The sequence below is a fragment of the Tachypleus tridentatus genome, chromosome 13, assembly GCF_004210375.1.
Source record: "Tachypleus tridentatus isolate NWPU-2018 chromosome 13, ASM421037v1, whole genome shotgun sequence".
Classification (NCBI taxonomy): Eukaryota; Metazoa; Arthropoda; class Merostomata; order Xiphosura; family Limulidae; genus Tachypleus; species Tachypleus tridentatus.
The window spans coordinates 113,201,232-113,273,320 of NC_134837.1; the positions used below are offsets into that span (position 1 = coordinate 113,201,232).

General features: G+C 33.5%; 2 long non-coding RNA genes across 3 annotated transcripts; both read right to left on the minus strand.

Annotated features, from left to right (window-relative positions):
- Nucleotides 1-1,962: 1,962 nt before the first annotated feature.
- Nucleotides 1,963-7,404, minus strand: LOC143238631 (uncharacterized). The gene is made up of 2 exons (XR_013020678.1): nt 7,266-7,404; nt 1,963-7,165 (listed from the first exon to the last, which is right to left on the minus strand). It is a non-coding gene; the product is annotated as an uncharacterized LOC143238631 (long non-coding RNA).
- Nucleotides 7,405-11,954: 4,550 nt separating this feature from the next.
- LOC143238630 (uncharacterized) lies at nt 11,955-33,194 on the minus strand. Of its 2 annotated transcripts, none has more exons than XR_013020677.1 (3): nt 33,038-33,192; nt 14,073-14,760; nt 11,955-11,969 (listed from the first exon to the last, which is right to left on the minus strand). It is a non-coding gene; the product is annotated as an uncharacterized LOC143238630 (long non-coding RNA). The 2 variants fall into 2 exon arrangements; XR_013020676.1 differs by lacking the exon at nt 11,955-11,969 and adding an exon at nt 12,644-13,949 and having other exon boundaries at nt 14,004-14,760; nt 33,038-33,194.
- Nucleotides 33,195-72,089: the final 38,895 nt, after the last annotated feature.

Genomic DNA, 72,089 nt, shown 5'->3' on the forward strand with positions numbered 1-72,089 from the left:
ATGCACTTGCACGTGCGTCTACGAAGGTAAGTTCGTGTGCGTGCATTAACCAATTTGCATATTTGTGTGCAAATGTGCTAGAATAAACATTTAAACGTCCATGTACCAACTTACACAAACAAACACCTGGGCAAACAACTATAAAATAATCTGTGAGAACAAGTACCAATTTATACACCTGCACACGCATATACAAATAAAGCACCTTAGGAGATACTACAAAATGAACATTTGCATATGCATTACCAATTTATGCACCAGAAATAGCATATCCTAAAATAAACACATGGGCGAGTGATGAAAGGAGATATCAAAAGAAATCTGTATATATGTCATATTGAAAGAAATAATGGTGTCTAACTGTTTGTTAACAACAGCTTAGCATTCTTATGTTAGTTTCTGTTAAACTATGTTGAAGCATACTAAATAACCCTATCCCTCTGTTAACAGGATTAAAAATGATATATTTCTATATCAGTTCCTGTTGAACAAGTCAGAAATTGTGTTATCATCAAGATTAAAAGTGATGTAACATTAACAGTTGTCTGTTGAAAAGTCTGTGTTAAACAGTTTCTTTCAAGGTTAAACATTGGTTCATGTCATACAATCTTGGAGTTAAACAGCTGATACCAAAACTAAATGTTAGCTATTTTCAACAAATTTCAGACAGGGTAAACAGCTGGTTCAAAACCTAAACAAACATGAGACACACAGTTGCCACCACTTCTAAGTATTGCTTCCTGTTGAACACAAGTAACACATATTAAAAGCTGTTACCAAGATTTGTTAATTTCTTCTATACTCTCTGTGTTGAATTTCTTTAAACAGAGAGTGAGATTGTCATTGAATGGTTTGTAAAAGATGATTTCATTTTGTTTTTTCTCTTAAATATACAGATCTTTTTTAGGCATCATTACTGGCATTTCCAGATCGACATTTGCTGCTAACGTACGTTACTAATGCACTCTGAACTCTTTCTATTTACATTTTAATTCTTTCTATCCTTCTTGGTACAAACACTACCTTTAAGGGTCAGCTCCTACATTTGAGATGTCTATACTCTGACATTACAAACGACATTACTCGTTATTTCTAGACATCAGAATTATCTCAACAACACCAATAAAAAGGCTAAACTTGCCACATTCTTTATTGCAAGCTGTCTCTGGTCTAAGGATAAACCACATAGTGACAGAGATCCTTTAGTCTTTACATAACTTCCTTCAACTTGACAGAGTAGTAGAAATATCCAATGCAACATTACCTCACTGACAAGAGAAAACACATCTCTCAACACTTTTATCACTCCACTTCCAGTTTCTTTCAAATGTAAAGGAATTTCAAAGACTGTCCAGTACATTCCAAATTACGGACAGAATCAATCACCTTCACTTGTAAAACTAACAGAACTGGTCTGTGTTGGCAAGCTATTTGTCTTGCATGTGATTATATCACTAACTTATTGAATCTCTCCAGTTCTACCTTTCACGTGAAAGGCCAATTTAAAACCGACTGCATTACTTATTTATTTGCTTTACTGGACGTAAACATCTCTGACTTGTATGCAATGACACCCTAAAACCCTCAGATCCCAAACACCTCAACTTTCCAAATCACAATGGCATTGGTGACATGAGTGTACTGGTATTATGACATGATCCCCACAAAAAAATATCATTGCAAAATCCAAGAACATAAACTTATATTTAACTAAATTTTTGCACCACATGGAAGTAATAAATGTTTTTTAAAGTGATTATTATCTTCCTTGTATTTCAATTTTCCACTCCTGTTACCATGACATCATATACATATATTCCCTGATCAATATTCTTTTTATTATAAAATTATTTTTTTACTTGTGGAAAAATGTTATTTACAGAGTTGTGAGAGCATCATACAGTTTTTTATATATCTTTTCGTTTGTGTATGTTATAAATGAAACTAGTAATAAACTGTCAATGACATGTATAATAGTTTTTATTTTCTTTATACAAACAGACAAAAAAAAGATAAAAACTCTTGCACATCAATTAAAAGCACAAAAGATGTTTGTTCTGAGATTTTTTTTCAAATAATTTATGAACAAACTTATATAAATTAGTGACAGGTTATGAAGACTGTGGAATTAGTGTATCCAGTGTAGTTAAACTGAATGAACAATTATCAGTGTTAGATTTTACTTCTTACAGTAGAGTCACCCTGGATGTAATAATGTCTCCATTAATAAATAATATGAAATTGAAAAGTCCCCTTATTCATGTAATGCTAATCATAGTACAATATATATGCACCACTTACATATTAGATTTGTTTCTTTTTACATAACTTCTGTTTGTGTATGTATGTGGTTTATTAAGAAATTCCCAACTTTTAGTAATATGTGCACTGTTGCAACAAGGAAAATATATAGAGGATAATGTAATTTAAAATAATGTATTCACCACTAATTGATTCATTGCTATTTTGATATAATGCAGTTTGCAACTTAATTATTCATATATGTTTATGTGAAATTTAGTAGTAGAGTAACATTTATAAAAATAATTTATATGATCCTAGTTAATTAACATGCAAAGTCCATCCAATTTATAAGATTGAGATTGGAAAAGGTCAGCAAAGTATAGTGATGTGTTTTTAAACTATTTTGATACACCAATTGCTTCCACAAATTCCAAATAAACTTTATCATAAACCTAATTTTGTTGGTGAACAATAAAATATTAGATATAACTGCATGTGTGTGAAAGTCAGCACCTGTGTGTGTAATCTTATAGAAGAAAGTACATTTGTTTTTATTCATGACATTTACTTTTCTCATAACGTTTTCAAATACATTTGGGAACACAAACTCATCCATATAAGAAAAAGCCTCGAATTAAGACAAGTAATAATTTTGTTTTAAAATTTCTCTGATCATCTTTTCAGGTAAAATTAAAAGCATGGTCATTTCTACACATAACAAAAAAAAAAAAAAAACAACTGTTTCCATAAAACTAAAATGCAGAGATTATACAATTAATCTGAGAGTTACCAATGGGGGTCATCAAATCCATTAGTCACAAAAAGTTGGGTACACTATAAACCAAACACCTGAGTAAACTGAGGGTTCAGTACATTATAAACAAAAATTTAGAGTATAAAGAGGGTTGGGTGCATTTTACTGAGACAATTCTGAATAATTACTTCAAGAAATGTTGCAATAACCATAGCAGATATAAATAGCAGTTGAAAAGCATGTAAATGAAGGACATTTATGACTTGTTTGGCGTCATAGGAACAATAATGCTACCAAAAAATGGTCACATTTAGAAAGGTTATTTAACACCCTTTTCTACACAAAATTTTGACATTGGAAAACAAAGGAATACATGTACAGATCAACTTGGAACGTCAAAACCATCCAAAAAGAGACCTGAAAGAAGTCATACCTCTCACTCATTGTACAGAACGTGCAATATCTTGCAACAGATGAGAAAACATCAACATGGATGTCAGTCAGTAACAAAATGCATCTTCATCATCATGTAACATAATAAAGAGTATGCCCATCTCAAAAATGCCAGAAGTCACATTTGAAATGGTACCACTATTTTATTTTATTACAAACAACCTCAATTATTACCTGTTGCAAAACTCAATGGTAATATCAGTGACACTTAATACTAATAATTAACACCAGAAAACACTTAATATTAATCAATAATTAGACATAACACTACACAACAGTAATTAATAATGACTAAATTATACTCATTAAATCAAAATGTTCGTGTAAAACGACGCCATGGATCCACTTGAAATAAAGAATCAAGTTTGCCAAATCTGAATAATGAATATACTCGTATAGTTCAGAGTTGTTAGCCAAAATTAATGTGTAATCCGAGGTTCGCGTATTCGAATTCCCGTCACACCATAGATGCTCGCCCTTTCAGCCATGGGAAAATTATAATGTGATGGTCAATCCCACTATCCATTGGTAAAAGAGTTGCCCAAGAGATGGCAGTGGGTGGTGATGACTAGCTGCTTTCCCTCTCGTCTAACACTGCTAAATTAGGAACGGCTTGCGAAAATAGGCCTCGAGTAGTTTTCTCGAAATTCAAAACAAATTATATTGATTTAATTTTGGTTTTAGTTGCTGTATAAGTAAAGCTTTGATTTTACGTTTTTGTATTTGGTTCCCTTCTTAATATCTGGTTTTCTGTGGTTATGTTGTTTTAATTTCATTTGCAGTGTTCAAAAACGTGTGAAGATGTTTTCTGTTTTGTTTTTTTGTAGGCTCATTGAATCTAGTTTCCATTTTTCTTCTTGTTTCTGTAGTTTTGAAGTCGTGGCAGTTATTGCATTGTATTTTATAAATTATGTTGGTGTTGTGTTTTTACATAGTATGGACTTCAGTTTTGTACATGGTTATTGAATAGATTTGGTGTTTCCTGGAATGTTGTGTTTTGTTATGTCTTTTTCCAAATGTTAGTTATTTTTTCGCTGATGTTGGGAACATATGGTATGCAGCAGTATATGATTTTGTAGTTTGTTGTATCTTGGGATTTATTGTTTGTTCTTGGTCTATGTGTGTGCCTATTCTCAGATAGGAGACACAACAACATGTAAGGATGTTTTAGAGTACGAACAAGTTTGTATAACTGTAGAGCTGAGTAGCCAGACACCATAGAATGTAAGAATGTAGTTTTGTAAGGACACTTTTTGATAACTGTTCAGCTGTCTAACGAGATACAACAGTATATAAGAAAGATGTAGTGTAACAACAAGTTTGTATAACTGTAGAGCTGAGTGACTAGACACAAGAACATGTAAGGATGTTGTAGAGTAATAACAAGTTCGTATAACTATATATCTGAGTGAATAGACACAACAACTGTACCCCGGAGTTACTAGACATAACAATATGTAAGGATTTTTAAGAGTACCAGAAAGTTTGAATATCTGTAGATCTGAGTAACTAGACACGTCATAATGTAAGGATGTTGTAGAGTAAGAACAAGTTTGTATAACTGTAAACCTGAGTTTCTAGACACAACAACATGTAAAGATGTTGTAGAGAGATAACACATTTGTATAACTAAAGAGCAGAGTGACCAGACATAATAGAATGTAAGGATGTAGATTTATTAAAAAAAGTTTAGATAACTGTGCAACTGACTGACTAGATACAACAGTATGGAAGGAAGTTTTAGTTTAACAACTAGTTTGGATAACTGTACAGCTTAGTGTGTTGACAAAATGGGAAGCAAGGATGTTGTATTATAAGAACAAGTTTGGATAACTGTAAAGCTGAGTGATTAAACACAATACGTGTGGATTTGAATAAGAACTTTTTATAATTGTAGAATTAGACACAACAGTAAGATACAAATTTATAGAGTAACAACAAGTTTGGATAATTGTACAGCTTATTGATCAGAAACAACAGAATGTAATAATCTTATAATGGAAGAACAGGTTTAAATAGGTGAACAGCTATTGTACAGGTGATTGACTAGTCATAACAGTATGTAAGTATGTTGTAGTGTAAGAAATTTGGATAACTGTACATCTGAGTGACTAGACTCAACATAATGTAGGTGTTTTGAAGCGTACCTACAAGGTTGGATAACTGTAGTTCTGAGTGAGAAGAAAGAACAACATGTAATGATATTGTAGAATGTAGAGTAATAACAACTTTGTATAACTGTAGACCTGAGTTACTTGATACAATAGCATGTAAGGAAGTTGCAGAGTAACAACATCTTTGGGTAAATGTAGAGCTTAGTGAATATATACAACAGCAAATAAGAATATTGTTGTATAAGAACAAGTTTGAATAACAATAGAGATGAGTAACTACACACAACATGTTAGGATGTTGTAAAGCTACAACAAATTTGAATAACTGTAGGGTTGAATGGCTAGACACAACATTATCTAAGGATTTCGAAGAGTAACAACAAGTTTGGGTAGCTCTGGATCTCGGAAACTAGACATAACATGTAATATTGTTGTAGTGTATGAACATGCCTGGTGAATTGTACAGCTGAGCAAATAGACAACATATAAATGTTGTAGAGTAAGAACAAATTTTGATACCTTTACAGCAGAGTGACAAGACACAGTAGTATTTGATTATTTGTACAAAAACTAAAACATTTGGATAACTGTACAGCTGAATGAATAGACACAAAAAGATGCAAGTATGTTGTAGAGTATGAACAAGTTTGGATAACTGAGGAGAGGAGTGATGAAACACAATAGAATGTAATGATGTTGTTTTGTAAGAAAAAATGGGGATAAATATACAATGACTGACTAGATACAATAGTATATAAGGATGTTGTAGTGTAACAACAAGATTGTATGACTGTACTACTCAGTGAGTAAACACAACAACATATAAGGATGTTGTAGAGTAAGAACAAGTTTCTATAACTGCAGACCTGACTTACTAGACACAATAATATGTAAGGATATTGTACAGTAACAATAAGTTTGAAAAAAGTGTAGCGACTGCTCCTTGACTAAAAATAATAATATATTAGGATATTGTAAAGTAGGAACAAGTTTGTATAGGTGTACGTCCGAGTGATTAGAAACAACAACACGTAAGGATGTTGTAAAGTAACAACAAGTTTGTATAACTGTAATTACCAACTAACAAGAAATAACAGTATTTAAGGATGTTGTAAAGTAACAACAAGTTTGAACAAATGGAGAGTTGAATGACTAGAAACAATATTATGTGAGGATTTTAAAGAATAACAAGAAGTTTGGACAACTCCAGATCTGAGTCACTAGTTGTGGATTAAACAAAACTTGTGGGCTATTTGTAGCTTTGAACAGATAGAATTAGAATAAAAAAAAAGTTTGGATAACTGTCCAGCTGAATAACAAGACACAAAAGTATGTAAAGATATTGTAGTGTGAGAACACATCAGAACGGAACTTTCCTGAAATCTTCAATTATGTTGACAGATGTTTTGTTTCATAGTGACGTCGAAGAGTGTACTCTTTCAAAACGGCAACACTTTCTGTGCATATCACTCAAGTAGCTTTCTGGTTTTTTGTTTCTACGAAGTACTTTTCTCCCCATTCTTCATTGAAAGCACGACACTCAGAGTCCACTTTTCTTCTTTTAAAAGCAGTCATAACGATGGATGAAAAAAAACAGGATCTGAAAATGAAAAGCACAGAACAGTGTGAGAAAAGTGTTGTACTGGTCCAAGAACGCACAAACCAAATGTATTGAAACGTACGTTTCCCACGATACTTACCTAAGAACTAGTTACGAATAAGAGATATGAGCTTGCTGAAGCGTTTGACCCTCGGCTGCTGAATTTACAAGACGAGTCGATAGGACGAGAGTTAAGTTTGTTCATGTTTTCGAAATCCTAATGCTCTCATAGATACGTGCCTCGATATGAATAAACGTACAGCAAGGACGAAAGAAGAATTTTCCTATTGGTTAAATATGTGCGTGACAGCCTTGTTTCTTTTTATCATAACGTCTTGTGTTTGCCAGCTTGAAGCGACAATCGGTGCGATTTATTTTGTTATGACAGTCGGACATTTGATGAAATGCCAAATTTTATTTCCAAGCGACTAGCTGCTAGCGAGCCAGACAACATAACCTCGAGAGCCGTAGTTTGGTGACCCTTGGTATAGCTTATTGATCAAACACATTAGTAGGTAAGGATGTTATAGTGACAGAACAAGTTTAACTGTACAGCGTATTAACCAGACACAGTAGAATGTAAGGATAATGGTACAGCTGCGTGAATAGACACAACATCATATAAGAATGTTGTAGAGTAAGAACAATTTTGTGCAACTGAAGTAGATGTCAGTTGTTTTTGAAAGTTTTTTTTTTGTTTATAAAAAAAGATTAAAAGATAAGTAAGAGACCTTTTTTTTGTTCTTTAAAATCTATAGCTTGCTGTAGTTGTAATGACTAACACATCTGTAAAAAGTATTTATTTGGTATAACACTGAGTATTATTTCAAATATAGCAGTGGCAGTGTTTTTTAGTGTAAGATACCAGCTTTATTATCATTCACAAGATTTACACATATGGTTTACTGTTGTTCTAGAAGTCTTTCATGTAAGCTCATCATATGACATGTGATGATTAGAGATATTCAAGTCCTCTGTTTTGTTTTTCTGCAAATTTTTTAAAAATTTTCTGTCAACATAAATTTTTGAAATGCAATCCCCTTGTTGCTTGGCTAGTCTGAGGTACGATGAAAGCAGGAAATTTAAGTGTGTTACGTTATTGCTGTTTTATTATTTGATGTATTGTAATCTGTTACAGTTGTTATGAACTTTCAGAACAAATTCCGATGTTCTATCTGGCATATTCACAAATCTACCACTTAATGCCATCATGTATCTGACCTCTTGTTGGTTCTTTGACATCAGTAACCAGGTCCTCACTACTTTACTCCAGGTGATTTAATATTGTTGGTTCTGTTTCTCGATTTGCATTTCAATTGCTTTTCATGACAAGTTGGGTCAATATTAGCAGCAAGGTTTCTTTGCATATCGATTGAAAACCAAACTAATACAGTAATGTACTGGAAACGTTTCTACAATGATATTTAAAATTAGATGTGTTTAAAACTGACAAGCTATAAACGAAAGCAATCAGAAGTTTTGTTTATCAGTAAAACTTGATTGTAGAATAACACTAGTAATTAAACAACAATGTTGAACAAGGCGTTAGAAGATGTTTGATATAGACGAGTTACACGGATTGTATACAAAGTTATAAATACCAAAGAAAATACACCTAGTTTACCTTATTTTATGCACATGTGTTAATATTTGAAATGATTTTGATTTATTTTAAATAGGTAGCTTAAAATACAAAGTATCAGCCTTTAACAAAATATAAAAAACTGTTTATTTGATTGTAATGAAAGCTATAAATAGATAGTCGTGTTCAACACCTCACGAGTATCGACACCTGGAGTGTCATGAAACTGAATACTTACTACTGATCCACCAATAATGGGTGTGAAAGATGTCTTGTTTTTTTTCTTTTTCACAGACAATGGTTAAAATGATGTTCAACATAAAGCAGTGATTAGATAATTATCAATTAAATAACGTGTCTTAAAACATCGATAAATAAAGGTTTAATATCTCCTAATTAATGATATTTACGGTATTTTGAGTTTGTTTTTGACTCAACACAATAAATGCATATTTGTGTATGTTTTCAATCTATATTTATAATGACAAAATTCATGTTTGTTTGCACTCTTCACTTCTCAAAGTAGCCTACTGAGCCAATGCCAACCAAAATTTGTATGTCAACATTATGATATGACGGATTAGAACGCTTTATTGGTGCTTTCTTTCCTTAGTTTATTTCTTTATTATTTTTATTTATTCTGATAATCTTTATGACAAACTACATTATTTTATAGGAACATTTATGTATATATACATGTTTATATTGCAGAGCCTAAAGCTGATATAACAGCCGTTTGGATATTATTTTACTTCCATAAAAGATAAGGTAATTAATTCGCCTTGCTCTAAGTAATAAAGTGACCCACAGTAGTTCAGGTGACGATGTGTGGAACTGGTGTACATTGTGGTATTCATTCTATTATCTCTCAAACTAGTTGTACTTAATACATTGGAGACGTGCTTGGCAAGAGATGGAATAGGGTGGGCGATGTGGGCTACCTGCCTCCACTCTAGCCTGTCTCTTCACATTTGGCGCAGATAGTATTGATGTGGCTTTTTGAGAAATCCAACGAGTAAAGTTTTGTTTATTTGTCGTTAAGCACAAAGCTTAATAGGCAAATAATATAATAGTATAATAGGCTATCCGTGCTTTGCCCACCACTTGTATCTAAACCCGGTTTCTGGCGTTGACAATTCACAGCCATATCTTTGTGCCACCAGGAGCCAAGAGAACTTTCAAGAGACACTGTGGTTTTAATAGAAAATCCATACCTCGCACCAGAAACACATAACTGACTTTTTTTCTCTAAATATTATTTTGTTTCTTTGTTTGGAAATTCTCATAAAGTTACAAAAGGGATATCGGTACATAGTTGCCATTAATGTCGAACCGATAGACTAGGCTTACTTGTTTCTATTGTTACTCTTTTAATACATCGATGGCCCCCGAAGCATTTTTGTAACAATTCTATTGAGCAAATGCACATTTTCGTTTTAAGTACCCTGAAGATATTTTTTCATAAACCATAGCACAAATAAAACATTTTTATGTTAAAGTTAATCATAAATGCACGTTTCTTACAGATTAAGCCCATTAATAAACCAACGTGTAATTTACTTATGTTTTGCATGAATAACAGAGAAAGTATTGTTATACGTGTAAAATTTACAATTTTGGTTTATTGTTGGAGGCTTGGCATGGCCAAGCGCGTAAGGCGTGCGACTCGTAATTAGAGGGTCGCGCGTTCGCGCCCGCGTCGCGCTAAACATGCTCTCCCTCCAAGCCGTGGGGGCGCATAATATGACGATCAATCCCACTATTTGTTGGTAAAAGAGTAGCCCAAGAGTTGGCGGTGGGTGGTGATGACTAGCTCCCTACCCTCTAGTCTTGCACTGCTAAATTAGGGACGGCTAGCACAGATAGCCCTCGAGTAACTTTGTGCGAAATTCCAAAACAAACAAACTTATTGTTGGACTTCTTAGTGCTAAACAATAGTCTATCTGTGATCTGTTACTTTATAAAAGTGACAATTAATTCCATTATTCGGACAAAGGCTCAAACAAATATTTGGTAACAACGGAAGATTCTGGTGAACTGTTCTCTCTCTCTCTCTCTGGTCAATAGTCTAAAATTAGAAGCAAATCCAAGTTAAGTCTTAACTGGCCATTGACGAGGATATTTAATTATATGTAACGAAGGGTCCTTTTTATTTTGAGGGGAATTTCTTTCTGGAGATATATTTTGTCAATATCCATCACATATTTTAAAACTTAACTAATCCATTATTTATTGAAATTTCAATATTAAATGTATTAAAATACTTTTTGATTTTGCTATTCACTTTCATCCAAACCGCTACGTTAGCGCCATCTCTTGCACCAAAATTAATATGAGCATATCTTAATCTTGAAAAAAAATCCTTTACATTAAAATCTAAAGTTAAAAGCGACAATATTTGATCGAAGAAGGCACGCGTGAGCAATGTCAAAATTTCTACAAACGCGTGTGATTCTTATAAAGAGCCGAGAGACGAAAAACAGAATATTGTCTGTGATATACAATCAGTATTCTATAGGCCTAAGAAGCTTTTACGTCTTTCTTGATGGCGAGAAACCCACTTGAAATAAAAATGTATCTCAAAACAGGTGGTATTGGTATTAACACTTTTATTGATAAGCAGAGAATAATTTCTAGTAATCGGAAAACTACAGAATAGGATTAGGAACCTTAATTGTTTTCGAGCGTACCAACCGTTCAACTTCAGACGTTATTATTTCTACAGGGACATTAAATATCTTCGCTGAAAGAAATGAATTAAGGGTATGAGACCAGTTAAAAGAAGACAGCGTAAGATTAAGCGAGGTGAAACAGTATCAACTCAGAATAAACTTTTTCGGCGTGGACTTGGATCGTCGATAAAATATTCTGTTTTAAACTAGATATACGACTCAGTATTGTCTTATAAGTTTGTAATACTGTCGTATATAAATCATTTGTAATAACTGTTAGTAATAACCGTATTATAAATTGTATAATTTTGGTGTTTGTATATTAAAATATATTTGGATAAAGAAAAGAAAAATGGAAATTGTGTGTATCAATCTTGTTGGTAAATAAAAGTTAATACATATTAACTACTAATTCCAAATCGAACTTCCTGTTATTTGAGATAGTAATACGAAACGTACATAATAATAAATCGGAGAGGTAGGTTGGTTGATTTGGCGTTTTAAGGCGCAAAGCAGCTAGGCTATGTGCGACAAACAACCTGTAAGAAAACTGAAAATAAAATTGTTAAGATTCGTAAAACGGAATCATGTGAATCAAAACAAAGCCTAATTTTTGAATTAAAAACTTAAATAGTATTAAATCCATTTTAAAAATCTAGTTTACAGCAGAAAGAGAAAATAAAGTAATACAAGTTTTAAAAGACTATAACATGCCTCCCAGTGGCTCAGCTGTATATCTACGGACTTACAACGCTAAAAACCAGGTTTCGATATCCGTGGTGAGCAGAGTACAGATAGCCCATTGTGTAGCTTTGTGCTTAATTCAAAATAACCACTCTGTAGCATAATTTTAATTATTATAACTCGCTAGGATGACTAACGGATAGGTTCAAACATCAGTTTTAGTCATCTGAAGTTGGCTTTTCCAGTCCTGGTTTCGAGTTATTTGGCGTCACGGCCATTTCCTAATTTTGTATCGAACTAGTTTTACTTTAAATTGTAAAAAGGCATCATGTTAAAAAAAACAGTCTAATTTGTGAATACTTAAATAGCTTTAAAAAGGCCAATGACCTTAAAAACACTAAAAACATTTGTAAGATGGACATTGTCATCATTGCCAATGACACTTTTCAGTATCAGGAATAAACCTTGGGACAAAATATGTCTTAAAATGGTGCCGTCGTTGACAAATCGGAGAGTTGTCCGAAATAAAATTGTAGTACGTAACAGTACAAACTTTTTTTTTCCAATTTACAAACCTCTTGAAGAGGCCTCATAAATCATATATATTACATACAAAACAAATACAAAAATCAAATACACAGTTACATACAATTGAATGCACCTGATACTATCTGTAATTGCTCATATTAAAGGACACTAGCAGTTTAGGCAACAAGGTAAGTATAGTTATTGACATATGCGTATCACACCCGTTTCTGTAAAATTTTTCGTGTGCACTTATATGTACCACTACATTCCTTTATCAATAATATTAGCATGATAACCACAGAAGCAGTTAAACTTCAAAACTATTCCAAACACGAATCATGAAGTTAAAGTTACCAGAAAAATTAACATTTATTAATTTAATTATTGTGGTGATACCTCATAATTATATATATGAATGTAAATTTCACAGATGTTTTCCTAACTTACACAGGATTACAGTACAACAACAAACACTGGGCATGAGAGGTTCCGCTTCTTAATATTTTGGACAAAAGACATCAGATGTATAAAAACTGTTTATGTATATCTAAAGAGACGAATAGGAGTCACTGAGCGTTAATTTCCTCCCCCTCGTTAAAGTTGTAGATAATCTTTGGATTGTGATAAGGAGAATTAACTACTTAAATTATTTAAATATTTCTTCAAGACCCTGGTGTGTCTATTAGACGTACTTGTGTGGTTTATTGAATTCTATAAAAGCTATTAAATAAAATAGTTATGTTGTAAATTACTTTCTGTAAGATAGTTAACTTGATTAAAACTTCTATCTTAATTGTATACCAACGTGTGTGATATTAACATGAATTCTCAGCTATGAAATTTTCAAAACATTTAACTGTAATTATTTTAAAACAGTTAAATATGCTTGTCTTTGTTGTAGATTTTAAATACTGATTTTATTTATTCCTAAATAGTTTTAAAACGTTCCGATTATTGTATATTTTTAAAACTACAAATTTTGTTTTGATATGAAAAACAAAGTACACAGTTTGCCTCTGCACTGTGCCATTCGGGACATACAGGGTTTTAAGAAAGGAAAGGCCTTGATGGCGAAATGAAACTTCGTTTGTTCGAAAGTGAAATGACTTATCTAACCATACATTATCTTGTTCCATAAAATATCTATTCTCTTATCATAATTCAGCCTCATAATTCAAATAACATACAAAATGATAAATAATTCTTTTCAAAATTAAAAAAAAAGTTCTATAGTTGCTACAGAAAGTGTTCACAAACATCTTTCCTTCTAATATCGTATCATCAGTTGAGCTTGTACTTCTCAGTTTAGTGCATATACCTGATAATATTGTATCATCAGTTGAGCTTGTACTTCTCAGTTTAGTGCATATACCTAAAATCATATCCTTACTGAAATAAATCCCTCTATGATTTAAACAGTTAGAAAGTATGGAAAACTTACATGACGCGTTTTCATCAGTAAACTATGGCATTTGGAAGGTCAGTAGTGGCAATGGTATACATCATGACAACAGAGATTGGGAAAGAGCGATTGGTTAAAATCAATAAAAACGCGTTTTTACTCAAGCTAGAAGAGCAAATTGTTTCCATTTTATTTTAAATTATTGTGCTTTTCCTGCTTTGTGGTTAAGGGTGCCATATAACACTCATAAATAAATATATTCATAACCATCACTAATTGCGTTGGAACTGTACCTTAAAACTAAAATAAAAATTCATAACTTTCATTTAGATGTACAAAATGGAATAAATTAAAAAGATGTTGATAGATATTAAACTGAAGTTTGTAATGTTTGGAAATACAAATGGAAGTTTATTTTCCACATTATTTTAATTCAGTGGTACAATTTTCCCCTCGAGGCTGTTTCTGGTTGTTAGGGCGTGAAATAAATATATATTCATTTCCTATACGAGTATAAACGTAATACACAATCTATGGTAACTACAGAAGGATGAATGTCTAGATACTGCCTCTTACTGTAACTACTGGTGGTGTCATTCATAAGTCGCTGTTTCTGTGCAGCGTACTTTCTAATACACAAAGTTATCCCTTTTCCACTTTATGACATATTACTAACAGCAGGCATAATTCATGTTGTGGTTCCACAAGGTAAACAATCTTTAAAAACCTGAGAAATAAAAAATAAACACATGTACACAGAAAGTGAAGCCATTTTTAAATCAATAAAAACCAAAGCTAAAACTACTGTAAGAAAAGTACCAGAGAATAGTGAGTGTTTAATTTCAAAGAGTGAAAATTTAGACGTAAACTATTAGTTTTTTTGTACTGTCGGGTTATCGATGGATCAATTTTAAGTTTATGGACTTAACACTAAAATCCAGGGTTCTATTCCCTATGTTGATCAATATTTGAGGCTTCAGCTGCTTATGAGGTAGTTTTAAATGTCATAAATCACAATTGATTCAAACTAGACCTACACCTCTTCACAGCTGCTTATCTTTCTGGTTGTGGTACATCTCTGAATAGCTATCTCACCTCGGACATCTGGACCTGCATAAGCAATTCCTCCACATCAGTGTGCTCGACCTTTATTCTATCAAACGGAGATGTTTGTATTTCTTACCAATGCTAGTAGATGGTTTGATTATTATCCATTCTGACAATTTCATGGTGGTTTTATATATCAATAATAGAGTAAGTACCAGATCTTTAACTATATTTTTAAACACTCGACCTCAAAAACATCTATCCAGTGAATTTGCTTTATAGATTATAATGTATTAAGAGCGATGTACCTCATAGTAAACCATCTGTACCCTCTTCCACCTATTAAATAGCCACTTCACTCACAAGTTTCCTAATGTGTATGCTTTGTTTTGGATACTTACGACTTTTTTTCTCATCAGTAATGAAGATTCATGAGTACAGATGGAGCTAGCAAACATGGAATTGACATCACTCTCCTATTGGTAGAGAGAGGGCCATTACTGCACAGTAACATCATTATCCAATAGTATAATTCATGAGAACTTACGAAAGTTTAGGTGGGAGTTGCCTGAAAGCTAGTGTCATGCAAATACTTAAGGAAGATGCTAACAGAAGATAGAATCTTTCTCTGAAATGCTAAGTTTCTAATTGAAACAAATTTTTATGTAAGAAAATGTTAACTTTCCAAAATCAGATCCGTGGTGACTAACCAGCAGGAGATAATACAAAGGTGGGGGGGCCTTTACATTTGATGATGTGTTAAAATCTTCCTTTTTTGTTATTTTATGTTTTGCATGTTGTTTGTTAGTGTTTCCTTTATTATATAGTTGTTAATTAACTAAAGTTTCAAAATTCACTCCAGATGAAAATGAATCTTGAAGTTCATATGAATTTTAATACCCTTTTCACTGAGGAGAATTTTCAAAACATTTCTCAACGAGGCTGAATTTTCTTCCTTTTATTTTAGCTTGATCCACTTCTGATCTGTCTTATGGTGAAGTTATTTCTATTTTGTGGAATATATAATTAGCAATCACCTGCAATAGATTAGGACATTTAAGTGTTAAGTTTGGCCAAAGTGCTATCCGTTACTTTAGAATCTTTGCAACAGTTACTACTCATAATAAGGTGTGTTCCGATTCGTAAAATAGCTTCTAACATGCGCAGTCCCATACGATTACGGACCTTGTTTTTCAGGCGATATGGGTAAATATGCATTTAGCAATTGCATCACTCATTGGGGTGGTAAAACAGGTTAATGCATAGGCATAAAACAATCATACAACACGTGTGTTGCATCTTGATATCTGAAATTCCTTCCCAAAACTCACCAGGATCTTTTGGATGGTTGATTTAGTGTTTTATAGCACAAAACAGCTAGTCTGTCTGCGCCAAACATCTGGTAAAAGTAAAATTACAAGTATATGTAGCAAAATTCATAAAAGGAAACTATGGTAAAACAAACGTTATTTTAGATAAAACAAAAGTAGCATAAAACCAATGTGTATATTTAGGGTACCATATAAAGAGAAAAACTAATTATCATAACCCGCCAGAAAGACTAACAGGTAAGTACGAAAACCACCGTCAGTCACCTGAAGTTGGCCTTTCCAGTCCTGGATTAGAGTTATTTAATGTTACTGCCAGTTTATAATTTCAAATCGAATGAGATGAACTGCGATTGTTAAAAAGTGAGCCACATTATAAAAGTAATATAAAAATTAAAAACTTGTATAGCATTAAAAATATAAATCGTCTTTAAAAACTGAAAATTATTATTACCATTACCAAGATGGACAGTGTTACCATCACCAATAATACTGTCTAACGTTATGGGCAAACCATGGTATAGAACATGTTTAAAATTGTGCCGTCGTTGAGTTGTAACGACAACAAAAAGTAAAATATGGCTTATTGCAATCTGAGTGTTACACGAACTACACACTGGTGCAGTTTCAGATAATAGAAAAAAAAACACGAAGCGTTAAAAACTGACCAACGCGTATTTTAGTTGGAAGAACTTCCTCTTTCCGATCCTTACGGAAAGACGAAAGTTCAATAGAGAGATTTATTTGGTAAAGCTCGTTTTCACGTTGCTCAATACAAGTGGACTGCTAACTGGGATGGAGCCGAGCCTTAAATATAGGATTATAGTCCATGTATTGAACAGGCACAGCAGTGATAGTGCCAGAGCAAGTAGATTTAGCTGCAGTGCGAGTGAGCTAATTCCCATGAATACCAACGTGGTTTGGTATCCAGAAAAACTAGATAGCAGTAGATGTTAAAGAGAAATGGTCTAATCAGTTTTGAATATCAGCTAGAATAGGGTGAGAAGTGATTCAAAGCTAGCAGAGAACAAAGCGAGTTACTATAAATAGTGCAATGCGAGTACTGCTTAGCTTCTGTGTAATGGAGGTCAAGAGAAATGGCATACAGTTCAAACAAGCCATGAAGAGCCCACACAGTCGCTAGATTTCCAACCATCTGTATAAATAGGAACGAAGAATGTTCAAAAAGAATGTTTAGCAAATAACAGTATTTCCAATCGGGAGCGTCTGCTTTCCTCAGATGTCCTAAAAGATACATCAATTCATCCAAATGTGCTTGGATATGAAGGCGAAAAAAGAGCAGTGACCGATCGTCTGTTCTAACAAGTGTGGCCCACTGAGGAAGGAAAACACATCTGCAACTGAGCTGTTTTGGCAAGGAACGAAGTTTTGAAGCATATAGTAAAGATAGTTGCAAATGGCAGAGGTGCAAAGAAAGTTCATGAGATTGTAAAAGCTGATGTAGGGAAGTGCAGATAGCCAAGCGCAGAGCAAAATCTTTGATGACGAATGGGGTCCATAGTCGAGTTTGGATCGAATAAGAGCACGATATATTTTTAAACATAGAACCTCGATCTGCTCCTGAAGTGGCAGAAGAGAAAACAAGAAGAATGCTGGTGTTCTTGTATATTTGACCCATAGCTGCTTGACAACTTTCGAGTATCGGGGTAAGTAATGTTTTGAATCGTTTTCAAATACTGCACCTTTTTCTCCCAACCATTTAGGGCAAAAAAGTAGAATGGGTAAGAGCCATTGCAATTAATGCAATGATGGTCCGTTTTACTCATTAGGCATTGTGATCCTTGCCCCTGCAACAAGCATACGTCAAGGAACGACATGACGTCTCTGAATGATTAAGCCACTGACATTGAAATAAGAGTTTTGAATGTATGGTCGTGCCCTGCAATTAAGATAACGTACCGTGATGGTAGCAAGTAGACGTGGTGATGTAAATTTCAGAATTAAGACATTGGTTGACATCAATTTGTTCCTTGCGAGTGGAGATGTGCCCTATTGCAGAAACTCCTTGGGTGGAGAAACCAGCGAGAATCTGACTCTGGGATGTTCTTGAAATCCCTCTCAACAATAACTCTTCGTGATGAATTCAAAGTAGCATGAGGTGTAATCTCAATAGGTATATCCCCAATCGCCTTTGAATGCAAGAGAAGTTCACTCTGTTGAGATGTGGATGTTTCCATCAATATTTCACCAGAGCAAAGCTCCTTTATTGACTTTGGAGAGCCAGCAAACCCCTCTAGTCCCTTAATGAAAGAAGGAGACATTTGCCCTAAATTTTCGTCTGAAAGAGACCGTAATAAGAAAATGAGGTACAAATATTACCTATGTTAAAGATTGCTGTTCAGAATCTTCAAGACTGTCGTTTGCCTACGGGCTGTTTTCTCACTTTATTTGGGGGATACATAATGAAAAAAAGATTATTTCGGCGCGCATTGACCCTACCCATCATGAAGCTCTACGAGAGGATAAACTACAATTACAATATGAAACAAGGACACTGCAGCAACGCCAGGGTTTCGTGAGCTCTATACCCCAGATAGAAATGTCCACAGCACCTATTGAAAACAAACACTGGTACCTGGTTTACTTTAGCACAAGTGTATCAACTGTTTGAGCCAAGGGGCCAACCCCAAGGCTGACCGTCTACAGGAGTTTGAAGCCAAAATGGTGCATTGGGGTTATTCCACTCAACCACTAGAATCCTCACCTCCCGTTTACAGATCACCACACAGTGCAAACACGTGGGTGGATGGATAAGTCCTATTGGAGGTAAACTCACTGAACAGAACCTTCCCTGGCAGGTCCCCCTCACCATGTACAGAAATCCACATCGAGTGGCAGGCCGAAGATTAAGAAAAATATGGTAAACTGGTTGTTTACAGGAAGTTGGGATTACTGCGTCAAATTTGACGTCATAAATATGAAAAGGAAATCACGTATCGATGGAATGGAGGAATTAGTGTTGAAGCATCAGGAAGTAACAAAACCATTGGACAAGCAGCTCTCAGAAAAAAAAAAGAACAATTTTCATGGAAGGCACAATAAAATTCAACATCAACAATATCCAGTAAACCAGTTATATTTGTAAAAGGTTGAAAAGTTGAAAATTTTGATCTGTCGCCCATAATTTTTCTCGATTTGATCGAGTTGATAGAACAGGATGAAACTATACATGCATATCAATTAAAAATATACATGAAGCAGGATTTGATAGTGGATATTTGAAAAATAATTTCGTCACATTCTGCTCAGATGGTTGAAGTGTGATGCTTGGTCGCAAGTCAATGGTAAGTACTGAAATTAAATATTTTTCCAATATAATTTTGCATTGCTTCTATCACCGTTTGCAACTGGTTTGGAGTGATTCACTTGTTTTCACATCGGCGAGATAATCTCAAAGTGTTCATAGATAAAATCTACACGAGCGTTGGCCAATCAAAGAAAACAAAATGGAACTTCAACGTTTCTGAAGAAATTGGACTAGAAATTCTGATGGTTGGAAGAGTTTTGGGACCAAGATGGTCTGCTTGCAGCCCCAGATCAAACATTTGCTATATAGCACGGTTATCCAGCATTATACAAATTTTTCTACTGAAATATATTCAGGAATGGATAGCCGTCTTCGCAACAAGTACTTACTGGAGGAAAGGATTTCGCAATAATGATTGCTATACTACGAGTAGTTTTACTTCGTAATGCCCTTGAAGTCTGAAATTTAAATTTAGCAGGAGTTGAGAAACTAAAAGAGCCATTAAGGCATTTAAAATACTCAAAGTAAGGGAACCTTTGAAAAAGAAAAGAAATTGATAAGACTGTTGCTTCTGACGCTTCTTGGTTAGTTTTTTGAATTTCGCGCAAAGCTACTCGAGAGCTATCTTTGCTAGTCGTTCCTAATTTAGCAGTATAAGAATAGAGGGAATAAACTAGAGGGAAGTCAGCTAGTCATCACCACCTACCGCCAACTCTTGGGCTATTCTTTTACCAACTAAAGGAATTGACCTTCATATTATAACACCCCCATGGCTGAAAAGGCGAGTAAGTTTGGTGTGATGGAGATTCGAACCCGCGACCCTCAGATTACGAGTCGAACGCCTTAACCCACCATAACAATAGGAAGACAAATTAATTGTGATCAGGTTTGTCACATTTTCACTTGTAAGCCGGCTTCTTGTATCAAGTGGCAATTTGGAAATGTTTCAAACATGCTAAATAAATTTTAGCAAGATTTCGGTTATTTGTTTTTGCGAATAAATCGGTGTGTGTAAAGCGAGAGAACCGGTTGTTAAAATTTTTTAAATTCTAGCACTGAAAAGCCATATTTTCAGCATAAAAGTGAAGGTCATCTTTACCATTTCATTATGGTAGCCTCTTATTAGTACGTCTGAGGGCTTACAATGATAAAAATTGCACTTTCCATTAATTTTAAGCAGTCATAATTATATCACTATTTAAGCTTGTTTCATTTGCATAGGTTTTTTTATGTTTTTTTTAGGTAAATGACTGTACGTGACAAAGTTGTGACCGAATCTGGAAATATCCCACTTGGGGGGGGGGGAATCCTAGTAGGTGGTTGTGCAAGTTCTGAATAAGTTTCTCTTAGGTCTAAACTAAGAAGCTGTGCATTTACTGTAAGAGATGCACATTCAGAAGAACATTTAATATACTAGAGTATTGCAATGTATTTTAAGAGTATTGTTACTGTCATGTAATTTCACTAGAAGTGAAAGCTTTTTTTTTTTTTTTAATATATTATAAGTTAAGCCTTAAGACTTCAGGCACATTTTATCATCTATAAGTTTATAAAACTAAATAGTTCATAATAGTGTATCACCTATTTTACTCATTCAGAAGAGCAGTTGTCTTTTGCAACTCAAAACCTTCAAATTCTACTTTCTTTATCCCTACAACACCCCCCCCCACAAAAAAAAAAAAAAAAGATGCACACTTTGAAACGAGTAATATTTTCATTGAAAGCAATTTTAAGTGGTTCATTTTAGAAATTATTGACCGAGAGAATTGAAATAGTACTTTCTATTTCAGGCTGGTGGCTCAGGTCACGTTCACTGATCCTTTAGAGATAGTAAAAATCCATTTACAAGTAGAAAGATAATTGGCTGTATCAGGATCTAATGTTCGTTGGTAGGAGTTGCCAGCGAGCTTGTATTTAAGACTTAAGGTACCCTTCTCAAATTATGTACAAAAAGAAAAACAATGGTCCTCTCCTTGTTAATGGGTTATGTTTGGTACTTAATTCACTAAAAAGTTAAACTAGTATGGTATACATTGTGCAGTGTATTTAACTAATTCTTTAGTAATGGTTTTTAACAAAACATTTTTGATTTTACTCATTGCTAATCACTTGCTTAGAGTTATTTGTTGAATAATAGGTTTGGTATTCTAAAGGAGTAAGAAATACTCTATATAACTGCAGATTATGTTTCTTCATTTAAAATTATAGAAGATGCAAAGTGAAACTTGTTTCCACAAAATATTTAAAATATTAAAACATGTTTGTTATTTTTACATAAGGCCTAAAGAGTGCTCCAAAAGATTTTCTCTGCAATTTACTTTGCTGTTTATGCTCAAACTGCTCACAGCTGATGAGAGTGGACATAATAGATCATTGTGTTAGCATCTGCATTCACAGCAGGTACGTAGTTAATTATTGTCCAAGTTCCATTAATGTTGAGTGTAAAATGTCGCGTGTCAGTTGGGGGATTGGCAAGGAATTATTCAGAAACAAAAAATATGACATGTTAGTATGCTAGCAATATATAAACATGCACTCCCAAAAATATTTCATTTGCAAGGTAGAAGCACAAGTGTATATTATAAGGAAAGACATACTAATTCTCAATACATTATACAATTTATCTAAGTAATTTTACACAGTATTTAACAAAATTTTGGTCAAATATATGTAACAGTGAAGGAAAAATGGTTCTATGTTTAGTATTTTTATTTCCAATAGGATGTTTAATGAACTTGCAAGTTTTCCCCATCACTTTTTTTTTTTTTTTTTGTTGTCAGGAAGGTGGAGATTGCAGTAGTACATAGAACAAACAATTTGTAACATTAAAAGATGGAGATGGCAAGCACAGATGCTCTTATAACTTTGTACAAATTCAAAAAAAATTAAGAGTTACTTTTGGACTTTGCATTATATGATACCCAAAACATAACGTTAAAGTAAACATATGTATGAATTAGTACTGCTGTGTTGTTCATATTTTAAATTTGTCTTGAAATTTGAATCTTATCTACCAGATATTAAACACTGAAGTATATGGTATTGAAATGCCATGCATTTGATATTTTGAACTACAAGTTTAGAACAGTATTAGGATACCCTTAACTCACCAGAATACAGCTAAGTAAAGAAAAAGGGTCACAATAGATTTATTGAAGTATGTATTTGCAACTATCAAGAATTTGGAATCCTTATAATCTCAGTGTTACCAGCTTGTATTAGTTAGAGGGGAATAGGGATAAACATTTATAGACTATCCTTCATAGAAAAAAACATTTCATAATTACTTTTAAATTAATATCTAGTACTAAAACATGAATTACACTGTACAAAAGATCTAGGTACTCCTGCAGATTTCAAAAGACTAGACTGCAGGTCCAAGCCAGGAAAGGACAAACAATATACTATGGTGTATTTGAAGCATTGAGGAAAATATTTAAGAGATTACAGTATTATTCAAGGGTGGTCAAGGTTAGCCAGGCTCTTGTGAAAATTCCAAGTATATACATAAATGTAATACTTTGACATCAATTGTTTAACCTCTGCATTGAAACGATAAAGTCAGGGATATGCAAGTGCAGTCACTATTTTAAAAGGAAACATTTGAAGGAAATATGAAAGTAATTGATAGCAAGTTAGTTGGTATATTTGTTATCAGATAAAGGTTTTTCGAACAATGTCCCATTAAACATTCAACCTTTCTTTCAGGTTAGATTTTAGGTAAAGTAGCAAAATTACAACAAATTAAGAAACCTTACAATCTTTTTTATGGCCCTTATAATTTTGTTTTCATTAACCAAGGTCTCCCATTAAATAAATAGAATGCAAGTAGTCTTAATGATGTACATAATTTTTGTTTTCATACCATCACAAGGCTCCAAAGTTCAAGTTTGAGTCCAGCCATCTAGAAAGAGATCTGAACATCCTTATCATATTAATGGCTACAAGTTTACAAGGGCAGTGTTTTCTGGCATAGTCTACATTTGGTCTTTTCTTTCCAAGATATCAGATGTCTGCAAGCAATGAAGCAGTATGGACTTGGAATAAACAGCATTAAGCTTTTATCACCATAGTTATTTATCTAAGCCCACATATACAAAAACATAAAAATAGGCATTTCATTTTGAACTGACAACTCTTCTGGCATGCAAGTTTTAGTTATTTTGGTGATTATTGGCATAACATTCCAAGTTAATTTATATTATATTCTACAAACTTCGTAATGAAAACCAAAGTAACAGCAAAATGAAATATTGCAAAGACACTACTTCAGTGGTTCTTAACCTATGTTCACCCGAACCCAAAGGGTTCGGCGGCGGTCAAGACAGACACACACACAGTGGCCTTAATATCTGTACTGCAGAGAACTTCATGCGCTAAGCAGTTGACTTGTGACAGAAGTAATCGTTCGTCATTTGCGATTTTGTTCCTAACCTTTCAATCCCTTTCTACTAACTATGTCGAGCAAAATCTGAAAGTGGTAGGACGAATACGTACAATATAGATTCACATATATAACAGAACATGATTGGAGTCGGCGTCCTCAATGTATGATTTGCAATGCCAAGTTAAGCAATTCTAGTGTAGCACCAGCAAAACTAAGAATACTCCCTAAAGCTGCATGGAGATAGGAAATACAAGAACACAATGCTTGCTGAATTCAAAGTAAAGAGCCAGGTTCGATGAAAAGTATACTTTAGCTGTTCTCGGCTTTGTACCCATCTGTCCTCACAACATCGTGCAAAGTTGAGTACTTGATTACAAAGCAGGGTAAACCACACACCATTGGTGAAGCACTCGTAAAACCAGCTGCGTTAAAAGATAGTGAATATCATGCTGGGAAAAGCTGCTGAAAATAAGTAATCCCAAATTTCTCTTTCAACACCATCAGCAGCAGAATAAATGACATGAACGATGACATCTTGGCTCAAGTAGTTGCAGATCTGATTACAAGCCCAGCAAAAGTCAGCCTTCAACTCGACGAGACCACCGACGTTTCCAATCTAAGTCAGCTTGTTGTATTCGTACGCTACGTGAAGAACGACGAGATAGAAGATTTATTTAGTAAGCCTTTTGCAACAAGAAAGGCAGCCGAAGTGAAAAACCTTGTGCATGACATCTGAAAATGATCTTTTGTGGGATATGGTCTGCAGTTTGTTCGAACGGAGCTCCAGTCATGCTGGGACGAAACTGGTTTTAGTGAGCTGGTGAAAGTCGATGCACCACACATCATTCTAACTCATTGTTCTGCACAAGCATGCGTTGGAAACTAAAACCTTACCTTCAAAACTGGCAGAAGTATTAAAAATGGTAGTGGAATGTATGAACTTTGTGCGAAATAGTGCCTTGAAGCACTGCATCTTCAAAGAGCTATGTAATGAAATTGGGTCCGAATTCGAGGTACTTGTATATTATTCTAACGTTTGGTGGTAATTCCCGGGAAGGTGCTGAATTGCGTTTTTGCCATGCATGTGGAATTAGCTCTGTTTTCGCCAGAGCACCAACACTGTCATGCAGAAAACTCATAGTTCATTCTCATTTTGGCGTACATGGCCGATATCTTCAATGCTCTGAATCAACATATGCAGGGCAGTGAAGTCAACCTCGTCGAAACGGAAGAAAACCTGAAGACTTTTCAAAAATAGCTATCGTTATGGAAACAATGAAGAGAGAATGATAACTCTCTGCGGATACTTCCCCACCAGAAAGTCATATCCAGCATAGGTGAGACAGCTCTTCACGTTTAGTGTTGCGACAGCATACGTCAGTTCTTATTGATTGATTTAGTGTTTAGCACAAAGCAGCGAGGCTATCTGCGCCAAACATCCGGTAAAAATGTAAAAATAAAGTAAATGTATTAAAAGACATAAAAGTAATTGAAGGTAAAAACAAAACGGCAATTAAAACAGAAAATTGCGTAAAAACCAATGTTGACATCCAGTCAACAAAGTTGTTAAGGACTACCTGTAGCAGAATGGTAATGATCATAACCCGCCAGGAAGACTAACAGGTAAGTATAAAAACCACCGTCGGTCACCTGAAGTTGGTCTTTCCAGTCCTGGTTCCAGGTTACGAGTCAATATGGCCAGTAGTAAAAGGTAAGGTAGTAAAAGTGCGAAATGATATGCAGCAAAAGTGTAATAACGTTCCAGGATGATTAACGAGTAGTTCAAACGGATAGTTCAAACAGTAGCGTTAGTCACCTGAAGTTGGCTTTTCCAGTCCTGGTGTCGAGTTATTTAATGTTCTGGCCATTGTCCAATATCAAATTGAATGAGAGAGATTAAAACTAAGAAAGGAACCACAACTAAAAAGGTGTCATGAATGAATATCTAACACTAAAATGAGATTAAAAAGATTAATGGCCATTAAAAAACTAATCTTTATCAAGGTGGACAGTGTAACCATCACCAACAACACTATTCAATGTTTCAGATAAACCTTGGGAAAAAACATGTTTAAAATATTGCCGTCGTTGAGAATTGTAACGATGGCAAGAAAGTAAAACGTGGCTGATAGTGATTTGAGTGTTACATAAACTTCACATTGGTGCATCAGTTCCAGATAAAAGAAAACGACGAGTTAAAAAACTATGACCAATGCGTAGTCTAATTAGAACAACTTCCTCCTTCCGAACCTTACGGAAGCTATATGGCCAAAGTTCAATATAGGGTTTGATTTGAAAAAGTTTGTTGTCGCGTTGCTCACTCCAAGTGGACTGCCAGCTGGCACGGAGCCGAGTCTTAAAGACAAGACCATAGTCCATGTACGGAATAGGCACAGGGGTGATAGTGCTGGAGCAGATAGATTTAGCTGCCCTGTCTGCAAGCTCGTTCCCGCGAATGCCAACATAGCCTGGTATCCAGAAAAACTGGTTTGAAGTAACTGTTAATGAGAAATGGGCCAGTCGGTTTTGAATATCAGCGAGAACAGGATGTGAGCCAACGTGTAGCGGTTCCAAGGCCAGTATAGAACAAAGCGAATAAGTATAAATAATGCAGTTGGAGTATTGCTCAGCTTCAATATGATCTAGGGCAAGAGATATGGCATACACTTCAGCAGTGAACACAGAAGCTGTAGAGGGGATTCCGTGCGCAACTACTGAATCAGCAAACCGTAGCAGAGCCCACTGAATTACCTGATTTGGAACCATCTGTATAAATGGGAACTGAATGATTGTTCGAAAGATATTCATTGAATAAAAGACGGTACTTCCAATCTGGAGTATCTGCCTTTTTTAGATGACTGAAAGGAAGGTCACATTTGGGGGCTGTAATAAGCCATGGTGGGATGGGCTGACCTGTGGAATCTGCAATGTTATCCAAGGACAGACCCAATTCATTCAATTGCTCCCGGATGCGAAGGCCAAACGGAGCAATGACAGATCGTCTGTTCTGAAAAAGTACTGCCCACCGAGGAAGGAAAACACATTCCCAGGTGGGATGCTTTGGTAAGGAACGAAGTTTCGAAGTATATTGTGAAGATAGTTGCAAATGGCAAAGGTGTAGAGAAGGTTCATGAAATTCAATGTATATACTTTGAACTGGAGAGGTACGGAAAGCCCCAGTGCAGAGTCGAAGTCCTTGGTGAATGGGGTCCAGCATCTTTAAGGCCGAGTGTCTTGCAGAGCTATAGGGCATTGATCCATAGTAGAGTTTCGATCGAACAAGAGCACGATATACCTTTAACAATAAACATCGATCTGCCCCCCCCCCCAACTGGTAGAATAGAGGACACGGAGGATGTTCAGTGCTCTTGTGCATTTGACCCGAAACTGCTTTAAGTGTGGTATAAAGGTCAGTTTATGATCAAAGATAAACCCCAAGAACTTGGTCTCTGGGACCACTGGCAGCAAAGCTTCACTGATATGAAGTTCAGGATCAGGGTGGATACCCCGTTGACGGCAAAAGTGCATGGATACGGTTTTAAAGAGAGAAATTAAAGCCGTTCGCCAGAGTCAACTTCAGTAAACGATTGAGGGCAGTTTGTAGTTGCCGCTCAATATATCTCATGTTTGACGACTGACATGAGATGTGAAAGTTGTCGACATACAGCCCATTCGCAACAATGAGAGGGAGTTATTCAGTGATAGCATTTATCTTTATACTGAAAAGTGTAAGACTCAAAACACAGCCCTGAGGGACTCCAAGTTCCTGTACAAAAGAACGGGAAAGTGTCGGACCCACACAAACTTGGAATCTCCTGTCCATTAAAAAAAATAATTAATAAACATGGGTAGATGGCCACGTAACCTATATGTATGGAGGTCTCGCAAAACGCCATACCTCCAGGTTGTGTCGTGAGCCTTCTCTATGTCAAAGAATATTGATACAAGAGTTGGCGTTTGAGAAAGGCTTCTCTGATAGATGTTTCAAGAAGAATTAGGCAGTTTGTGGTGGAGTGCTGTCGTCCGAACCCACACTGGGTGAGCGAGAGCAGGTTGTTTGATTCGAGGACCAAACAAGAAGAGCATTAACCATCCTTTCTAAGGTCTTACAGAGACAGCTCGTCAAAGCAATTGGACGGTAGTTAAGAAATCTTGGGATCTTTCCCTGGCTTAGAGAAAGGTAAAATAACAGCCTGGCGCCAGGAAAACATTCTCCTGCCAGATCCGGTTAAAGACAATCAGAAGGACATCAAGAGAAGCAGGAGATAGATGGTGCAGCATGTCATAATGAATATCATCAGGTCCAACAGATGTACTGGCAGACCAATGAAGGGCCATTTTCAATTCCGCCAGGGTAAAGGGACAATTATAGTCAAAGAAAACAGTTCGAAAGGAAAGAGGTGATCGCTCTGCCCGAGTCTTAATGGCCAGGAAGGTGGAGGAACAAGTAGAAGTGCTAGATACCCGGCAAAAGCTTTCACCTAGAGTATCAGCGATGCTCCGGACATCAGTCGCCTCCTGACCAGAGAGAAAGATCGAGAGGGGGACAGAATTGTAGTGCCCATGAACTTTTCGAATGCTGTCCTACATGATCTTAGAACTGGTGGTAGAAGATATGCTAGTTGTGAACTTAATCCAAGATTCCTTCTGGCTTTGACGTCTCACCCACCTAACACGTGCACGGGCCCGTTGGAAAGCAACACGGTTTGAAAGTGTGGGATATCTACGAAAAGTATCCCAGGCCCATTTTTGAGCCTTCCGTGCTAAGTGGCAAGCAGAATTCCACCACGGACGAGGATATCGTGGAAAACGTGTCGAGGTTTTAGGAATACACTGAGCAGTTGCTTGTATAATACAGCCAGTGACCGCTGCTAAACAGTCGTCTATTGATGGCTGATTTACGATGGCAGGATCAAGTTCTGCGAGAGCAGTGAAAGTGGACCAGTCTGCTTGATCTAACTTCCACCGTGTCACGCGGGTAGGGTGGCATCGATCACGGCCAGTCTCTCTGAAAAGGATCGGAAAATGATCACTGCCTAGTGGATTACTGTCAACCCTCCATGAAAAATGGGAGAATAATGAAGAGGAGCAAACCGAGAGATCAATAGCGGTAAAGAACTGACTAGGTGGCATAAAAATAAGTGGAAGAACCAGTATTGAAAAGAGAAAGATTGTGATCAGAGAGCATACGCTCTACAGATCGATTCCTCCCATCAATAATAGCACTTCCCCAGAAGGGATGATGTCCATTAAAATCCCCCAGGATAAGAAATGGAGACGGCAATTGTTCAACGAGAGCATCAAGGTCTGATTGATCATATGTCTCTCCAGGGGACAGGCACAGAGAACAAACAGTGATGGTTTGACCCAAGGAAACACGGATGGCTACGGCCTCCAAGGGTGTGTTGAGTGACAAAGAAAAGGTGGGCACATGCTGATCAACCAACAGTGCCACCCCTCCATGTACTCGACCATCACATAGCCTGTCATTTCTGTACAGAGAAAACTGCCGAATGGAGACTGTATCAGCAGGTTTCAGAAATGTTTGTTGTAAGAAGACATACAGGATGGTGGGAAGCAATCAGTGTTTTGATATCATCCAGATTAGAACGTAAACCTCGACAGTTCCATTGTATCAAGGTGGCCATTTTTAAGAACGGGTAGGTGAAGTGGCTGGAGAACCCTTCTGTTTACGACCACGTCCTTTTTCTTTACTGTCTTTAGTCGGAGGAGGTCTATCAACCTCCATGGATCCTGCCCTGGGTCGAGCGGGCAGCTTTTTGTTATTGGAAGGGGAGTCTAGTGACTGAGGATGCGAACGAATTATTGTTTTGCCTCTTCGGGTGGGAGAAAAAGATGTATCAGAAGAAATGCCTGTATTTGAAACTGAAGGACTCAGATCTTGAGGTTTGTTGGAAGGTATGGGAGGAACAGAGATGGGTGTGGAAGTCGATTCATCAACCTTTAACCACGGAGGTCAAAAGGCTTTTCATTTGTGTTGAAAACGATTTTCTTGGATGCACAGAGAAATCTGTCTGCACTCCCACTGTAGTTGTGGAATGAAGTGCAGCAGCATATATCCGAGATGGAGTGGTGGGCAGCAATTTCAGAGCCTCAGGATAACTAATGTTATGTGTCGTTTTCAAACGCTGCACCTCTTTTCCCTCCAAACAAGTTTGGGCAAGAATGAAAGTAAGAGGGGTGAGGACCATTGCAGTTAACGCAATGTGGGTCCATGTCACCTTCATAGGCATCGTGGTCATTGCCACCACAACGAGTACATGTCAGGGAACCACGATATGATGTCTTTGAGTGGCCGAATCTCTGACATTGGAAACATCGAAGAGGGTTTGGAATGTATGGCCGAACCCTGCAAATGAGATAACCTGCCTTGATGGTGGCAGGTGCACGTGGTGAAGTAAATGTTGAAACGAGAGTATTTGTTGGCAGTGTAACTCCATCTTTGCGAGTGGAGATGCGCCTCACTGCAGAAACTCCTTGAGTGGAGAGACCAGCGAGAATCTCTGACTCGGGAACGTTCTTCAAATCCCTGTCAACAATAACACCTCGTGAAGAATTCAAAGTAGCATGAAGTGTAACCTCAATAGGAATATCCCCAATTGCCTTTGAATTCAAGAGGAGTTCACTGTGTTGGGGTTTCGATGTTTCAACCAATATGTATCCAGATCGAAGCTTCTTTACTGACTTTGGAGAGTCAGCAAGTCCCTCTAGTCCCTTCTGAATAAAAAAGGGGACATTTGCCCTAAAGTTTTTCCGAAAGAGAATGTAATATAAGAAAATGAGGTACGTGTGTTACTGATGTTGAAGATTACAGTTCAGAGTCTTCAAGACGTGGTCGCTTACTCATTGACTGTTTTTTTTTTTTTTTTACAATTTTATTTAAATTTTTTGGAGGATCCATAGGAAAAAGGAAAAATTTCGGTACCCACTGACCCCACCCACCATGGAGCCCTACAAGGGGACGTACTACAAAGTCATGCAAGAACAATGCAGCAACGCCAGGGTTTCGTGAGCACTATACCCAAACACCAGCATCAGGCATAATGTACACAACACCCGTTGAGAACTTCCAACACTGGTACTTTGTTCACTCTAGCCCAAGCGGACCAGCCGATTGACCCAATGGGGCCACCCAAAGGCCGCCCGTCTACAGGAATTCGAGGACAAAGTGGTGTGTTAGGGTTGGACCCCTCAACCACCAGGATCCTCTACTCCCCTTCACGGGTCGCCACGCACGGCAAACACGTGGGTGGATGTTTAGATCCCAGAGAAGGTACCCAGACAGAACAGAACCTTCCCTGGGAGGTCCCCTCACCACGTACAGGAATCCACACCGAGGGGTCAGTTCTTCATACCTCGACGAAATCGTTGAACCTCCGCAGAGCGAGGTTCAACAGCAACTTTTTAGAAGAACAACGCTCTCAACGTTTTAGGGTCACCAAATTGTAGTGTACCCTCTCATTGCTAAGAAAGCCCTTAAGATACTCACACAGTTTGTTATAACGTATCTTGGCAAGCAATTCTTTTCGATGTCGATAGACAAAAATGAAGAAAAGGAACAGACTTTGTTGCGAAAATGATGAGAGTGGCACTTGCCAAGGTTAAGTCCTGCATTTCTGAACTTGTCTCTGAAAGGCAACAGCAAAAGTCACACTGATTTGCACTAAATATTCATTGAGTTACGTTTTTGTGCGAAATTCACATTTTGTTGGTTTTGTTCTTTGAACACAGCGATAGTGTGCAACTGATGCATAGTTCATTTTATGCACTAATATAATATGCACTTGTTTTGAATTTGAAAATGATTTTAGTTTTCCAATTACGAAGGATTCAGTGAATGCAAGTACGAAACTTCCGGGATTCAGTTGCTCCAATAAGGTTAAGAACCACAGCACTACTTCTTAATAGCTTCAGACTAAATTAAAAGAAAAAGTTACTCTCAATTTGTAGTTCATTTGAAACTTGAATGGTAAAGGTTGTACATTGATTCCTTTTGAGAAGTGAGAGTAAAATGTTACTTTTAAATTCTGTTACGGGATGATTGTCACAGCCTAGTTGAGAATGACTCAAATACTCTATTCAATGAAATATATGTCATTGAAGTGGCAATCACATTGAAACCAAAAAATGAGCAAAACAATCCTCCTCAAATCATATTCACGTTTCAAGTATAATTGGACTTAATATCCAAATTAAATTAAATTATTATGGTTGAAACATTTAGTACACTACTGGAAGGAAGTCTTTCCATGAACGCACAGTATAAGAACAAGATATTGATGGAGAAGTTTTATTGAAGCCAGTAATGCACCACAGTTTCTTTCAGAAGGTCTATTTGTGGAATTTACTCTGGCAAGTTACCAAAATAAAACCAAATACTTGGTTATCTAATCAGAAAGTCTAAAAATACATCTTTCTAATAAATGTCAAGAGGTCAAGTAGGGTTTTGTGAATTAATGAAATTGTTACCGACATTACTTGTTTTGTCAGTTAGGAGATACTGAAAAAAATTTAAAGAAAAGCTACGATGGGTTATATTTATTATGTGAAAGAAAATCAATCCTCAAATTTCATAGCTCAAAGCTTTAATTTTCCTTTCTAAACATTCAAGGGGCAAAAAAATAACCTTTTACTACAGAGTTGGAGTATTTCTAAATATATATTCTCATTGGGGATTTATTATTTCCCGAAATAGAAGTTTTCTTTAATTAATAGTATTGGAAATGAAAAATGTGGAGCAGCTTGGAGAACCACAACTACACAGAAAGTGGAAATTTCAACGAAATAAGACAGCTAGTCAAGGCTCCTGTTCAGCCATTGACTACTTTAAGCAGTTGCAAAAGTCACGACCTGCAAATAGTTACGAGAATACGACTGCTTTCCAAAATAAAGAAACAAATAAATAAGAGTAGAGGTACTACAATTTAGGTGAAAGTAAGTTAAGTGTACTTACCTCTTAAAGTTAACATCCCAGCCCCCATTATAATAAAAAGAAAAGTCAGTAATTCCATAAACGAAGTATTCCAACATGAATAACTCCACCCGCCTTCCTAAACTAACGCGTATAACACCTTTAAAGTATATTCCGCAACTATCAATTTTTAAACTCTAAACAAGTCTTTATATGCGATAAGGTGTTCATCCGCATAAAGCAGTGTCAAGTTAATAAAAGACCTTATTCACAGCAAAAAATAGTTACCTGATATTTTTGGTAAAAATTTATTTCATTTTTATTTGTATATATTTATTTAATACATTTTTATATTCATTACAGAATAGTTTAATAATTTTATTTAAAGTGTCTTTATTAAATCTATTTAATATTAATATTTGTATCAGAATTTGAATATTAGTGACAAAATATTGTCATTTATTACAAATTTTACAACATCTGAATAATTGTGAAGTTATAATAGGGTATGGTACACTACTATTAAAAGAGGGTAAACCATATATTGGAAGAGCAAAATATTGTTTTTTATCAAAGATATTTATACTGATATTTTTATTTTTATTTCTAAATTTAAATAATAAATAGTAAACCTGTTCTCATAAAAGTAAAGATATAAATTTGCGAAACAAGAAGAATAGTTATCTCCCAATGTAAGTCCTATTACTTGTTCAAAAACATGGTTATTGAAAAAATATATAATTATTGTAAATGCAGAAATTTAATAAATCTTTAATGTTTTTGAGGAGAAATTTTCTTTCTCCCAGTTTTCTACAAGGATAATAAAACTGTTCTATCAATGAATTTTAACGAAAAGTTAAATCTTTAGATGGAATTGTGGTGTACAATGTGGTGAAACCATATGTCTGAATATTATTTATTGGTTTACAACCTCCTAGATATCCAGCCCCTAGAATAGCTGGCTCTATGCAGTTGCATATCTGCTGATTGTTTGCGTTTTGGAGGTTAAATTTTTCTTTTACTTTTCACTTGCATCGATAATTTACTTGTCATATCATCTTGTTTCCTTAAAACATTTTGTTTTCCGAATTTAGAAGAGAAATACGTATTGTTAAATATACTTAATATATATACGTAATTTTATAATGTTTTTGCTTTATCTTATATTTTTCTCTTACTCCAGTTTAGCTTATTATTCGTATCATAACTTCAATTCCCTATCACAATAGTTTCCAGCTTATATAAAATCTAAACGGAGAAATAGAATACTATGACTGATTATCTAGCTTTATATTTAACTTTCTTGAGACCAGAGTCAAGACTTTTTATCCCACCTGCAATAAATCTCAAATCCGGTCCCTGCAAAAGCTATATCCATGAACTTTTTGTTATTCTGAAGACTAGATAAATTGTGTGCATGGTTAATTTTCATTGTAGTTCTAAATGTACGGTACTTTCAGTTGTTGAAAGTGATTTATTGGTAATTAATGGTGGTTTATCTCTTTAATTATACTAATTAGGGTACTTGTCTCCCATATCTCATGTGGTGTATGATGGATATCGGGTTCGTTTACAATTAGAGGAAATGATAAAATAATAAAATACAATATGAGTCGATGTGACACATTAAATAAAATAAATAAACAGATAAAGACTAGTATATGTGTATCGGAAAGAAATGGTTTGGAACGTTCCAAGTATTGTTCTTTGCTGTAAGTGTTGTATAATGTTTTGATTGGTTTATTTTGCGTATATACTATCCTTATTATGATATATTTCATATTTTAAAACCCGAATTGCACCTAATGTAGCGCTCGGACTAGATATCAGGCCAGAGACTACCATAAAGACATATAAGTCATCTCACTTAGCTAAAGAAGTGAATTGTTAAAATTCAATTAATTAATTCTGAAATCATGATCCAGTTGTTTTTATTTAAGTATTTATAAAAGGATTTACTTCTTCTTTACTTTTATTAAATCTTTACTCAATAAAAATACTTAGAATTAAAAGTTTAAGTTCTTAAAATTAAATCGTCAAATAATATGTTACAAGTATTAAAATTATTAAGAAAATATTCCATGAGACCTTCCTAATCATAGCAGGTTAAGATAAAATCTATAGAAACTAATCTCTTTGTTTGTTTCTGAATTCCGTGCAAAGCTACACGAGAGCTATTTGCACTAGCTGTCCCCAATTTAACAGTGTAATATGAAAGGGAATGCAGCTAGTCATCATCACCCACCGCCAACTCTTGAGTTACTATCTTACCAACGAATAGTTGAAAGGGCTAACATGTTTGGCGTGATGGGGATTCGAACCCGCGACTCTCGAAGTCGAGCACCTTAACCACCATGATTTCTCTCACCTGACTTTTGTTAACATCAGAGAAGTATCAAACATATATTAATTCCATTTTCTCAATTTTGACAGCTGTCTTTGGCAACTTCTTGACTACAAATAAATAAAAAAATGAAGTGGCTAGAAATGTTTTATTTCAAGAAACAATTGATTAATTTTCTCTTTAAATATGAAGCATTAGAGAAACACATATATATACGAGGGGGCTTGCGTGAAGTATTAAACTTTTCCTATAGGGAAACTATCGGAAAGTGATATTGATTAAAGAACTTTATCTGAGTAACGCGTAAGTGTTCTTTTAAAAATGTATTTCTTGTAGTAGCGCTATATGTTTCAATAAAATTTGTGTTATTGTTTATACAATTCGAAATCTGCTTAAAAATCATGTTTTGAAAGACAAATATAAAAATATCATCCTAGCATATTTGTTTATTGGTTAACTACTATAACGTGCTAGCGAAGCTAGGCCTAATCACTAGTATATAAAGCAGGCTTAATGTACTTACGTCGTAGTGTGCGTACACATCAAGTTAGTTTCAAGCCTCTGTGTTCATGCTTTTATGCTTAATAATTACGGTTAATAGTATTAATGATAACTTCACAATTTAAGGGTCATCTAGAATATGTCGATTAATCAAAGTAAAAAGCTGGATAATTTACCTAGTTACTATAAACTTTTAAAAGTTTAGGGACTAAGTAATGACTGCGCAATGATGACAAGTAATATGAAATTGAAGTATGGAAAAAGATGTTTTACCTGAAGTGATTGGTTTAGATTAAACTTTTAACAGTAAATTGAGTAAATAAATTAATGACCTTTTTAACTTGTGATAGTATATGTAATGATATAAGAAGATTTTGCACGTTATAATTTAGTTACAATTTTATGATGATGAGAAAACCCACTTGTAGATAAAAACATGTATGTGAAAACGGCTGGTATGGGTTGAGAAAATTCTGTGTGGAGGAGTGAACAAAATAATGCAATATACTCATATTAATAAATATAATCAAACATGTGGTCCGCTATCGGTCAGTCACTTCTTTCTTTCTTTGTGAACCTGACGATGACCGAAGGTCCAAATATTGTTCCCTCCTATACGTAGAATTTTCTTAATCCATACTAGTCGTTTATATGTTTATATATTTTAGTTACAATTTGTATCCTAAAGTAGAGGGATTGTGCTATCAGGAATAGCTTTTAAAGACCAAATGACACTTTTACACCATAATTTGTTCTATGCAAGTGTAACATTATAGAATATAGCAGAAAAGAAGGTAACCAGTAGAGACAAAGGAAGATTGAAATTATGTTGTTAGTAATGATTGCATAATTTAACAGTACTGCTGATCTTTTATAACGTTTCATCAGTACATTCGTGCGATACCATATTTGTCCCATATGAGAGAGATTCTCTGTTGACTGTATTCTATGGTAGAAGCCATTTATTTGCTCAGTAATTTTATTATTACTTTATTTACAGAATAGATGACATGGGTGATGACATCTTGGCTCAGGTAGTTGCAGATTTGATTTCAAGCTCTGCAAAATTCAACCTTCAACTCGAAGAGACCACCGACGTTTCCAATCTAAGCCAGCTTGTTGCAGTCGTACACTATATGAAGAACGACGAGATAAAAGAAGATTTGTTTTTATTTTGTAAGCCTCTTACAACAACTAAAGCAGCAGACGTGAAGAAACTTGTGGATGACTTCTTCAGAGACAGCGATCTTTTGTAGGATATGGTTTTTGCAGTTTGTTCGGACGAAGTTCCAGTCATGCTGGGACGAATCTCTGGTTTTGGTGCGCTGGTGAAAGCCGATGCACCACACATCATTGTAACGCACTGTGTTTTGCACAAGCATGCGTTGGCAACAAAAACTTTGCCTTCAAAACTGGCAGAAGTATTACAAATTGTAGTGGAATGTGTGAACTTTGTGCGAAATATTGCCCTGAAGCACTGCATCTTTAAATAGCTGTGTAATGAAATGGACTCTGAATTCGAGGTACTTCTGTACCATTCTAACTTTCGGTGGTTATCCCGGGGAAAGGTGCTGAATCGTGTTTTTGCTATGCGTATGGAATTAGCTCTGTTTTTGCGAGAGCACCAACATTGTCATGTAGATTGCTTTGAAAAATCTGAGTTCATTCTCATTTTGGCGTATATGGCAGTGGAGTCAACATCATTGAAGTGGAAGAAAACCTGAAGGCTTTTCAAAAAAAGCTACCGTTATGTAAACGACGAACAGAGAATGATAACTTCGCAACCTTTCCCCTGCTGGACGACTGTGTAAGTAAGATCGAAGATGTGTCTGAAATCGGAGACATTTCTGCACCCGGGGAACTGAAGCAAGCAATTGCCATGGACTTAGATAAGCTCGCAGTCTTTCGAGGGATACTTCCCCATTCGAGAGTCTTATCCAGCATTGGTGAGACAGCCGTTCGCGTTTAGTGAATACCTCGACGAAATCATTGAACTTCAGCAGAGCCAGGTTCAACAGCAACTTTTCAGAACAACAACGCTCTCAACGTTTCGATGTCACCAAATTGTAGCGACCCTTTTATTGCTAAGAAAGCCCTTGAGATACTCATACCGTTTGTTACAACGTATATTTGCGAGCAATCCTTTTCGAGGATGGCAGACATAAAAACGAAGAAAAGGAAAATACTTTGCTGCGAAAATGATATGAGAGTGGGACTTGCCAAAGTGAAGCCGCGCATTTCTGAACATGTCTCTGAAAGGCAACACCAAAAGTCACATTGATTTGCAGTAAATATTCATCGAGTTACGTTTTTGTTTTTGTGTGAAATTCATGTTTTCTTGGTTTTGTTCCTTGAACACAGTGATATTGTGTGCAACTGACGCATGGTTCATTTTGTGCACTAATAAAATGTCTACTTATGTTTTGAATTTGAAAAATCATATTTTATTTCTTCAATTACGAAGGGTTCAGTGAATGCAAGTACGAAACTTCCGGGGCTCAGTACCTCCAACAAGGTTAAGAACCACTGGTATACAGGATGTGAAATGAACAATTATATTTTTTTTTCCGGGGAACCCTACATTCACCAACTCACTACTGCATTTATTACAACTTCGTACCTGCAAAAACGATATAGAAACTGAATTGAACAACTTAAAGAATGTGGAACTGTCTAGAAGTTTAGCCTAAACGTTATAGGTGGGGCTTTTATTGAGAACCTTACAAAATACTATATTAACACTAGCTTCTACCGACATTCCATTTGAAACCAGAAATATCTCATGAATTCATTAGCTTCTTTAATAATTTTAGCACTCTCGCATTAAATCTTCCAGTAAAATAAAGCCCTTGTTATCTAACCCTAAATAACTCCTGTTAAATGAACGAGACATATATATATATACATATAGTCTCCCATGCGAATGTATTAAGAAATATATTGGACAAATTATTTTTAAATAACAGATAAAAAGAATACTAAAGTCACATAAGTATAGATTAATTGCAGATATCCTTTTTAACATGTCACTAATTTGTAACAAATCTTTTCTCCTATACTATTCTGAAACTAAAAAACAAAAGAAAAGATACTGTTTAAAAACTATAGAGATAATCAAACCAAACGATTTTTTACTTAGTCGTGATAATTAATGGCCATAGCAACACCAACCATACGTTTATTCGCCTACCATAGATTTGACTAGCCTTGACTTTTATCTATAACCCTGTTTGATAATTACAATAATGATATATTCACGATATTAATCTTAAACGTTTTAAAATATTTAACTTTCCACCACTTACTACAGAAAGATATTTATTTCTGAGAGTTCTGTCATCAAGATTTATCATGAGATGTTATATAACAGTATTTAATACAGAACTACGGTTTTCTATATTCCACTTAGTTGTTAGAAGCCATGACGTGCATGTTGTTTCCACGTGTAAACATTGTTTTTGTAAGAAATACAAACCAAGCCAAAAATCTTCGTTCAGTGTTTCAAGTCCCACACTGTACTGATACCAAGATTAACTGAAATCTTGAGGTTCATCGTTGTAATATTCACGATGTTGAATTATGTTCAGAAAAGAAAATTTATCAAGATTTTGCTTTTTAATCAATCGTTAATACAATTTGAGGTAAAGATAATAACCCAAACATAAATTGTCTAAAGACACGTCGGTGACTTATTTAATTATTTTTTAATAGTAGTTTAAATAAACATAGAAATCATAAAAGTGTTAAATTAAGTTCATACGTTATTAATACTGCAAACCTCTTCAAAATGTAACAAGAAATTTACAAACATAGCACGCACTCCTGACGTCCGCCCACCACCTTCTGTGTCACATACGGTATCCTGACATTTCGCAGCCGCAATTTTGCACCCGACTCTTGGCAGCCAACAATTTGACAGCCGAGCTCGTTGGCAGCGGACATTTTCGCACCCAGGAAAATTGTCAGCGGATGATTACCCAGCCGAGTATTTACATCAACATTGCAGTTTAAGAAAAGACTCATATATCATACAGTCATGTAGCCACATTTATTCACAGTCAAAATCATACAACCATGCTGCCACATCTGTTCAGTTTAAACCAGTAGCTAATTCCTCGAAGGAATTGAATATTCTTGATATTCGTTAACTATACGTTGGACTCTTTGATTTACAGTCTCGTACTTTGCCTTCTTCCTTGGCGGTTCATGACCTGCACTCATTTGTTCCAGAAGATTTAGATTCATTTTATTCATTCTTTTTTCAGATGTTTAATCAATACGAACAGGTTGGGGGCTCGGATTCCTACTAGCTTGTTCATTTTGTGATGCCACCCTTCTATTATATTGTTCGTGCGTCCGAGACCTTGGATTGTCCTTTCGCGCACGTTCTAGAGGCGAATCGGGAAGGGTAGGTTTTTCCGCCCACAAGCGCGTCGTCGATAAGGTCTACCGATCCAGGTGTCCTCGAAATAGTCCACCAGATCTTGTGCTCTCTCCCCTTCAACTCGATGAAAGTCATTGTTGGCAATCAATGTTTCAAAACTTGCGACAACATCATCAACGGGCTCGAAAGCCAGCGATAGCATGCAACGTGCCCAAGTCGCAAACTCTCCGTCTTCTTCTTGATATGCGGATGTATAGCCGAGGGTCTGAATTTTGCACCACATACTGGCTCAGATGAAAAAAGCATTCAGTGATATTGGCATCTGGAAAATTGGCGCGGGAAGCGTTTACCGCCACTAGTTCAAAGTCGCACATGATGGTTTGTGGATTAAGTCTTTCTTGTAAGTTCTTCATAGCATTAAATAACATGTTTTAACATTGCTCACTTTTTGCAGGTAATAAGACATAGAGCGCTAGTATCGTGCAATTCATCGACGTGAAATGGATGGTGAATAGTTGATGAAACAGTGTTGGTGCAATGTCGAAGGTCCGTCAAAGCTCCAGTCAGATGAGTTGCGGAGAACTTGCAACAATGTTCTTGTGCTGAATATGAGTAGCCGATTGGCGCCTGGCTTCGAGTCATATAATGGAAACAGTTCTGTTTCGAGGCGAGTGAAGCGTTCAGGTAAGACCATAGTTTCCAGGGTATCAGGCTGTCGTGGAATGTGCTGTTGTCTTAAGCGGCTCCGCTGTATCATGCGCTTGAGATTGTGGTAGGCATGTTGCAACAGCTGGCGCTACTGTGGTGGTGTTGTGAGCCAAAATGGAAATAGGCAGCTCCGCTGTAGCACTTGCCTTTGTTTTAATTACAGATAGAACTTCCAGGACGGATTTTTCTCGGTCCATCGGGTGCGTGGCTGTGCAACTTGAGGAGAGCTGTAATTGTATCGTCTCAGACATGAATCTGCGCTGGACAGTGAAAAGTTCTGTAATTTTCACACATGTAGAATAAGGTGCGAAATTGCGGCTGCGAAATGTCTTAGAGCATTTTATGTGTTAACAAATAAAACTAACCTACATATTCTACATAAACGAATCCAAATTTTATGAAACAGATTTAAAGATATCATGATACATCTATCTGTTTAGTTTGTGAAGAAAAGTGAATTATAAATATTCTTAAATTTGATTTGATGAGAAGTCGAGAAATTTTGGGTAATTTTCTAATTAGTTTTTCTGCGAGGTGCACTTTTAACATTCTAAACATTTTAAAATGAAAACGTTATTTCTTATTCTACGTTGAAATTGATCAAATTTTATGATTGACTTTTATCTGTTGATTTATACATTAAAGTATGTTAAGAAACAAAGAGCACCAGTTTCATCAATACATTCAATCCTTCAAAATCAGGTTTATACGTTTGATATTTAGTTATATCATATATTTATTATTAAAAACACATTATGGGTCACGTGGTATTTTACAGAGAATTTAAATTGTGCTTGTCAAGTTCATTGGAAATTTCATCAGTTAAATTATTAAGAAAGACAAATAATTTATTTATTTACTGAATTTATATTATTATTTAAAACATATTGAAAAGGCTGAATATTTCAGTTTTTGTCAGTTGTGATAAAGTAAAGCTATTCTCCTATATATTTTAATATTTATTGTATGTTATTGTGTACAAAGCTACACAATGAGCTATTCATCGCTGGTATCAAAACCCGAATTTTATCTTTTTAAGTTGTGAGACTTCCAGCTAAGCCATGAGAGGAAGGTATCTTATTATTTAATATATTTTATAGCGAGTAAGAAATAAAAATAATAAACTTTTAGATCTGTCATCAAAATGTTACTATTTCTTCTTCATGTAAACCATGTCTATCTGAAAGTAGAATGTAGCATCTAATAAACATGTAAAAGAAGATATGGAAATCAAGATTATCTCCCCATTTTTGTACACACACGTCTAGTGTTTATTGTTAGTCTTCTGGAAATCAAGATTATCTCCCCCTCTTTCTACACACACGTCTAGTGTTTATTGTTAATATTCTGGAAATCAAGATTATCTCCCCCTCTCTCTACACACACGTCTAGTGTTTATTGTTTGTCTTCTGGAAATCAAGATTATCTCCCACGACCTCTACAAACACGTCTGGTGTTCAATGTTAGTCTTCTAGAAAATTACCAATAGTTTTTATCATATTTTAGACTCCTACGTTGGTGGTGTTTGGAGAGTATGATCGTGGGAAAAATTCCGCTGTTATGCTTGTTACCCAGAAGTCAAGGAGTTGAGATCCCCAGAGGAAACCATCCGGCTTATCTAACTAGCCCTGGGCTTTGGCATAAACTTCTTTACAATTCCCTTCGTTATGCTAACAAGCTTGCACTTGAGACTCAATGAAACAAAGCCAGCAGAAGCCAAAAAGACATTATGCGTATTTGAAATATATCTCACGATTTGTCAATTCTTGGCTGTGGATTGTGACAAAGAAAAAAAAACGGATATTAAGAAATATATTGCAATTCATGTTTTAAAGTAGTTTTATGTAGTGAGAACGTTTTTTTCTTTTCTGCACTTGACTTGCAGATTCCATATTAATGATGTTGAGAAAAAATGTGCTATAAACCTATTCATGAAATGATAATAATAAATTTTATAACTATGTATACTGTTATACTGCTTATGGGACATACAACAGTGGAAATAATTTGGAAATGTGCAAATGATTCACACTGATGAGTAAAAGGAATGAATAGTTATATTTAAATGTGTAGCTTGTCACTCTTACAATAAATACAAACAAAAAGTAGATACGTTCTATAATGTAGTAATTTTATATTTGTTTTAAACCTATCAGTACATTTTGTTCTTACGATAACATAAGTCCATTAATGTGTCTTTGTTAATTTTTACTTCAAACCGTTATACCACATAAATCAGCTAAATTCTCAACTTTCCAGTTTCATATTAGTCTATGAAAAATGTTTGTATCTGGACATCTAGCTGGTCGAGACATGATTGAGAGTGATTTTCCTCCTATTTCTTATTCCCTCACATTTTCTGCATGTCTGGGGTCTCAGTTTGTCTGGATTATGAAACTCTGTCCAACAGGTCTCGTCTTTGAAAGCTGACACGATGAACAATATTATGTTGTACTTGTTATCTGTCAGGGTGCTATCTAACATCATTGGCTGAGATGTGTAGTACTTACTTCACTGAACATGCCATATATTGATACCACTTCCCTATTCACGACTAAAGAAGCTGTCACAAACTTTTGTCAAATGATTTGAATTTGGGTGCATTCGTCAGGACAATCTCCTCAAGCCTTCTAGCGTTTTCATTTGGTTATTCCATCTAAGCAGTGGGTTTGGGACAACAAAACATCGACTGAGGCCCTACGTATTGTACTGTTCTAGAGGTAACACTCACACTTATATCAGTGTCATTACAAAAAATATCTAATATTTTAATTTTATTCACTCTTTACACAATTATTACCAGTACAGCTCAAATAGCGTAGTAAGCAAATCATTTAAGAGTTAATTATTATTTACATATAGCTTAAAAGGGTCGTGATAGTAGAATGATAACTGGGTCACTGCAACACACCACTTAAAACTTTAATTCGTTCAGACGGAAAGTTATGAAGTGACTTCCTAAAAATCAGTTGGTTGGTCTACTGAGTGTCAATTTCAAATGTCTTTAATGGATGTTGAGGACGTTATGTCTAGAATTTGTGTTTGCGTGTAGAGATTATTATATCCCAATGTTGCTGCATTCTTTAAATACGACAGTGTAGCATGTCAGCTTGTAAGACTCCTTGGTGGGTGAGTCAGTCGGCACCAAATTATATCTCATTTTTATGAATATTGTCTTATCTTGTTTACGATCTGTTTCACAGTTTCAGATTATTTTTCTTTGTTGGACAAAACTTCAATCCTTATTGGGTAAAATGATATCATTATTTATCCAATAGGACTTAGGGGAACTCCCTAAATGTGTTAAAAAACTGTCATCAACAGACATTGTTGTTATTGAAACATCAAAGCTCGTTTTATAGGTCCAATATGGTCCAAGCCACAGGACCAAGGTGTCAGATAAACTGATGCACACCAACCAGCACCATTATTTTCAGTCTGTTTTCTTCCTATTATTCTGAAAACATTAAGTCAGGTTTATAAAAACCCACTTCAATTAATGTGGTTATTAGAATACTTTATATTACGTAGCTTTAACCTGTGTTTGCTACGGAAATAATAACTATGATAGCAGTAATTATGAACCTTTATGTTTAAACTGTCAGGGACCACCCCTTCTTATTTGCAATCATACTGCCACTGGAAGGAAGATATTACGAAAATTGGTTGTGTTATTAATGGAAGCGAGTTAGTCTTCAGCTGTGCATTTCACTATTTTGTTTGGGTTTAGACATTGATATCTGTACAACATTCTGTGTGTTTTTGCCTTATCTCAGTATTTTGTAAACTCCTGAATTTCCCTTTGCTGATAAAGTTATTTCAGATGAGACTTCTCCCTCTAGAGATACGGCATAATTATATGTCTTAGGCCAAACTGTTTGGATGTTGATTTGTTCATTTTGACTTGTTCCATCCATTAAATGGATGATAACCTATGATCCAACCTACGAGAGTGATAATGTTCTCACCAATCTAAGAGAGGTTGAATGCAGCTAAAGCCAACTATTCCTATGCTTTAATGAAACTTGGAGGAGGCAAAGTATCCTTCCTTACTATTCTAAGCATGCATTGGTGTTATGGTTAGGAGTCTCCACTCACAATATGCAGGTCAAGGGTTCGAACCCTATGATCAAACATTTCGCCCTTTCACCCTTTTAATTCCACTATTCATTGATAAAAGAGAAGCCTAAGAGTTGGCGGTAAGTTGACTAAGTGTCTTTCCTCTAGTCTATCATTTCTAAATTAGGGGCATTTAGTGCAGATAACTCTCAAGTAGCTTTGCGCAAAATCCAATAATTTACCTCTTCTTTCAAACTTCATCCAGCTATTGTTAACAACTGTATATGTCATCCTAAAGAATACTGACTGTCAAAAAGTACATCATAGACACTTTCTTTACCAACCTCACAGCGTTCTGTAAGCCATACATGGTACATCATGTATTAAATTATAAAAAAATAATACCAGGTTCTCTTTCACCACCACCACCACTTTAAAAGTTTTCTGGTATGAAATTCGAAAGTATATATCTATTCTATTTTCTATCTTGTAAACTAGTGGCCAAAAAGTGTTCTGTCTTGTATCCTAATGGCCAAGAAGTATTCTGTCTTGTAACCTAGTATCCAAAAATTGTTCTGTCTTTTTAGTAGCTAAGAAGTGTTCTCTCTTATAACCTAGTGGCCAAGAAGTGACTAACTTACAGGCGATTAGCAGTACTCTCAGAGAGCGCTTTTCGTATAATTCTGGTGAGTACCAAGTTCTTCCGGAGTTTTGGTCAACAAAATAAATACTGAAATTAATTGTTCTTTCTCACTTTACTACGACTGAACTCAAACTATCTCTCTAAGTTGTCTATTACGGCTACTGGACAAGATGTTGAGTTCTTCATTTTTGGTAACTTTTAACTCGTTAGTGGAGTTTGGTCACGCTACAGTTCAGCTGGCTCTTGTCGGTCATTTCGTTTGTAAGTGTACATAATACGTTCCAATGTTTGAAAGACGAGACATATAACTTGTAGCACTGTTTAACTTGGATTTAACGTGGTTAAAAAGTGATAAATATTCCCCAAAACATCAAAATTTGATTTCTTTATTCTACGTATATTACACAATTTTAAGAATAAATAATTCTTTGCACTTTAAAATATTCAAATTATTACATAAAAGTATAAGAGTAATTTTAAAACAATAATATTCTTTTTATCTGATTTCTTTAGAGAATTTAGTCTTTCCTTGTTACTTGACGTGTCCATAATTGTAACATTGGTTTCAATATAGCTACAAAATACATTTGACAAATTGTCACATATCTAAAGTAAAAAAAAAAAAAAAAAAGTTTGACAGTCAACGAGAATGTAGGATCCACCTTCATGATTATGACTTCATTTGATGGGAGTTTCTGGTTACTTAGAAGATAAAAAAATATGTAATTATAAAACACTGTACGACGCTACCAAAACTGTTTTGTTTTTCACAGATTTCGTCTAAACGATAACACCGTTGTTTCGTTTCACCAGAACCTTCATTATAATTCATAAACGTCACAAAAATGTGAAGTATTAAATATATTTATAAACTATCTATATATAATATACGTAATAATGATAAAATCTGAAAACAGAAATAGCCAAAAATGTGTTCGTTGTCAACTCACGCGAGAGCTTTGGTTTCTTTCGAATTTTGCGCAAAGCTACAAGAGATTATCTGCGCTAGCCATCACTAATTTAGCAGTGTAAGACTAGAGAAAAGGCAGCTAGTCATCACCACCCACCGCCAACTCTTCGACTACTCTTTTACCAACGAATAGTGTGATTGACGGTCGCATTATAACGTCCCCACGACTGAAAGGGCGAGCATGTTTGGTGTAATGGGGATTCGAACCCACGAACTTCAGATTAGGAGTCGAGTGCCTTAACCACCTGGCCATGCTGGGCTCACGCGAGAGTTACAAATTTACATAAAATTTAGAGATCTATAGAAATATCTGAGACAAAACAGAAACCTACGATAACACACAGAACAATATTTATTAGAAATACAGGGTGTTCGGAAAGTCATTGTGCACTCATATATTTATTAACAGACGTGTTTCGATATAAAATACAGGAGGTAAATATGAATGACAATTATAAACAATATTGAATGTGACCCCCGTTGGCATCAATACAGGCTTGGATCCTTCTTATTTTGTTTCTAAACACCGCTATCAGTTGCTGGCTTGAAATAGACTGAATGAATGCTGTTGTCGCTGTTTTCAAAACTACACAGTGACTTTCCGAACACCCTGTATAATCTCACAAAAAATGCAAATTACTATTGTAGTGTGTTATAAAATAGAAGGAAAGATAGTTTCACTTGATAGCGAACCAGTAGACAGTAGAGATCAAACTTTAACAGAAACTGAACGGCGGTCTTTAACAGGATAATTACAATGTGGTTGGCACAGAGAAATAGCAAGCTTTTCGTGGAATTGTTGATAGTTTAATCCACTGAAATACAAAGATGAAGGTAATATTGTTTGTTTGGGAATTTCGCACAAAGTTACTCGAGGGCTATCTGTGCTAGCCGTCCCGAATTTAGCAGTGTAAGACGAGAGGGAAGGCAGCTAGTCATCACCACCCACCGCCAACTCTTGGGCTACTCTTTTACCAACGAATAGTGGGATTGACCGTCACATTATACACCCCCACGGCTGGGAGGGCGAGCATGTTTAGCGCGGGCGCGAACCCGCGACCCTCGGATTACGAGTCGCACGCCTTACGCGCTCGGCCATGCCAGGCCCTAGGTAATATTGACAACAGTAAGATACACATTTAGTACGAAGTAATCCAAATGGGTGTATAGCCTCTATAAAACTACCACTGACAACAGGTGACAGGATGAAATGTTTTAAGTGGACGTTGAAACACAAACAACGAGATGACCGAAGTTAGAAACGTGTACTTTTAGCAGGTGCATTCTATATCGAATTATTTAGTAAGGATGAAAGACATTTTGTTTGATGGGATAGAGAAAAATGGATCAATGGAATATTCACAACAATGGTTTGGATTTCACAATTAACATGTTTTACGCTGAATAGGCTTATATAAAAACTGAGAAAGTTAATTAAAAGGCTTAGCATAACTGTGGAGAGTAATACGGGACATTTGTAACGATAATCCACAATTACATATTGACAAACGGTAGAGCAGCATGATAATACGGTGTAATGTTTCATGTGATGAGAAGGTCTCACATCAAAATGATAATCACGCCCCTCGTCATGTTGACAAAACGTTAAAATCCCTTCACTATAGATCTCTTTTAGTAGGATGGTCAAATTCCTGAACTCTTTATGGTTGTTATTCTGTTAAAGATCTCAATGCCGTAAGATAAACCAGATAGTAAAACTTGTGTCTATAAAGATAGTAACGAAGATGGTACACTACATGTAAATTTCTAAAAACGCTTTATCAAAGGTGTAGCATCTTTTTACGCAGTTATTTCATGACTTCCTTATATAGAAAAAAAGATTTTCCTTTCTCTCCTATTACACTATTTTTTCTAGTGATAGTGAGCTTTTGGTAAGATAACACTGGTATTGTGGCAAAACTTTGTTTTGGAAGACTTAAATTCTTTTTTTTCTCTCAATCTTATCTTAATCATTGGGATAAAGTATTATGGTATGGTAATCTATACTCTAACATACTCCATTAATAATTAGAAATTAAACAGTAGGATCAAATCATATGGCATGATAATCTATACACTAACATACTGCATTAATAGTTAGAGAGTTAAACAGAAGAATAAAATCATATGGTATGGTAATATATACTCTAACATACTCCATTAATAATTAGAAATTAAACAGTAGGATCAAATCAATTGGCAAGATAATCTATACTCTAACATACTGCATTAATAGTTAGAGAGTTAAACAGAAGGATAAAATCATACGGTATGGTAATCTATACTCTAACACACCCCATTAATAATTAGAGTTGGTGCAACAATTTATGAAACAAGTTTTAAAGTAGCAAATTCTCACAGCTGAGTACCTGTTCCATATATTGTCGTTTTTGTTCTTCTCTTTGCCTTCTACAACCTCTGCATATTCAAGATTGAAAATTAAGCGATAATATACAAAGTTTCTGATGCTGGATACAAAAATCAGCAAGCCATATGACAAACAGCCGATACAAAATTGCGATAGAATGGTATATATGAAACTATAATTTGTCATTGTTTGGTAATACGTAGTAGCGTGATGCTGTTCTAAATCTGATTCCTTTTGAGAACAATAAGTAACAGTTCTTTCAAATGTAAATTATTAATACGTTAAAATGATAGACTGGGGACTTACAATTTTGAAGAAAGGAACCATGGTGTCGTCAGAAGTAAGTTCCTGGACGTATAAAGCCATATTCTGGGGTTTGATAGCTTGTGGTACAGATTGGGGCAATGTACGCTATTTAATGGCATTATGAAACAAAATAATATGGATCAACTTGGCAGTCTAGAACTAACGAGAAAGAGATTCGTAATAAAAGTCACACCTCAGACATGAGAAGAAAATTGTAGCGCTTTTTAACAGGCAAGAATTCACAAATACAAAGGACAATGACAAAAGCTGTCTACATGACCCAGGCAACAGTAGGCAAAAGAATCAAAAAGGATCTCTCTCTATGAATAAACTATACAAGTTGCTTCAACGAAATATCCAGGATTAGAGATCCATTTGTTGAAGACTCTATGAATATATCTATTCAAGACAAATGCAGTACGTCACGACACCCTACAAAGAGTATGTGCACTTTGTTAACTATGTAAACTTTGGTGTAATTTTGTATTAGGAGATTGGTGAAACAAATTTTCAAAAGGTACATGACATACTTGTTACAAAGAACAAAATAACTCGTGTTTATGAAACACTTGTTACAAAGAAGAAGAAAAAATCATGTTAGTATTACACTTGTTACAAAGAACAACATACACTCATATTAATGCAACACTTGTTTCTAAAAACAAAACACTCATGTTAATGTAACACTTGTTATAAAGAAAAAGAGAACGTTAATATAATACTTGTTACAAAGAACAAGAGAACTCGTGTTAATGCAACACTTTTTTACAAAGAACAAGAGAACTCGTGTTATTGCAACACTTGTTACAAAGAACAGGAAATGTCGTGTTTATGTAACACTTGCTACAAAGAAAAAGAACCTCATGCTAATATAACACTCATTAGACAGAAAAAAGACACTTATGTGGACATAACACTTGTTACAAAAAAGAAAGACAAAGTCATGTTAAAGTAACACTTGTTAGAAAGAAGAGAACTCATGTTAATGTAACACTTGTTACAAAGAACAACACTCTCATGTTAATGTAACACTTATAACAAATACAAAACTAGTAATAATATAACACTTGTTATAAAGAAGAGACACTCATGTTAATGTAACACTTGTTACAAAGAAGAAACACTCACGTTATTATAACACTTCTTACAAAGAAAAAGAAACCTCGTGTTTATGTAACACTTGTTACAAAGAACAAGAGAACACGTTTATATTACACTTGCTACAAAGAACAAAACACACTCGTGTTAATAAAACACGTTACAAAGAAAAAGAAAAACGTTATTATAAATTTGTTACAAAGAACAACAGACTTCGTAATTATGTAACACTTGTTACAAAGAACAAAAGACACTCATATAAAGGTAACATTTGTTAGAAAAAACAAAAAGACTCGTATTTATATAACACTTGTTACAAAGAACAAGAAAACTCGTGTTAATGTAACACTTATTACAAAGAACAAGAGAACTCGTGATAATATATCACTTGTTACAAAAAAAAAGACACACTAATGTTAAAGCAACACTTGTTACAGAGAAGACGGAAACGTGTTAATATAACACTTGTTACAAAGAACAAGAAACAATCACGTTATTATAACACTTGTTACAAAGAAGAAGAAACAATCACGTTATTATAACACTTGATACAAAGAACAAGACACACTCGTGTTATGTTACACTTATTATAAAGAAAAAGAAAACTCGTAATAATATAACACTTGTTACAAAGAAAAAGAGACACTCATGTTAATGTAACACTTACTACAAAGAACAAGAGTACTCGTGATAATATAACACTTATTACAAAAAACAATAGACACTCATGTTAATGTAACACTTGTTACAAATAACAAGAAACACTCGTGTTCAAGTAACACTTATTACAAATAACATGAGAATTCGTGTTAATATTACACTTGTCAGAAAGAACAAGAAAACTCCTGTCAAAATAACACTTGTTACAAAGAAAATGAGACACTTCTGTTAATTTAACACTTGTTAGAAAGAACAAGATAACTCGAATTACTCTAACAGTTGTTACAAAGAACAGAAAACACTCGTGTTAATGTAACACTTATTACAAAGAACAAGAGAACTCGTAATAATATAACACTTGTTACAAAAAACAATAGACACTCATGTTAATGTATCACTTGTTACAATGAAGAAGAAAAAATCATGTTAATATAAAACTTGTTTCAAAGAACAAGAGAACTCGTGTTTATATTACACTTATTACAAAGAACAAAACACACTCGTGTTAATAAAACACTTGTTACAAAGAAAAAGAAACACGTTATTATAACACTTGTTACAAAGAACAAGACACACTCATGTTGATGTAACACTTATTGCAAAGAACAAGAGAACTCGCGATAATATAACACTTGTTACAAAAAATAATAGACACTCATGTTGTTGTAACACTTGTTACAATGAACAAGAAAAAAACCATGTTAATATAAAACTTGTTTCAAAGAACAAGAGAACTCGTGTTTATAATACACTTGGTACAATGTACAAGAGACACTCGTGTTAATAAAACCCTTGTTACAAAGAACAAGAAAACTCTTGTTAATATAACACTTGTTTCAATAAACAACAGACCTCGTATTTATGTAACACTTGTTACAAAAACAAAACACACTCGTGTAAAAGTAACACTTATAACAAATAACATGAGAATTCGTATTAATATAACACTTGTTACAAAGAACAGAAAACACTCATGTTGATGTAACACTTATTTCAAAGAACAAGAGAACTCGCGATAATATAACACTTGTTACAAAAAAAAACAGACACTCATGTTGTTGTAATACTTGTAACAATGAACAAGAAAAACCATGTTAATATAAAACTTGTTTGAAAGAACAAGAGAACTCGTGTTTATATTATACTTGGTACAATGTACAAGAGACACTCGTGTTAATAAAACCCTTGTTACAAAAGCAAGAAAACTCGTGTTAATATAACACTTGTTTCAATAAACAAGAGACACTCATGTTAATGTAACACTTGTTACAAAAAAGAGGTCCTATTAATTTAACACTTGTTACAAAAAAGAAGACAAGTCGCGTTGATGTAAAACTTGTTACAAAAAACAAGAGACATTTATGTTAATATAACACTTGTTACAAAGAACAAGAGACCGTGTTTATGTAACACTTGTTATAAATAACAAGAAAACTCGTGTTAAAATAAAACTTATTATAAAGAATAAAAGAACTCGTGTTTTTGTAACACTTGTTACAAAGAAGAAAAAATCATGTTAATATAACACTTGTTACAAAGAACAAGAGACACTCATGTTAATGTAACACTTGTTTCTAAAAACAAAACACTCATGTTAATGTAACACTTGTTTTAAAGAAAAACACTCTCATGTTAATTTAACACTTATAACAAATAAAAAACTCGTAATAATATAACACTTGTTAGAAAGAAGAGACACTCATGTTAATGTAACACTTTTTACAAAAAAGAAACACTCACGTTATTATAACACTTCTTACAAAGAAACAGAAACCTCGTGTTTATGTAACACTTGCTACAAAGAACAAAACACACTCGTGTTAATAAAACACATGTTACAAAGAAAAAGAAACACGTTATTATAAAACTTGTTTCAAAGAACAAGAGAACTCGTGTTAATGTAACAGTTGTTACAAAGAACAACAATCACGTTATTATGACACTTGATACAAAGAACAAGACACACTCGTCTTAATGTAACACTTATTACAAATAACATGAGAATTCGTGTTGATATAACACTTGTTACAAAGAACAAGAAAACTCGTGTTAAAATAAAACTTGTTACAAAGAACAAGATAACTCGTGTTTATGTAACACTTATTACAATGTACAAGAGACACTTGTGTTAATAAACACTTGTTACAAAGAAAAAAACTCGTGTTAATATAACACTTGTTTCAATAAAGAAGAGACACTCATGTTAATGTAACACTTGTTACAAAAAAGAGGTCGAATTAAAATAACACTTGTTACAAAAAAAAGAAAACCTTGTGTTAATGTAACACTTGTTACAAAGAAAAAGATAACTCGTATTACTGTAACAGTTGTTACAAAGAACAGAAAATACTCGTGTTAATGTAACACTTATTACAAAGAACAAGATAACTCATGTTAATGTAACACTTATTACAAAGAACAACACTCTCATGTTAATGTAACACTTATTACAAAGAACAAGAGAACTCGTGATAATACAACAATTTTTACAAAAAACAATAGACACTCATGTTAATGTATCACTTGTTACAGTGAACAAGAAAAAATCATGTTAATATAAAACTTGTTTCAAAGAACAAGAGATACTCGTGTTAATAAACACTAGTTACAAAGAACAAGAGAATTCGTGTTAATGTAACACTTGTTACAAAGAACAACAATCACGTTATTATGACACTTGGTACAAAGAACAAGACACACTCGTGTTAATGTAACACTTATTACAAATAACATGAGAATTCGTGTTAATATAACACTTGTTACAAAGAACAAGAAAACTCGTGTTAATATAACACTTGTTACAAAGAACAAGAAAACTCGTGTTAAAATAAAACTTGTTACAAAGAACAAGATAACTCGTGTTTATGTAACACTTGTTACAAAGAAAAAAAAAATAATGTGAATATAACACTTGTTACAAAAAAAAAAAAAATAATGTGAATATAACACTTGTTACAAAGAAGAAAAAAATAATGTGAATATAACAATTCTTACAAGGAGACACTCAGGTTAATATAACACTTGTTGCAAAGAACAAGATACACTCATGTTAATGTAACACTTGTTACAAAGACGAAGAGAACGTGTTAATATAACACTTGTTACAAAGAACAACAGAACTCGTGTTAATGCAACACTTGTTACAAAGAACAGAAAATGTCGTGTATATGTAACACTTGCTACAAAGAACAAGAAACTCATGTTAATATAACACTTATTAGATAGAAAAAAAGACACTTATGTTGACATAACACTTGTTACAAAGAACAAGAGAACTCATGAAAGAACAAGAGAACTCATGTTAATGTAACACTTGTTACAAAGAACAAGAGACCTCATGTTAATGTAACACTTATTACAAAGAACAACACTCTCATGTTAATGTAACACTTATAACAAATAAAAAACTCGTAATATTATAACACTTGTTAGAAAGAAGAAACACTCACGTTATTATAACACTTCTTACAAAGAAAAAGAAAAATCGTGTTTATGTAACACTTGTTACAAAGAACAAGAGAACTCGTGTTTATATTACACTTACTACAAAAAACAAAACACACTCGTGTTCATAAAACACTTGTTACAAAGAAAAAGAAACACGTTATTATAACACTTGTTACAAAGAACAGACCTCGTAATTATGTAACACTTGTTACAAAGAACAAGACACACTCGTGTAAAAGTAACACTTATGACAAATAACATGAGAATTCGTATTAATATAACACTTGTTACAAAGAACAGAAAACACTCATGTTGATGTAACACTTATTACAAAGAACAAGAGAACTCGCGATAATATAACACTTGTTACAAAAAATAATAGACACTCATGTTGTTGTAACACTTGTTACAATGAACAAGAAAAAACCATGTTAATATAAAACTTGTTTCAAAGAACAAGAGAACTCGTGTTAATAAACACTTCTTACAAAGAACAAGAAAGTTCGTGATAATGTAACAGTTGTTACAAAGAACAACAATCACGTTATTATGACACTTGATACAAAGAATAAGACACACTCGTGTTAATGTAACACTTATTACAAATAACATGAGAATTCGTGTTAATATAACATTTGTTACAAAGAACAAGAAAACTCGTGTTAAAATAAAACTTGTTACAAAGAACAAGATAACTCGTGTTTATGTAACACTTGTTACAATGTACAAGAGACACTTGTGTTAATAAACACTTGTTACAAAGAAAAAACTCGTGTTAATATAACACTTGTTTCAATAAAGAAGAGACACTCATGTTAATGTAACACTTGTTAGAAAAAAGAGGTCGAATTAATATAACACTTGTTACAAAAAAGAAGAGAACTCGTGTTGATGTAAAACTTGTTACAAAAAAAAAGAAAACCTTGTGTTAATGTAACACTTGTTACCAATAACAAGATAACTCGTATTACTGTAACATTTGTTACAAAGAACAGAAAATAATCGTGTTAATGTAACACTTATTACAAAGAACAAGAGAACTCGTGATAATATAACACTTTTTACAAAAAACAATAGACACTCATGTTAATGTATCACTTGTTACAGTGAACAAGAAAAAATCATGTTAATATAAAACTTGTTTCAAAGAACAAAAGAACTCGTGTTTATATTACACTTGCTACAATGTACAAGAGACACTCGTGTTAATAAACACTAGTTACAAAGAACAAGAGAATTCGTGATAATGTAACACTTGTTACAAAGAACAACAATCACGTTATTATGACACTTGGTACAAAGAACAAGACACACTAGTGTTAATGTAACACTTGTTACAAAGAACAAGAAAACTCGTTTTAAAATAAAACTTGTTTCAAAGAACAAGATAACTCGTGTTTATGTAACACTTGTTACAAAGAAGAAAAAATCATGTTAATATAACACTTGTTACAAAGAAGAAAAAAAAAATGTGAATATAACACAAGTTACAAAGAAGAAAAAAATAATGTGAATATAACACTTGTTACAAAGAAGAAAAAAATAATGTGAATATAACACTTCTTACAAGGAGACACTCAGGTTAATGTAACACTTGTTACAAAAAAGAGGTCGAATTAATATAACACTTGTTACAAAAAAGAAGAGAACTCGTGTTGATGTAAAACTTGTTACAAAGAAAAGAAACACTTGTGTTAATGTAACACTTATTACAAACAACAAGAGAACTCGTGATAATATAACACTTGTTACAAAAAAAACAGACACTCATGTTGTTGTAATACTTGTAACAATGAACAAGAAAAAACCATGTTAATATAAAACTTGTTTGAAAGAACAAGAGAACTCGTGTTTATATTATACTTGGTACAATGTACAAGAGACACTCGTGTTAATAAAACCCTTGTTACAAAAGCAAGAAAACTCGTGTTAATATAACACTTGTTTCAATAAACAAGAGACACTCATGTTAATGTAACACTTGTTACAAAAAAGAGGTCCTATTAATTTAACACTTGTTACAAAAAAGAAGACAAGTCGCGTTGATGTAAAACTTGTTACAAAAAACAAGAGACATTTATGTTAATATAACACTTGTTACAAAGAACAAAAGACCGTGTTTATGTAACACTTGTTATAAATAACAAGAAAACTCGTGTTAAAATAAAACTTATTATAAAGAATAAAAGAACTCGTGTTTATGTAACACTTGTTTCAAAGAAGAAAAAATCATGTTAATATAACACTTGTTACAAAGAACAAGAGACACTCATGTTAATGTAACACTTGTTTCTAAAAACAAAACACTCATGTTAATGTAACACTTGTTACAAAGAAGAGAACTCATGTTAATGTAACACTTGTTATAAAGAAAAACACTCTCATGTTAATTTAACACTTATAACAAATAAAAAACTCGTAATAATATAACACTTGTTAGAAAGAAGAGACACTCATGTTAATGTAACACTTTTTACAAAAAAAAAACACTCACGTTATTATAACACTTCTTACAAAGAAAAAGAAACCTTGTGTTTATGTAACACTTGCTACAAAGAACAAAACACACTCGTGTTAATAAAACACATGTTACAAAGAAAAAGAAACACGTTATTATAAAACTTGTTTCAAAGAACAAGAGAACTCGTGTTAATGTAACATTTGTTACAAAGAACAACAATCACGTTATTATGACACTTGATACAAAGAACAAGACACACTCGTGTTAATGTAACACTTATTACAAATAACATGAGAATTCGTGTTAATATAACACTTGTTACAAATAACATGAGAATTCGTGTTAATATAACACTTGTTACAAAGAACAAGATAACTCGTGTTTATGTAACACTTATTACAATGTACAAGAGACACTTGTGTTAATAAACAATTGCTACAAAGAAAAAAACTCGTGTTAATACAACACTTGTTTCAATAAAGAAGAGACACTCATGTGAATGTAACACTTGTTACAAAAAAGAGGTCGAATTAAAATAACACTTGTTACAAAAAAAAGAAAACCTTGTGTTAATGTAACACTTGTTACAAAGAAAAAGATAACTCGTATTACTCTAACAGTTGTTACAAAGAACAGAAAATACTCGTGTTAATGTAACACTTATTACAAAGAACAAGATAACTCATGTTAATGTAACACTTATTACAAAGAACAACACTCTCATGTTAATGTAACACTTATTACAAAGAACAAGAGAACTCGTGATAATACAACAATTTTTACAAAAAACAATAGACACTCATGTTAATGTATCACTTGTTACAGTGAACAAGAAAAAATCATGTTAATATAAAACTTGTTTCAAAGAACAAGAGAACTCGTGTTTATATTACACTTGCTACAAAGAACAAGAAAACTCGTGTTAAAATAAAACTTGTTACAAAGAACAAGATAACTCGTGTTAAAATAAAACTTGTTTCAAAGAACAAGATAACTCGTGTTTATGTAACACTTGTTACAAAGAAGAAAAAATCATGTTAATATAACACTTGTTACAAAGAAGAAAAAAATAATGTGAATATAACACAAGGTACAAAGAAGAAAAAAATAATGTGAATATAACACTTGTTACAAAGAAGAAAAAAATAATGTGAATATAACACTTCTTACAAGGAGACACTCAGGTTAATATAACACTTGTTACAATGTACAAGAGACACTCGTGTTAATAAACACTTGTTACAAAGAAAAAAAACTCGTGTTAATATAACACTTGTTTCAATAAAGAAGAGACACTCATGTTAATGTAACACTTGTTACAAAAAAAGAGGTCGAATTAATATAACACTTGTTACAAAAAAGAAGAGAACTCGTGTTGATGTAAAACTTGTTACAAAGAAAAGAAACACTTGTGTTAATGTAACACTTATTACAAACAACAAGAGAACTCGTGATAATATAACACTTTTTACAAAAAACAACAGACACTCATGTTAATGTATCACTTGTTACAGTGAACAAGAAAAAATCATGTTAATATAAAACTTGTTTCAAAGAACAAGAGAACTCGTGTTTATATTACACTTGCTACAATGTACAAGAGACACTCGTGTTAATAAACACTAGTTACAAAAAACAAGAGAATTCGTGTTAATGTAACACTTGTTACAAAGAACAACAATCACGTTATTATGACACTTGGTACAAAGAACAAGACACACTCGTGTTAATGTAACACTTGTATCTAAAAACAAAACACTCATGTTAATGTAACACTTGTTACAAAGAAGAAGAGAACGTTAATACAACACTTAATACAAAGAACAAGAGAATAAGTGTTAATGTAACACTTGTTACAAAGAACAGGAGATATCGTGTTTATATAAAACTTGATACAAAGAACATGAACTCGTGTTAATATAACACTTATTAAATAGAAAAAAGACACTTATGTTGACATAACACTTGTTACAAAGTGCAAGACACAGTCATGTTAAAGTAACACTTGTTATAAAGAACAACACTATCATGTTAATGTAACACTTGTTACAAAGAACAACACTCTCATGTTAATGTAACACTTATAACAAATAAAAAACTCGTAATAATATAACACTTGTTAGAAAGAAGAGACACTCATGTTAATGTAACACTTGTTAGAAAGAAAAAACACTCACGTTATTATAACACTTCTTACAAATAAAAAGAAACCTCGTGTTTATGTAACACTTGTTACAAAGAACAAGAGAACTCATGTTTATATTACACTTGCTACAAAGAACAAAACACACTCGTGTTAATAAAACACATGTTACAAAGAAAAAGAAACACGTTATTATAACACTTGTTACAAAGAACAAAAGACACTCATATAAAGGTAACATTTGTTAGAAAGAACAAAAAGACTCGTATTTATATAACACTTGTTACAAAGAACAAGAAAAGTCGTGTTAATGTAACACTTATTACAAACAACAAGAAAACTCGTGATAATATATCACTTGTTACAAAAAACAAGACACACTAATGTTAATATAACACTTGTTTAAAAAAAAAAGACACTTATGTTAAAGCAACACTTGTTACAGAGAAGAAGGAAACGTGTTAATATAACACTTGTTACAAAGAACAAGAGAACACGTGTTTATGTAACAATTGTTACAAAGAACAAGAGAATTCGTGTTTATGTAACACTTGTTACAAAGAACAAAAGAACTCATGTTAATATAACACTTTTTAGAAAGAACAACACTCTCATGTTAATATAACACTTATTACAAAGAAATAAAAAACTCGTGATAATATAACACGTTACAAAGAACAAGATATACTCATGTTAATGTAACACTTATTACAAAGAACAAGAGTACTCGTGATAATATAACACTTGTTACAAAAACAATAGACACTCATGTTAATGTAACACTTGTTACAAAGAACAAGAAACACTCACGTCATTATAACACTTGTTACAAAGAACAAGAGACCGTGTTTATGTAACACTTGTTACAAAAAAGAGGAAACACTCACGTTATTATAACACTTGTTACAAAGAACAAGAGAACTCGTGTCATGTAACACTTGTTAAAAAGAACAAGATAACTCATGTTAATATAACACTTGTGTCAAAGAACAAGAGACACTTGTGTTAATGTAACACTTGTTAGAAAGAACAAGAGAAGTGTTTATGTAATACTTGTTACAAAGAAGATACACTCACGTTATTATAACACTTGTTACAAAGAACAAGAGACACTCATATTAATGTAACACTTATTACAAAGAACAAGAGAAATCGTGATAATATATCACTTCTTACAAAAAACAAGAGACACTCATGTTAATGCAACACTTGTTAGAAAGAAGAAACACTCACGTTATTATAACACTTCTTACAAAGAAAAAGAAACCTCGTGTTTATGTAACACTTGTTACAAAGAAAAAGAGACACTCATGTAAAGGTAACACATGTTACAAAGAAGAAAAAGACTCGTATTTATATAACACTTATTAGAAAGAACAAGAGAAACTTGCTAATGTAACACTTCTTACAAAGAACAAGAAACAATCACGTTATTATAACACTTGTTACAAAGAACAAGAGAAATCGTGATAATATAACACTTGTTACAAAAAACAATAGACACTCATGTTAATGTATCACTTGTTACAGTGAACAAGAAAAAATCATGTTAATATAAAACTTGTTTCAAAGAACAAGACAACTCGTGTTTATATTACACTTGCTAGAATGTACAAGAGACACTCGTGTTAATAAACACTTGTTACAAAGAACAGGAGATGTCGTGTTTATATAAAACTTGATACAAAGAACAAGAACTCATGTTAATATAACACTTATTGGATAGAAAAAAAGACACTTATGTTGACATAACACTTGTTACAAAGTGCAAGACACAGTCATGTTAAAGTAACACTTGTTACAAAGAAAAAGAGAACTCATGTTAATGTAACACTTGTTATAAAGAACAACACTCTCTTGTTAATGTAACACTTGTTACAAAGAACAAGAGACACTCATGTTAATATAACACTTGTTAAGAAGAACAAGAGAAAGTCGTGTTAATGTAACACTTATTCCAAAGAACAAGTGAACTCGTGTTCATATAACACTTGTGACAAAGAACAAGATAATTCGTGTTAATATAACACTTATTACAAACAAGACACTGATGTTAATGTAACACTTGTTACAAAGAACAAGACACACTCATGTTAATGTAACAGTTTTTAAAAAGAACAAGAAAACTCGTGTTAATATAACTCTTGTTACAAGAAACAACAGACACTCATATTAATGTAACACTTTTACAAAGAACAAATGAACTCGTGTTAATATAACACTTAAATAAAAAACGAGAACAATCACGTTTATGTAACATTTATTACAAAGAACAAGAGAAATCTTGTTAATATAACATTTGTTACAAAGAACAATAGACACTCATGTTAATGTAACAAACACCTTTTATAAAGAACAAGATAACGCGTGCTAAGGAAACATTTGTTATAAACAAGAGACAATCATGTTAATATAGCACTTGTCACAAAGAACAAAAGAACTCGGGTTTATGTAACACCTGTTACAAAGAACAAAAGAAATCGTGTTTATCTAACACTTGTTACAAAGTACAAGACTCATGTTAATGTAACACTTGTTAAAAATAACAATAGAACTCGTATTAATATAGAATTGTTACAAAGAACTAGAGATACTCATGTCAATGTAACACTTGTTACAAAGAACAAGAGACACTCATGTTAATGTAATACTTGTTACAAAGAATGAGAAAACTCGTGCTAATATAAAACTTATTACAAAAAGAAGAGACAATCATCTTTATGTAACACTTCTTACAAAGAACAAGAAACAATCATGTTAATATAACACTTGTTTCAAAGAACAAAACACAACCATATTAATATAACACTTGTTTCGATGAACAAGAGAACTCGTGTTAATGTAACACTTGTTACAAAGAACAAGAGACACTCGTGTTAATATAACATTTGTTACAAACAAGAGAACTCGTGTTAATATAACACTTGTAACAAAAAAAAGAGACACTCATGTTTATGTAACACTTGTTACACAGAACAAGAGACATGTTAATATAACATTTGTTACAAAGAACAAAAGACACTTATATTAGCATAACACTTGTTACAAAGAACAAGAGAACACGTGTTTATGTAACACTTGTTACAAAGAACAAGAGACACTCATGTTAATGTAACACTTGTTACAAAGAAAAAGAGAAATCGTGTTGATATAACACTTGTTACAAAGAACAAGAGAACTCGTGTTAATTTAACACTTGTTACAACGAACAAGAGACACTCGTGTCAATGTAATACTTGTTAAAAAGAACAAGAGACCTCATGTCAATATAACACTTGTTAGAAAGAACAAGAGACACACATGTTTATGTAACACTTGTTACAAAGAACAAGAGACACTCATGTTAATGTAACACTTGTTACAAAGAACAAGAGACACTCATGTTAATGTAACACTTATTACAAAGAACAAGAAACTCGTGTTAATATAACACTTGTTACAAAAAAACGAGAAACAATCATGTTTATGTAACACTTGTTACAAAGAACAAGAAAACTCGTGTTAATATAACACTTGTTACAAAAAACAAGAGACAATCATGTTTATGTAACACTTCTTACAAAGAACAAGAAACAATCATGTTAATATAACACTTGTTTCAAAGAACAAGACACAACCATATAAATATAACACTTGTTTCGATGAACAAGAGAACTCGTGTCATGTAACACTTGTTAAAAAGAACAAGATAACTCATGTTAATATAACACTTGTGTCAAAGAACAAGAGACACTTGTGTTAATGTAACACTTGTTAGAAAGAACAAGAGAAGTGTTTATGTAATACTTGTTACAAAGAAGATACACTCACGTTATTATAACACTTGTTACAAAGAACAAGAGAAATCGTGATAATATATCACTTCTTACAAAAAACAAGAGACACTCATGTTAATGCAACACTTGTTAGAAAGAAGAAACACTCACGTTATTATAACACTTGTTACAAAGAAAAAAGAAACTCGTGTTTATGTAACACTTGTTACAAAGAAAAAGAGACACTCATGTTAATGTAACACTTGTTACAAAGAAGAAAAAGACTCGTATTTATATAACACTTATTAGAAAGAACAAGAGAAACTTGCTAATGTAACACTTCTTACAAAGAACAAGAAACAATCACGTTATTATAACACTTGATACAAAGAACAAGACACACTCGTGTTCAAGTAACACTTATTTCAAAGAACAAGAGAAATCGTGATAATATAACACTTGTTACAAAAAACAATAGACACTCATGTTAATGTATCACTTGTTACAGTGAACAAGAAAAAATCATGTTAATATAAAACTTGTTTCAAAGAACAAGACAACTCGTGTTTATATTACACTTGCTAGAATGTACAAGAGACACTCGTGTTAATAAACACTTGTTACAAAGAACAAGAGATGTCGTGTTTATATAAAACTTGATACAAAGAACAAGAACTCATGTTAATATAACACTTATTGGATAGAAAAAAAGACACTTATGTTGACATAACACTTGTTACAAAGTGCAAGACACAGTCATGTTAAAGTAACACTTGTTACAAAGAAAAAGAGAACTCATGTTAATGTAACACTTGTTATAAAGAACAACACTCTCTTGTTAATGTAACACTTGTTACAAAGAACAAGAGACACTCATGTTAATATAACACTTGTTACAAAGAACAAGAGACACTCGTGTTAATGTAACACTTGTTACAAAGAACAAGAGAACTCGTGTTAATATAACACTTGTTACAAAGAACAAGAGAACTCGTGTTAATATAACACTTGTTACAAAAACTAGACACTCATGTTAATGTAACACTTGTTACAAAGAACAAGAGACACTCATGTTAATGTAACACTTGTTACAAAGAACAAGAAAACTCGTGTTAATATAACACTTGTTACAAAGAAACAAGAGACACTCATTTTAATGTAACACTTGTTACAAAGAACAAGAGAACTCGTGTTAATATAACACTTGTTACAAAGAACAAGAGACACTCGTGTTAATGTAACACTTGTTACAAAGAACAAGAGAAATCTTGTTAATATAACACTTGTTACAAAGAACAAGAGACACTCATGTTAATGTAACACTTTTACAAAGAACAAGAGAACTCGTGTTAATGTAACACTTGTTACAAAAACAAGAGACAATCATGTTAATATAACACTTGTTACAAAGAACAAAAGAACTCGTGTTAATGTAACACTTGTTACAAAGAACAAAAGAACTCGTGTTTATGTAACACTTGTTACAAAGAACAAGAGACACTCATGTTAATGTAACACTTGTTAAAAAGAACAAGAGAACTCGTGTTAATATAACACTTGTTACAAAGAACAAGAGAACTCATGTTAATGTAACACTTGTTACAAAGAACAAGAGACACTCATGTTAATGTAACACTTGTTACAAAGAACAAGAGAAAACTCGTGTTAATATAACACTTGTTACAAAGAACAAGAGACACTCATGTTTATGTAACACTTGTTACAAAGAACAAGAGACACTCATGTTAATATAACACTTGTTACAAAGAACAAGAGAACTCATGTTAATATAACACTTGTTACAAAGAACAAGAGAACTCGTGTTAATGTAACACTTGTTACAAAGAACAAGAGACACTCGTGTTAATATAACACTTGTTACAAAGAACAAGAGAACTCGTGTTAATATAACACTTGTTACAAAGAACAAGAGACACTCATGTTAATGTAACACTTGTTACAAAGAACAAGAGACACTCATGTTAATATAACACTTGTTACAAAGAACAAGAGACACTTATGTTAATATAACACTTGTTACAAAGAACAAGAGAACTCGTGTTAATGTAACACTTGTTACAAAGAACAAGAGAACTCGTGTTAATGTAACACTTGTTACAAAGAACAAGAGACACTCATGTTAATGTAACACTTGTTACAAAGAACAAGAGAACTCGTGTTAATATAACACTTGTTACAAAGAACAAGAGACACTCATGTTAATGTAACACTTGTTACAAAGAACAAGAGAAACTCATGTTAATATAACACTTGTTACAAAGAACAAGAGAACTCATGTTAATGTAACACTTGTTACAAAGAACAAGAGAACTCGTGTTAATATAACACTTGTTACAAAGAACAAGAGAACTCGTGTTAATATAACACTTGTTACAAAGAACAAGAGACACTCATGTTAATGTAACACTTGTTACAAAGAACAAGAGAACTCGTGTTAATATAACACTTGTTACAAAGAACAAGAGAACTCGTGTTAATATAACACTTGTTACAAAGAACAAGAGACACTCATGTTAATGTAACACTTGTTACAAAGAACAAGAGACACTTGTGTTAATATAACACTTGTTACAAAGAACAAGAGAAACTCGTGTTAATATAACACTTGTTACAAAGAACAAGAGACACTCACTTGTTAATGTAACACTTGTTACAAAGAACAAGAGACACTCATGTTAATATAACACTTGTTACAAAGAACAAGAGAACTCGTGTTAATGTAACACTTGTTACAAAGAACAAGAGACACTCGTGTTAATGTAACACTTGTTACAAAGAACAAGAGACACTCATGTTAATGTAACACTTGTTACAAAGAACAAGAGACACTCATGTTAATGTAACACTTGTTACAAAGAACAAGAGAACTCGTGTTAATGTAACACTTGTTACAAAGAACAAGAGACACTCATGTTAATGTAACACTTGTTACAAAGAACAAGAGAACTCATGTTAATATAACACTTGTTACAAAGAACAAGAGAACTCGTGTTAATATAACACTTGTTACAAAGAACAAGAGACACTCGTGTTAATGTAACACTTGTTACAAAGAACAAGAGAACTCGTGTTAATGTAACACTTGTTACAAAGAACAAGAGAAACTCGTGTTAATATAACACTTGTTACAAAGAACAAGAGACACTCATGTTAATGTAACACTTGTTACAAAGAACAAGAGAACTCGTGTTAATATAACACTTGTTACAAAGAACAAGAGACACTCGTGTTAATGTAACACTTGTTACAAAGAACAAGAAAACTCATGTTAATATAACACTTGTTACAAAGAACAAGAGACACTCATGTTAATATAACACTTGTTACAAGATGTTAATATAACAAAAAAGAACAAGAACTCATGTTAATGTAACACTTGTTACAAAGAACAAGAGAACTCGTGTTAATGTAACACTTGTTACAAAGAACAAGAGACACTCATGTTAATGTAACACTTGTTACAAAGAACAAGAGACACTCATGTTAATATAACACTTGTTACAAAGAACAAGAGAACTCGTGTTAATGTAACACTTGTTACAAAAAAAAAGAGACACTCGTGTTAATGTAACACTTGTTACAAAGAACAAGAGAACTCGTGTTAATATAACATTTGTTACAAAAAAAACAAGAGACACTCATGTTAATGTAACACTTGTTACAAAGAACAAGAGAAACTCATGTTAATATAACACTTGTTACAAAGAACAAGAGAACTCGTGTTAATATAACACTTGTTACAAAGAACAAGAGACACTCGTGTTAATGTAACACTTGTTACTTTTTAAAAGAACAAGAGACACTCGTGTTAATGTAACACTTGTTACAAAGAACAAGAGACACTCATGTTAATGTAACACTTGTTACAAAGAACAAGAGACACTCGTGTTAATATAACACTTGTTACAAAGAACAAGACACTCGTGTTAATGTAACACTTGTTACAAAGAACAAGAGACACTCATGTTAATATAACACTTGTTAAAAAGAACAAGAGAACTCGTGTTAATATAACACTTGCCACAAAGAACAAGAGAAAATCGTGTTAATATAACACTTGTTACAAAGAACAAGGGAACTCGTGTTTAATGTAACACTTGTTACAAAGAACAAGAGAACTCGTGTTAATATAACACTTGTTACAAAGAACAAGAGACACTCATGTTAATGTAACACTTGTTACAAAGAACAAGAGAAACTCATGTTAATGTAACACTTGTTACAAAGAACAAGAGAACTCATGTTAATGTAACACTTGTTACAAAGAAAAGAGACACTCATGTTAATGTAACACTTGTTACAAAGAACAAGAGAACTCGTGTTAATATAACACTTGTTACAAAGAACAAGAGACACTCATGTTAATGTAACACTTGTTACAAAGAACAAGAGAACTCGTGTTAATATAACACTTGTTACAAAGAACAAGAGAACTCGTGTTAATGTAACACTTGTTACAAAGAACAAGAGACACTCATGTTGTTAATATAACACTTGTTACAAAGTGTTAAAGAAAACTCGTGTTAATATAACACTTGTTACAAAGAACAAGAGAACTCATGTTAATGTAACACTTGTTACAAAGAACAAGAGACACTCATGTTAATATAACACTTGTTACAAAGAACAAGAGACACTCGTGTTAATGTAACACTTGTTACAAAGAACAAGAGAACTCGTGTTAATATAACACTTGTTACAAAGAACAAGAGAACTCGTGTTAATATAACACTTGTTACAAAGAACAAGAGACACTCGTGTTAATGTAACACTTGTTACAAAGAACAAGAGACACTCATGTTAATATAACACTTGTTACAAAGAACAAGAGACACTCATGTTAATGTAACACTTGTTACAAAGAACAAGAGACACTCATGTTAATGTAACACTTGTTACAAAGAACAAGAGAACTCGTGTTAATATAACACTTGTTACAAAGAACAAGAGAACTCGTGTTAATGTAACACTTGTTACAAAGAACAAGAGAACTCGTGTTAATATAACACTTGTTACAAAGAACAAGAGAACTCGTGTTAATGTAACACTTGTTACAAAGAACAAGAGAACTCATGTTAATGTAACACTTGTTACAAAGAACAAGAGAACTCATGTTAATGTAACACTTGTTTACAAAGAACAAGAGAACTCGTGTTAATATAACACTTGTTACAAAGAACAAGAGACACTCATGTTAATGTAACACTTGTTACAAAGAACAAGAGACACTCTGTGTTAATATAACACTTGTTACAAAGAACAAGTAACACTCATGTTAATATAACACTTGTTACAAAGAACAAGAGAACTCATGTTAATATAACACTTATTACAAAGAACAAGAGAACTCGTGTTAATATAACACTTGTTACAAAGAACAAGAGAACTCGTGTTAATGTAACACTTGTTACAAAGAACAAGAGAACTCATGTTAATGTAACACTTGTTACAAAGAACAAGAGACACTCATGTTAATGTAACACTTGTTACAAAGAACAAGAGAACTCATGTTAATATAACACTTGTTACAAAGAACAAGAGAAACTCGTGTTAATGTAACACTTGTTACAAAGAACAAGAGAACTCGTGTTAATATAACACTTGTTACAAAGAACAAGAGACACTCATGTTAATATAACACTTGTTACAAAGAACAAGAGACACTCGTGTTAATATAACACTTGTTACAAAGAACAAGAGAACTCGTGTTAATATAACACTTGTTACAAAGAACAAGAGACACTCATGTTAATGTAACACTTGTTACAAAGAACAAGAGACACTCATGTTAATATAACACTTGTTACAAAGAACAAGAGACACTCGTGTTAATGTAACACTTGTTACAAAGAACAAGAGACACTCGTGTTAATATAACACTTGTTACAAAGAAAGAGACACTCATGTTAATATAACACTTGTTACAAAGAACAAGAGACACTCATGTTAATATAACACTTGTTACAAAGAACAAGAGACACTCATGTTAATATAACACTTGTTACAAAGAACAAGAGACACTCGTGTTAATATAACACTTGTTACAAAGAACAAGAGACACTCGTGTTAATGTAACACTTGTTACAAAGAACAAGAGACACTCATGTTAATGTAACACTTGTTACAAAGAACAAGAGAGAACTCGTGTTAATGTAACACTTGTTACAAAGAACTCATATGTTTATGTAACACTTGCTACAAAGAACAAGAGACATGTTAATATAACACTTGTTACAAAGAACAAGAGACACTCATGTTAATGTAACACTTGTTACAAAGAACAAGAGAACTCGTGTTAATATAACACTTGTTACAAAGAACAAGAGACACTCATGTTAATATAACACTTGTTACAAAGAACAAGAGAACTCATGTTAATGTAACACTTGTTACAAAGAACAAGAGAACTCATGTTAATATAACACTTGTTACAAAGAACAAGAGACACTCATGTTAATGTAACACTTGTTACAAAGAACAAGAGACACTCATGTTAATATAACACTTGTTACAAAGAACAAGAGACACTCATGTTAATGTAACACTTGTTACAAAGAACAAGAGAACTCGTGTTAATGTAACACTTGTTACAAAGAACAAGAGAACTCGTGTTAATATAACACTTGTTACAAAGAACAAGAGACACTCATGTTAATGTAACACTTGTTACAAAGAACAAGAGACACTCATGTTAATGTAACACTTGTTACAAAGAAAGAGACACTCGTGTTAATATAACACTTGTTACAAAGAACAAGAGACACTCGTGTTAATGTAACACTTGTTACAAAGAACAAGAGACACTCATGTTAATATAACACTTGTTACAAAGAACAAGAGACAACTCATGTTAATATAACACTTGTTACAAAGAACAAGAGACACTCATGTTAATGTAACACTTGTTACAAAGAACAAGAGACACTCGTGTTAATGTAACACTTGTTACAAAGAACAAGAGAACTCGTGTTAATATAACACTTGTTACAAAGAACAAGAGAAACTCGTGTTAATGTAACACTTGTTACAAAGAACAAGAGAACTCATGTTAATGTAACACTTGTTACAAAGAACAAGAGAACTCATGTTAATATAACACTTGTTACAAAGAACAAGAGACACTCGTGTTAATATAACACTTGTTACAAAGAACAAGAGACACTCGTGTTAATATAACACTTGTTACAAAGAACAAGAGAACTCGTGTTAATATAACACTTGTTACAAAGAACAAGAGAACTCGTGTTAATGTAACACTTGTTACAAAGAACAAGAGAACTCGTGTTAATGTAACACTTGTTAAAAAGAACAAGAGACACTCATGTTAATATAACACTTGTTACAAAGAACAAGAGACACTCATGTTAATATAACACTTGTTACAAAGAACAAGAGACACTCATGTTAATGTAACACTTGTTACAAAGAACAAGAGAACTCGTGTTAATATAACACTTGTTACAAAAAACAAGAGACACTCATGTTAATGTAACACTTGTTACAAAGAACAAGAAAACTCGTGTTAATATAACACTTGTTACAAAGAACAAGAGAACTCGTGTTTATGTAACACTTGTTACAAAGAACAAGAGACACTCATGTTAATATAACACTTGTTACAAAGAACAAGAGAACTCGTGTTAATATAACACTTGTTAAAAAGAACAAGAGAACTCGTGTTAATGTAACACTTGTTACAAAGAACAAGAGAACTCGTGTTAATATAACACTTGTTACAAAGAACAAGAGACACTCGTGTTAATGTAACACTTGTTACAAAGAACAAGAGAACTCGTGTTAATATAACACTTGTTACAAAGAACAAGAGACACTCATGTTAATATAACACTTGTTACAAAGAACAAGAGAAATCGTGTTAATATAACACTTGTTACAAAGAACAAGAGACACTCATGTTAATATAACACTTGTTACAAAGAACAAGAGACACTCGTGTTAATATAACACTTGTTACAAAGAACAAGAGGAACTCGTGTTTATGTAACACTTGTTACAAAGAAAAAGACACACTCATGTTAATGTAACACTTGTTATAAAGAACAAGAGAACTCATGTTAATATAACACTTGTTACAAAGAACAAGAGAAACTTGTTAATGTAACACTTGTTACAAAGAACAAGAGACACTCATGTTAATATAACACTTGTTACAAAGAACAAGAGACACTCATGTTAATGTAACACTTGTTACAAAGAACAAGAGAAACTCGTGTTAATATAACACTTGTTACAAAAAACAAGAGACACTCATGTTAATGTAACACTTGTTACAAAGAACAAGAAAAACTCATGTTAATATAACACTTGTTACAAAGAACAAGAGAACTCGTGTTAATATAACACTTGTTACAAAGAACAAGAGACACTCGTGTTAATGTAACACTTGTTACAAAGAACAAGAGACACTCGTGTTAATATAACACTTGTTACAAAGAACAAGAACTCATGTTAATATAACACTTGTTGGAAAAGAAAAAGACACTTATGTTAATATAAAACTTGTTACAAAGAACAAGAGACACTCATGTTAATGTAACACTTGTTACAAAGAAGAAGAGAACTCGTGTTAATGTAACACTTATTATAAAGAACTATAGACACTCTTGTTAATGTAACACTTGTTACAAAGAACAAGAGACACTCATGTTAATGTAACACTTATAACACTTGTTACAAAAACAAAGAACTCATGTTAATATAACACTTGTTACAAAGAACAAGAGAACTCATGTTAATGTAACACTTGTTACAAAGAACAAGAGAACTCATGTTAATGTAACACTTGTTACAAAGAACAAGAGAAACTCGTGTTAATATAACACTTGTTACAAAAAAACAAGAGACAACTCATGTTAATATAACACTTGTTACAAAGAACAAGAGACACTCATGTTAATGTAACACTTGTTACAAAGAACAAGAGAATCATGTTAATATAACACTTGTTACAAAAAGAACAAGAGACACTCATGTTAATGTAACACTTGTTACAAAGAACAAGAGAACTCGTGTTAATGTAACACTTGTTACAAAGAACAAGAGACACTCACTTGTTAATATAACACTTGTTACAAAGAACAAGAGAACTCGTGTTAATGTAACACTTGTTACAAAGAACAAAAACACTCATGTTAATGTAACACTTGTTACAAAGAACAAGAGACACTCATGTTAATATAACACTTGTTACAAAGAACAAGAGAAA